This window comes from Dryas octopetala, chromosome 1, assembly GCF_963921425.1.
Source record: "Dryas octopetala chromosome 1, drDryOcto1.1, whole genome shotgun sequence".
In the NCBI taxonomy this organism is placed as follows: domain Eukaryota; kingdom Viridiplantae; phylum Streptophyta; class Magnoliopsida; order Rosales; family Rosaceae; genus Dryas; species Dryas octopetala.
The window spans coordinates 17,118,316-17,190,404 of record NC_141366.1 but is presented as its reverse complement, the minus strand read 5'-3'; the positions used below and the strand labels follow the sequence as shown (position 1 = coordinate 17,190,404).

Genomic DNA, 72,089 nt, shown 5'->3' with positions numbered 1-72,089 from the left:
ATGAAGTTCAGTTTTTGAAGGGTGTCCAATATTGGCTTTGATGCACATGATTGAGCACAATTCAATATTTTTATGACTTTGTTGTTGAACTGGTGGAGTTTTAATTGAAAAAATTATGGGTATTGATGTTGGTTTTTGTGAGTTTTTCGTTGTTTGGTTGGATATATTAGGTTGTTGTACACTTTACTGCTTCATGGTGCATGCCTTCGGTGGCTATGAACCCATTCTTTGAAGAATTGGCCTCACACTATGCGGATGTTCTGTTTCTCACAGTTGATGTGGATGAGGTTAAGGTAATTAGCTTAATTTCTTGAAGAAAATATATGCGAAATTTGTATATATGTAAACATGTATTTATAAGTGTGATTCATGCTGCTGTATGATCCGGTAAAGATATGCTGCTTGATTATAATATTTGATGATACATCAGTAAATCCGCTGTGTTGAAGAAATTTATTTTAGCCTAGTTGAATCTGTTACTCAACAACACTTAATTTGTCTTCTGCGCTGAACTGGATTTCATCAATTTGATCTGGTGTTGCTTCTGAGACTTCTTATTCCTTACCATTCTTTATTGAAGGATGCAGTACCACTAGATGCGTTTCATAGGCGCACACACACACACACAGTGTTAGAAATTGTGGTTAATATATAGGATCTTATTAAGAGGAGCAACTTTTGCCCCTTGTAGGCCCACCATTCTTTCCAAAGCACAGTTTTCCTACATTTCTCTACATGCTTCACTTGGTGGATTTTGGATGGTTTGTCAATGCTGGAGACTCGGAGAGTCATAGCCTGAGATCATCCAATAAAAAAACAAATGATTTTGTGATCATGGTTTCCATATCAAACCTCTTTTGGGGCGTGCATTCATGAGAGTTTATGAACCTTTATGCTATGAACAGAAGAAAATTCAAAGACTGGGCTGTCTAGTAGTTATAATCATCTGATAATTAAAGTGAGGGACTGAAAATTCATATATAGATTCATGGGATTTTTTCTTTTAAATGTTTGGACATTGTTTATGAAAGTGATACGGCTATGTATAGCTAGAAAATTGTGATCATGACTGTTACCAAACCTCTACTTTGGGGTGATGTTAAACTGCTTTTGGGGTGCGCACTCATGCGTTTTTACAACCCCTTTTGCTACGAGCACAAGAAATTCAAAGAATGGGCTGTCTGGTAATTAGAGGGACTCAAAACTCATATTCTTGGGAATTTTCCTCTAAAGGTTTTGATGTTGTTTATGATGGTGTTATTGATATAAACTCTCTCTTTTGCTTTCTTAGGAGGTAGCGGCTAAATTGGACATAAAGGCTATGCCAACTTTTTTGCTGATGAGGGATGGTGCACAGGTAGACAAGCTTGTGGGTGCCAATCCAGAAGAGATAAGGAAATGGATTGAGGGTTTTGTTCAGTCCATACGTGTGCATGTTGCATAGCAGCAGTGTGATGCTACACAGCTTGAACATGTAAAATAAGTGGTTGTGATGACTTTTGCACAGATATGTATGATAAGTTTTTCTTTTGTTGCTGTATGGATCGATAAGTTTGCAACTGTAACATTTTGTGATTGTAATTTTTCTACTATCATTTCTGTCTATAGCTATCTTAAATGTCATCTGAAGCTTAGAAGTTGTAATTGGTGCTTGTAAGTTGTAACTACAGTGGAAATTCAGATGAATATTTTAGAAGTTGGCTGATTTGTTTTTAATGTCTGCTTTATAATTTATATTAAACTGCAGAAATGGATTCTTGGATAACATGGTGAATCTTGAAAATTGTTTCCCAGCCAAATGATCCGAAGACTACTAGTCAGATTCTCTCTCCATCGGCTTCCATGTGTTGGCCCAAGTTATTGGGTTTATTGGACCTTTAGAATGAAATTATGGAGAGGTTCTTTTTTGGTATAAAAGCCCAAGTTTGCAAAATTAGTAAAATTTGTGTCCAACCTTTTTTTTTTTTTTTTTTTTTGCAAACGACCATTTTGGTCTTTGTAGTTTGGTGGTTTTCAATTTCATCTTTGTTGTTTTAATTTGTTCAATCAAGTTCTTGTAGTTTTAAGATTGTTTTAATTAAATCCAAAATTAGATTTCCGTTAAGTTTTTAGAATGTAGAATCGTTAAGGCATGGATATAATTGTTACAATCAAAAGCTTAAGGTAATTATCTTTTTGTTCTACCATCTTAAAATATGATGAAAATCTAATTTTAGATCTGATTGAAATAATTTTGAAATTATGAGGACTTAATTGAAAAATTGAAACAACAAAGACAAAATCCAAAGAATCACCAAATTATAGGAACCAAAGTGATTGTTTACCTTTTCCCTTTTTCTGTTTTTTAGAGTTTGAGAAATCTAACATCGAGAGCTCTGCTTGAGTGGTGCTTGAAACTTGCTCGATCTTTCTCAAACACTATTCATGAGTGAGCCTATGGGTAGGGGAAGGAGGCATATGCTTCAGGTTTTAGAGGCCTTCAGATTTTAATCTTTTATATACTTATATGCAATGTTAGGTCCAAGTAATACACATGAAGGATAGATGGTTCCATTTTTATGGTTCATTTTGGGCCCCGCTTAAGGATTGAAGGCTTTTATTCAGGAAGCCAGAGTAGTACTCGATTAAATTTGAACACTATTCAAGGATTTTTCGAGCACTACTTGAGAGTTGTATTTTTTAAGGAAGACTTAGAGTTTAATCTATTTTATGAGTCTTTCTTAGATTAAGACCGGTAGTGATTTAGAGTTTTTAATGGCTTTATGTTAGGTTTTAACTCTAAGATTTATTTTTTATTTGACTCCATAATTAAGTCCTTTTTTTTTTTTTTGACGATTTTATGTTAGGTTTTAATTTCAAGATTTTGGGCGAACCCAAAATCTCGAAGTTAAAACCTAACATGCAGCCTCTACAAAGCCCATTCTATACTCTAGGAGGGGAAATACCTTTCAAATCAGGAAATGACTTTATTATGAATTAAAATGATTTTCTTATAAATTAAAAAAACTTATTATGAATTAAAATGATTTTCTTATAAATTAAAAAAACTTTATTATGAATTAAAATGATTTTCTTATAAATTTTAAAACACCTCCAGTCTCCATCTAAAAATTATTTTTCTGAAAGAACTAAGTCTAATTATTATTTTTTTAATTATATGATAAAAAAAAAAACTAAAAATCTTTATTCTTTAATGGGAAATGGCTTTTCAAAATTTCTCAAAAAAAAGAAAAAAGAAAAAAAAAGAAAAGGTGTCGAAAAATAAAAAGAAGAACATTAGCGTGTGGCACGTTTTGTGGTGGCTATAGAAGTTGTTTGCTTTCTCATCATATAAATCATAATATCTTTACCTTTTTCTTATTCCCATATACACAATCCGAGCCACCCAAATCCACCAAACCAAATTTCACTCAAAATGATTTAAAACAAATTATTATTGTTAAAATTCTCATTTCGGTTCCCAATCAACCACGGCGGCTCTGACCTTGCAAAGGGTCACTGCCGGAAGTTCAGAATTTCTGGCAACCAATAAAAGATGGGCTCACCGCCTCAAAATCCCAACTGGGTCTTCGATTATGGTATGATAGAGAACATTCCTCTTCCTGGTGGTGACCTACCCCCTCTTGAACCGGACTTGTTTGATTTACAACCTCATTCATTTGCCGGTCCGGCGGCTCCCAGGTACCCTACCACATTTTTTATTTATTTATTTTTTGAAACCAAGTTCTTTATTTTGTTTTTGCTGCAATTGGGTTTAACTTGCTGTTGAATTCTATGGGTTTAATTATTATTTTTATTTGTGGGTTTAATGCAAAGTGGCAATTTTGAATGATATTTTTTGTTGTTTATTAATTTTTGGAGTTCTTTGTTTGATGAGTGAGTGAGAGGTAATTGTTTTCTAGCATATATGAAATATAGGAAAATTTGATTCGATGATTTATAATATGATAATTATGAAGAAGTGAAGAGTCATCTAAACAAGCCCTTCATGTGCTGTACACCGAGAGAAGCTTGTGAATATAATATTGTCATTAATTGCTTAGTTTTATTATAATGATGAAAAATGGAACTGTTGCTGTTCTCTAAGAGAAGAACTTACCTATCCCTGTGATAGGGATAGGTGGTATCACTCCCTTCTCTGATTGGCTCTCGTTCTCTAATTTAACACCACCTCCCTAAGTTTCTAATGTTATTATAATTTAATACACAATATGAAAGTGCTGGCCACTTTGGTTATAGACTTAATTAATATTATAATAATATACTATGTTGATTTAGCTGAATTTGATGTATAATGTGCGTAGACATTGTGTTAGAATTGTTTTTTTAATTTAAATTATTGTTATACTAAGTTATATCCTTCAGGGTTTGCGAGGTTAGCTAGTTATTTCATAATTGGTTTTATCTTCACCTTTATTGAAGTCAATGTGGCTATGAGGCTAACATTTTTGCAGGTTTTGTGATGTCCTGCATATGAATGCAGTTTATTTGACCCAATTGTTTCTTTTGTTTGCACATCTCACATATGGGGCATTTGTGTGTGCTTGTGTGTGTGTGTGTGTGTGTGTGAAGCATTCTGTTATAAATGCAAAATGATCTGTGAGGAAATTTGGCAAAAAGGAACCTTTTAGAGTGGTTTGCTGAGTTTGCACCCTTAGCGCAAGTATGAACATGCTCATATAAAGAGATAAAACTAACTTATCTGCACTTTTCTCTTTCTCTGAGTGTTATATTATTGCTTCTTCATTTATTTCACTGGCTGCATGATTAACAGCCTAGCTATAATGTGTTGACCAAGATCAACTTCTACTTGTTTCAAGGATGGAATCATTTTTTTTGCTTTTATTTTCTCAGCTTGGACTTTGATGGCTCATTTGGACATCCAGACAGTATGATGGAAACTGGGTCGCGAAAACGGTATATATCTACTGAGTCTTATTATTCATGGCTTTTTAAACAGAAAATGATGTATTACTACCTATTTGCAGTTTTCAGCTTTTTGAATTTGTTTATTGATGAGATCAACAGTGCTCTTTTGTATAATTGGAATAGACTTTTTTATTTTGAATTCAGTCAGTCCTCGGTACTTTTTCTATGTATTTCATTCTGTTTCATCATGATTCAATTATGTTTATTGCCCCATTCACAGGGTGAGATTGGGATCATGCAATGTGTCTGGTTCTAAAGCATGTAGAGAGAAAATGCGGAGGGATAGACTGAATGACAGGCATGCTCTAGTTCCCTGATGCTCTCTCTCTCTCTCTCTCTCTCTCTCTCTCTCTCTCTTTCTCTCTTATCTTGAATTTTTACATAATTTTAAGGTTTCTGGAATTGGGTTCTATTCTTGAACCTGGAAGGCCACCCAAAACTGACAAGGTTGCTATATTGGGTGATGCTGTTCGAATGGTGAATCAGTTACGTGGGGAAGCCCAGCATCTGAAGGAGTCAAATGAGAACCTGCAGGAGAAGATAAATGAATTGAAGGTGTGCCTAGGCTTGTTCTTCAGTTTTGCTTTTTTATAGTAGGCATATTAAGAATGCAGTTCATGTTAAGATGCTTTGTTCACTGAAACTGCTTGAGTAGAAGACATCCAAATTTGGTTGGTTTTGCTGAGTGGATGTTCTTATTTATTTATTTATATATTTTTCTGTACAGGCTGAGAAGAATGAACTTCGTGGTGAGAAGCAGAGGCTCAAAGCAGAGAAAGAGAATCTTGAGCAGCAAATTAAAGCTTTGAGTACACAGCCAAGCTTCTTGCCTCATCCTGCTTCAATTCCAGCTCCATTTTCTGCCCCAGGCCAAGTTGTTGGTGGCAAAATGATGCCCTTCATGGGATACCCTGGAGTTTCCATGTGGCAGTTCATGCCACCGGCTGCAGTTGATACCTCACAAGACCATGTTCTCCACTCCCCGGTTGCATGAGTTTACGGCTATTATTGTGTCTGCTTGGTGCTTAATGAAGCCTTTTTGATTATTGTTTTTTGTTTCTTGCTCTTAAGAGTTTAACATGACGGGAACTGGAAACTTTTATTAATTTCTTTGGATAAGTAGTAGTTCTTTTTTTCTGGTCAGAGGATAAGTTGTAGTTCTCATTACAACTAATTCCCTTAATATAATTTGCCAATTTTTGACCTGTCAACTGTTCTGGAACAAAGGCTTCTGTGCATCAAAGTACAAAATTTGGAGGCATCCATTATGCTAGTAGTTTATTTTAACAATTCAATCTTTTATTCCTTGGATATTAAGACACATAATTAGCAAAAGAATGCAAAAATCATTACACTCTTTCATTTTAAGTTATTTATCTGAAATTGTGCCTCGGTACCCTTAAAAACTGTGTTAAACCTTTCTAATATAGGACTTTGATTCTTCATTATCGAGATTTAGTACATTTGTACTAATGGTCGTTAAGAAAGTTCCAAGCTTGAAGTAATAGGACAATAAGATGAATTAACTGATCAGTTTGTCTTACGGTGCAAGTTTTTCATAGTCATGCAATACTTTATTGCGTGGCAACTACAAAACTTGTTATAGATTTTTGTTCTTTTTGGTAGGGAAATTATCATTAACTTTTAACATGGAAGTTTAAACCCCATGTATTTTCCAGATGCATAGTCCCTCCATACATCCAGAGCCCCAAAGCTTGTCATCAGGACAGCACTCAAAGCCATCACTATACTAACTGAGAATACAATGAGAGAAGCCCTTCCATACACTGTGATTGCTCTCTGCAGCACTGCCAATCCAAGAAGTGATGCCACAAAACACATGATGGCAAAGATGAGTGCAGTGTTCGCGTGCTCCATGCCCAACAACAAGTATTGAAATGCCGACATGGAAGATGAGAAGAATACCATGAAAGAGCAAGTTGCGGCAGTTACCTGCACCAAGATGTGAATTAGTAAATAAGCTTTCTAGACAGTTTGAAGATAACATCGTTGTGATGAATACCTCAGGTGCCACCCCAACATGAAGAAGAAGAGGGCTTATAAGCATTCCACCTCCAATCCCAAAGACACCCCCTAAAATCCCTGCTAATAGTGCGATTAGTGGGAAAATTAGTTTGTTTGATGGTCCACCCTTGGTCACCTCCTCTATATCCTACACAGAGTAACAAGAAAAAGGCTTAGACTTTATGAAAGCCCTGGTTGAAAAGAATACCACTTTTTTATTAATACCTTTTGGTCTAAGGTATGATGTTGAAGGTTCTCTTTTCTGCAAAGAATCCAGGCTGTATAAATTATGGCAAGAGGAATTTGGAATGATGAGAGAACCCAATAACCCACTCCACAAGGTTCTATTGCTGTGATACCCTACAAGGATTGAAGAGTCTCATTTATAAAAATACACAATTTAGACTAATTTACAGCTAACTTCTCTACTTCCATTCCATTATTAATACAAATATGCAAATATGGAGCAGTCTTACCCGTCCATATCGATTACCACGAAGAAGGTAGATAAGGCAGAAAGAGCACCAGACAAGAACTAAGACCCCCATTTTCATCCATGGAAGTCTTACCATGCAATTTCCTTTTGTCCCTAAAAGGGGTTCTGTAATACCTTTTGCCAACCCATTTTCCACATTTTCATCACAACCATTGCTTCTCATTAGCTTCTCTGACTCCATTTTCCAATACACCAACCCATTTTTACAACTCATTGAGGTAGACCAAGCAAGAAACACAGCAAAGAGCACAGTAATCAGCCACTCTGGGAATACAAGGTTGCAAATCACTCCAAGACTCACTCCTAGTAACATACATGGCTCTGATAGGAGTGCTATGTCATAATCAATCAGAGTCTTGCCACCAAACTTGGTGCTTTTGATGCACAAGTTGTATGCAACATTTGCAATTGACCCTCCTGTGACCATGAAAGCTGAAAGACTTGAGGCTGTTCTGAGGTCTAGACCTGCCACTAAGGTCAGTATAGGTATGAACAGCCCGCCACCACCAATTCCACCAGCACTGGATATAGAGGCAGCTATGAAGCAGAGGATTCCTGCAAGCACAATTGGGGCTGCAAGTTGGAGTTGGGCTTCATGGGGCTGTTGTCTTTGGTGACTTAACCATTCATGGGTTTTGTTGAGGAAGTGGTCAATTCTGAGGACACCTGAGATGGGTTGTATTTGTTGTGCATGAGAACGACTGAAGGTGATGAGAATGGAAAGGGATAGAGTTAACCATGTAATGAGTATATGGTTCTTCATAATTTGCCTAGGATTCTTGATGGTGCTGTTTATGAGGATGAGCCATCTTATATTGTGGTCTTTTTATAAGGACAAGGAGTAAGAGTTTCAAGTTTGGTGTCATTTTTTGAGGAGGAAAACGACAATGTATAAAAAGAAAAATAATAAAAAGATAGTTGTGAATCTTGTAGAATCCATTAATTTTCATTTGGTTGGTAAAACTGTTTTGGCTTTTTGATACAATAGAGAGCCATTTTATTATATATATGGTGGAACTTCTGCAAGACGTATACCAAATTAAAGGATTCTGGCCTCTAAAAACCAGTAGGTAGCCCTAAGTAACAGAGAAAGGAGTTTGAATTAGGATAGAAGAGACAAAGTTTGTTAAGCATTTTGTTGATCATTGTTATAGGATTATTATTATAAAGTACCAGGACCTCCTCACCTTGTTTTGAAAGGAACATCTAACTTATCTTTACCATGGGAAAGCAGAATAAATAAAGGCTTAACACTTCTTTATACCTCACCACTAAAGAAAGTAGAATGGGACGGGTGAGTCACACCATGGCCAAAAAATAAAGGCGAGTCATACAATCTGTCACTACCTCCCCCATCTTTCCCTAAATTCTTGCAACCCCACCCAGCATTTCGTACTTTTTCATCGACCTGTTGGAAATTAATTTTCTTCTTTCAGTAGTATGATAATGAGCAATTAAGCTTCAATTTTTCACTTCCATATATCTTTCTTTCTTTTGAAGCCTATATATATCTAGTCTAGCTATCTATAAGTGGCTTGATTCCAAAGTTAATGTTGTAATTGATGAACGCACAAGTAGACAACCCAATGGCTGTAAACAAGTAGTCTTTCCATTCTCTGTTAAGCCGGCTGCGAGCACATGATATGCATAACAGGTACCTGCAACGGTCACAGTAGTCACGGGGGTACAAAGCTAGCCGCACCAGATTTAATGTGAGCATGAACCGTACGTGGAAAGTTGCCTTTCCAACATGGCTTTTTGCTCTTTCTTTTATATAACTATTTTTGTGCTCTTTTTGGGTTGTATGATTGATCATACATATGAGCAAAACATTAACCATAAATTATTCTATGCAACCAATATACGTGCTGTAATTATTTAACGTGTCATAATATAAGTAAATGTTATTAATATTATATTATATTTTATTAATATAAATATATTATCTAATAATATTCTTATATATTAAATTAATTATATCATATAACAGTATATCTGTTACATTCAATAATTTTTCTACATAAACACTCTACATTATTCCTGCAAATTTATTTTAAAGAATCCAGTGAACCAAATTTATTACAAATTTGTTCTCAGGTTGGCCCATTTCAAGTTGCACTGATACAATTCACACACCTGTGTGGATTATTACTGGTGCCTCTTGGTGCATTGCTTGGCCCATATGTGTGTCGACCCCAAGTTAATTCATGACCAACGGCTTATTTCAGTGCGTGATAGTCAGTCAGTACTGTTTTGTTTTCTAGTTGTTTTCTATGTGTTTTTGACCGAATAATATAATAATAATTTTGATCAAGATATTTATGTGCTTTTCAAGATAATTCTCCCTTCCTCACCTGGCCACTCATGTATAAAGAATTTTTGTATAAGATTTTAAATTTTTTTTAATAGGATCTTGTCTGAACAAATTTTTTATATAAAATTAATATAAAAAATTTTCGTATAGGATCCATCCCATATATAAATGCGATGCGAAAATCTTTGTGCTTTCTCAAGCCCATTTAATTGGATGGGAAAAAGTGGAACATCCTCACATCCTGATAGATAACTTATCTTTTCTTTCTTTCTTTTTTCCTTTATTTCTTTATGTTATGTCAATCTTATCTATATATTAATTAAAAATTAAGAGATAATTAGACTTACATTTAAAAAAAAATAATTTTCAAATAAAAATTGAAAGTATTTTAAAATTTATAAGAAATTTTTTTTAATTCATAATAATTTATAAAAAAAATTATTTTAATTCATAATAAAGTCTTTTCTCAATTTGAAGGATATTTTCCTCTATTTGAAATATATTTTCTCTCATAAGATGTAGAGTGGACTTTATAGAGAATGATCCAGGTGTTCAAGCTAGCAGATAAGTCTTTACACACATAATATGCATGTTAGGTTTTAACTTCAAAATTTTAGGCGAAGCGCAAAATTTTAAAGTTAAAACCTAATATAAAACCGTCAAAGAAAAAAAAAACTTAATTAATTGGTAGTCCTCATCTTCCATGCATGTGTCTTCTGATTTGTCTCCAAAAGCAAAAAAATAATCTAATTAGATTGTATGACTAATTGTTAATTAGCGGCAAACCCATGATCATTTTGATCTGGACTGTTTTGTATATACTGCCGCCCATATGTATATATTAAAATTTCAAACCCAACTTGAGAGTTAGACTGAGTGGTCAGTTTGTGGTTGGCTCCTTACTCCTTGCCCACTCGAACAACTTGAAAATGCATGTCGTCCTCCTTTAATTCTGATCTTCCATCTTTAATGAACATAATCATGATCTGCTTAGCTAGCTAGCTCATTCATCACTAAGCAATCATTCGTATAAACGCCTGATCGATCAAGGACTATAGCATATCTCACTAATTCCTTGTCATTAATTGTGGAATTAGACAATATTTAATAATGAATAATTGTACAAGTTGAGACTTAATTGAGACATCTTTTATAAACTTATTGTAGAAGGTGAAACCTGCTGCGCCAAGAACATGATAATTAGGGATCTCATTTGAGGACAAATTTTTTCGGATGAGCACATGAGGTAGGAACATGTCGTTGTTTGTATAGGTAAATTAATTTACTGAATAATCAGTTCAAAGAGATCGTACTGGATTATTCTAACCTTAAATTTTCTCTTGAGTGGAAATAACATTAATTAATTTTTGTGAATGTTGTGCAGCCAAAACCGATTGATAATTTCATAGTTGGATTACAAGAATGAATAAATAAATTAAATGCCACTTGATGATGTGAATTATGACCGATTCTAATTATCAATATATATTAGTTTAAAAGTATTTCTCTTTATAATATTAAGGAAATTTTAGGTTTGAATGTTCCTCTCCAAATTAAAAAAAAAAAAAAAAAAAAGAAACCGATTGAAAAAATGAAGATGGATTGTATGGCATGCAGTGACTATATAAAGCTTGAAAATTTTTAATGAATAACTACCTTTTTTAATACCTCATGAATTATTTTGACCCTCTAGCCCCAACTCTTACTTTTATGATCCTTTTGCTTTTTTTTTTAGACCAAAATACCCTTATACAAATACACTGTGGTCGTCTTGGCGATTATGTGGTGAGTTGACCATGAGAGAGAGAAAGAGATAGATAAATAGATAGATAGATAGATAGATGAGATGTCGATGAGGGAGGTGGAGAATGGTGGTGGGCATATGCTAGCGACCCATCATCTTCTCTTCCAACCCAAATCTGAAAAAAAATAAATAAATAAAACAAAAAAAAAATTTGAAAACCTAGATCTGGTGGAATGTGTTATAGCTAGATCTGGTTGAATTTTTGATCGCTACATGATCAAATTTGTGGTCGCCATATAGTGGAATGTGCTATAGCCATGTGGCGATCAAAAATTCAACCAGATTTGAGTTTTTTTTTAGAGAAAAACTCATTTATATGGGATTGCTTGGTTTTTTGTGGATTTTGCTGGGCAACGTGGCCTTTTTTACATTGAATTTTACTGAGTTTGCTGCTGCATTTGTTAGGTTTGTTGCATCTACTGGATTTGTTGCATCTGTTGGGTTTACTGCAACAGCAGAGAATGGGGGCGCCGACGGGGAGTGGCGCCGCGACGATGGGGCAGTGGTTGGCTGAAGAAGGAGGGAGGGAGGTTGGCTGGAAAAGAGAAAGAAAAAAAAAACTACAGTAAAAAAAGATTTTATATGAAGGATGTTATGAATATTTCATAAACAAAAGGGTTATAAAAATAAAATTTGAGGCTAAAGGTTAAAATAATTCATGGGATATTAAAATAGATTACTGATTAAAATTTCTCATAAAACTTTAACCGGGAGCCTTTTATATATTCTCAGAAGTACTAGTGACTCTTTCTGAGCGGTGGTCCATTAAAGAGGCACACCACAAAGTTAAATCAGTGGTCCAATATATATAGCATGTGCAGGAGGGAATTTTGGTACCTGAATATTAATTTGGTGGATGTGCGTCAAACAAATATTGGACTATAGAATAAGTAACAGAAAATGAAAATGCTGTACGTGCAAATTAATCAAGTATAAAATAAGAGATGAAAATATTTCTTTCAAAGCCTGGGTTGCCTTTACTTTTCATTTGATCCCAGGACACGTAGCATAATCGAGGAAAGAAAGCTCAAGGCCCATAATCTACAAGCAGTGATGGCTTTAATAAAAAGTTGAAATTACACATAAGTTTTTTAAATATATTATTTAAATATATACATATTTTAAAAAATTATTAAAAAATCAATTTTCTTGTTTTTTGATATGTAAAAATGTAAAATTAGTGATTAAATTTTTATATTCAAGTTGTTTTATTAAATTCAAAAATTAAATGATAAATAAACAATTTTTAAATATTAAAAAAAACTTACCATTATTTTAATCAGTATTTACTATTGAGTTTGAAGATTAAGACTATTAAAGATTTAAAGATGAGAGAGAGAGAGAGAGAGAGAGAGAGAGAGAGAGAGAGAGAGAGAGAGAGAGTGTGTTTGTGATGGAATGATCAATGATGGCTTGTATTAGAATAGAGAAAAAGATGAAGGCTTAATTGTAGGCGTGCAACGATCAGCATTAATTGTAGGTGTGCAACATTAATTGTAGCCATATACGCTGTTGGCTTTTTTGCATAATTTCTTATCATTTTCATCTCACTATAGAGGGTTATATGCAACAGTTTTAAAATCTCAGGGGGTGTATGTGTAATTATTGAAACTCCAGGAGGTGTATGTGAAAAGTCGATAAACCTCAGGGGGTGTAAGTGTAATTAAATCTTTTTTTCAATGAGAAAAGGATGGAGGCTTTAGGCTCGTAGGCTTCCATTATAAAAAAATTTATGTCATTATAATTTTTTTTTTCAACAGTAAAGTAGTAGACTGATGGGATAAGTGAGGCCTTTACCAATTTGTGGCTTTAGGCCTTTGTCTTGGTTGCCTTGGCCCTTAGCCGGCACTGTCTACAAGACTACAAGCCATTCCAACCGCACCACATGTGACATGTCTTTTACTAATTCTTTGAAACCTGACTTCACATGTAGCTAGGTCATGTTTTTTGTTGAATGCATTTCAGAAAAAACTTTATTGATACATATTTTATATGTCTATCTTATTTATTATATGATAAGTCATATACGAGAAAAATAAACATATAAAATATATTTATTTATTATATAAACATTTTACTTTATTTACCAAAATTCACTTTGTCTTTGTCTTTTTTTTTTCTTTTTCTCTTTGTACTTTTCACTTGACATAGTTTGAGGTTTCTTAGATAATTTATTTGTTAATTAAATTTTGAAGGAAACTATTTGCCTGCTAAAGTTACTTGCCAATTTGCCAAGCTGCCGCTGATCTCAGTTGGATAGAGACGAGTTTGATGTGTAATATTTGTGGGCACCAGTATTACTAATTCATCAAAGACTCCAAGTGATGTTTTGGAGAACTTAAGAAATTATGAACTGAAAGTTTTTTTTTTTCTTCTTTAATTAAAACCACGTACTGTCAATTGCTTGAAAAGAAAAGCTGAACCAGCACACTTATACTAATCTTTATTTGTGGGTGTCCCAAATGCCTAAACAAATGGACAACAAAAGCAAGAATTTGAAAAAAATTCATAGACCCATCTTACAAATGCAATTTCAATCTCAGACACTACATAGTTCGGTAATTGTAGCCTCATTGACTGATGCATTGATAGAATGCCTTTGTGATTGATCTGACTCTGTCACCCCTGAATTATAGTTCAATGCCAATTAATGGAGTGTTGAATTCAGTGCTGCTGCGGATAAAATATGCTGGTTGTGAGGGTACTGGGAGGGGGAGAGAGTAGCTATTGACAATGAAGTCATGGTTGGCCTATCAACTATAATCCCTTGCACACACAACAATCCAATGTGGATGCATCTCATTATTTCAGTTCTTGAACCAGTCCCCAATGTGGGATCAATTAGAAGCTGTCCCTTCCCTCCAATTCTTCCATGCCTGCAATGATTTCTGAATGTACGTGCATAAACATAATTAGAGATTAATAAACCTAATTTCCATCTCTTTCATTGCCTTCTATGGGAGTAATACACCACATCTACACTTTTACTTAAAGCTACTTAAAGCTGGATAAAAATACCGAAAAATATTGATACCGTACCGATTTTGATATCGAAAATATCGATGAATTCGATAACGGTACCAGTTTACAAAATTCGGTACCGACGGTATATCAATACCGACTGTATATTGAAAAAATATAATTAAAATAATTTATTTTTATACATTTCTATACTATACTGGTATAGCATAAATATAAAATACTTAGTATTACCTTTCTATATAATTTGTAATTTTATATAATACATTTCTAATTTTCTATAATTTATATCAAACATATATAAATTTATAAACCCTAAACCTATAACTTATTAACTTATATGTTTTTTTAATTTATATAATACATTTTTATATAAAAACTAATTAAAAATACCCTAAACCCTAATATTATACTAAATTATAAACCATATATAGTATATGTATATGATATCTCATACTAAATTATTAATTTCTATACCCTAATAGTCTAATACTATAAATTTATAATTCATAGATTCATAGTTGATAACTTAGAGTTTGGTATATAGTATATAGTATAATACTATAATATGGTATAGTATAGTATAATATGATAATATTAGTAATTTAGTATATTGTATAATATGATATAATAATAATATAGTAAAATATGGTATAATATGGTATAATATATTAATATCAATATGGACTATGGAGTTATGGATTATTTATGATTTATGTAATTACCTCAATCATAAATGTATAATATAGTATAATATATTATTATTAGTATATGATATTAGCCATTTAGCCTAATGGCCCTATTAGGTATATGACCTATACCATATACCCTAAGGTTTAGAAGATGATATAAATTAAAAAACATGTAAACTATTAAGTTATTGACTATATACTATAAATTCTAAAAAACATATGTAATAAAAATAAAAAACTCCAAACCCTAATTGAAATTTGAAACCCCAAAATACCCCTAAACCCCAAAATCTAAACCCTAAACGAAACCCCAAAATACCTTATTTATTCTTTACAAAATAAAACTTTATTTTTTATTATTTTTTCTTTTCCTTTCCCCCTAACCCACGTGCCCCCCCTTTCTTCTTTCTTTCTTTTCTTTTTCTTCTTCTCTCTCCTCCCACCCGTGTCTCTTTTATTTTTTATTTTTCTCTTCTCTTCTTTTCTTTTCCCCTTCTTTTTCTTTTTGTGTGCGACCACAGCCCTAACCACCACAATCAATTCATCATCTCCAACCATCACCACCACCACCACCACTATCATCTATTTCCCTCTCCTCAACATACCTTTCCCCCCAGAAATTTTATCAAGACGAAATCAGACCCAATTCCCTTTGGACCCAAATGCCTTCCACATCCATGACGAAATCAGTCGCAGCGTCTTCGTCGTCTACAAGGCCATCTGCGTTCCCATCAACTTCACCATCGTCGACCTCGATCGAGGCTCCCAATGTCATCGCCATCAAAACAACATCTTGATCGACTCTAATGGCTCAGTCAAGATCGTTGACTTCGAATCTTAGGCCTTCGTTTTCGTCATCGTTTTTTCTAATTGATGTTGTTGGTTAGGGTTTGAGGCTGGGGGTGTAAGGGGGATGGGTTGGTCAATCTCTTATCAATCCCTCATCTGGAAAGAGTGGGCTTGGCTGGTACAAAGTGTGGGAGGGAGGAGAGGCTGTTGGGATTTGTAGTCGGCACCGCCACTCTCCGACCAATACCGAAGTGATCGGTTACCGACCCATATCGGTTGGAATTCGGTATGGGTGTTTCGGTACGGTAACCGTACCGAACCCACCCCTACTTTTACTTACATAGCTTAGAAGATTCTTCCCATTTTCTCTATCATGGAAACAATTATTTTTCTGTCCAATTATGATCTCCAAAACTAACATATCAAAACTATAGACATATATCGGACTTAGCAGAAAAGTTTTCATGCATTAAATACTCATGAGCCATACACCTACTGCATATCAACTTTAAGAAATGTCAATTAACTTAAGTATCATGGATGGAAATTTGTCAACTTAATCATATAGCATAACATGATTGTATGTATGCCCTATGGCTATAGGCCTATAGCTGTTTTAGTGTACTTACTAGGTCCCCACAATTCCATTTGTATATATTGCCTTGTGTTTGATCAATCATGCATGAACAACCTTGCCATGCCCAAATCTACAATTTTGGGGTTTATTTCAGGATCTATCAAAATGTTACCAGCTTTTAGAGCACGATAAATAATTTTAAGGCGATAATCTTCATAAAGGTAAAAAAGCCCTTGAGAAATGCCTACTATGATTTTGTAGCGCCTGATCCAATCTAACTGTATGCGCTTGATTGAAAATATTCATGCAAATAAGATTATGTTATGCATAATTAATGTTTGTCACAAGTCACACAAATAAACTATAAGAAAAATAAAACTACACCATATACCAGATATGATATGCTGGGCATTTGTTGGGTAGCCTAGTTGGAAAGACCGTAGAATTATCCACAATGTACCCAAATTCAATCTTTCTTCATTCAACTAAAAAAAAGAAGATATATATGATATGATAGCGACTTGCGTTAGTAGCCTAACTAAATTCTGACGTTGCAGCTTGGTTACTAGCAATACCTCATTTTTAAATTCAAAATTTCTTTGTCCAGAATTTATTGTCTTTTCATTGCTATATCTTCACCATTAAAAAGTCTACCATGAAAAAAAAAAAAATCGAACAAATGAAAAGATAATATGGTTGCATTCAAGGAATTAATAAGAAAATTGATTAACTCATTGTTTTTCAGCAAATAATTGATTTTGCTGGTCGTATATATTCACGTAATGATGTATTTACCTTGTAAACATAACCAAATCCGCCCTGTCCAAGTTTATTTGCTTCAGAAAAATTATCTGTGGCAACTCTAATGGTGTCAAAGTCGAATTGCAAGGATTCCGTAGTTGTAATTTCATCTGCTTCGCAAATTTACAACTGCGAGAGATAAGAGGGCAGAAGCCAATTGTTTTTATTTATTTTTTAAATATTTTGTTTTTTAGTAGGAAGTTTTTATCTTTTGTTTTTAATGAGGATTTTCCATGAAGAACCTGTACAAAGAGAGCCCAATTAACCACGCAAACCCAATAAAACTACTATTCCTTCTTCCTACTTACAAGCCCATTCGTCAAATCAAAGCCTGCGGACATTTTCATTTGACCTGGTCACCTAGCCTAATCAAAGCCTAGGAAAAAAGCCCATAAGCTAATTAGATTTTGAAGACAACTACTTGCCTGCTAAAGTTTACTTGCCAATTTGCAGAGCTGCAGCTGATCTGAGTCACGAGTTTTGATGTATGTAGGGATTCTTAGATGTAAGCCCATTTTGTAATTAAATTTGAACAACACCTAAACTTAATAAACTCTAAAATCTTTTTTTTTTTTTTTTTTTTTTTTTTTTTTCATATCATTATTTTTTTTTATCATACTGTTTTTGGATGATGGACAATCAAATTAACATTAGATCGAGAGAATTCACTTAATAAAAAGGTAAGCAAAACAATTTGTTTGTGAGATGCTTTCAATTTTTTATTTTTAAGTAAAACAACCATGTGAGTTCAATTCTTAGATGGAATCACTATGAATTGGTCTCGTTGGAGTTGCAATCAGAATTAATCATACATGCCATTGTAAGCAAAACTATTGGAGTTGCATTCAGAATTGGTCTCGTTGTAGTTGCACTATACCCAATATACATATAATCTATCTACTATATAGAAGGAAAAAAATGAACATAATAAATCTCCACTTTGGGTAAAAGAAAAAAAAGAGAGAAAATCTAATAAATAAGTAACAAAGGCGACAAGAATTCAAAATTTTTTTTTTTGAATTCATGGTTTAGTTAACAAAGCCAACACTAAATAATAAATAGGCAACAAGCCTCTAGTATGAGTAGTTTAGTTGCCTTCAACACAATTGGGATAGAAAAGGTGACTGAGCAAGAGCTTGATCAGCGGTGATGAGTAAAACTAAAATTTAGTACGGGACAAAGGAAGAATAGAAATTTTGGGGAAGCCATGGCTTTCAAAGCAAGGCAATAAGGCATGCGATGAAAATTAGTCTGAAATGATAGAAAAAGTTGAAAGAGGTGGAACTTGGGAGACAAGCCTAATGAATCGAAGTCCTCGTTGGAATATTGATTTTTCTTTGGTGTGATTGGTGGTCCACGTCATTCCTTTTTGATTGCTGACCCACCCAACACTCTTTTCACAAGGTCAGTCTAATATAAGTGAGTTTCGGGATATTTTCAAAATGGAAATTAAGGTAGAATATAATAGTCTATCATGAATCATGATATTACGAGCTAGAAAACTAGCCCAGGAGGGACACCTTTAGTTATTAAATTATTTATTTAGACAAAAAAATTCTTTAAAATCTTAATATAATTAGTAATAAGTATATCATTAAGAAATCTCCAAAATTATTTTCTTTATCAAAAATCTGAAATTAATAGGATTGGAAATAGTACAGAAGAATTCAGAGTATACCACAACAAAGTAAAATAATCCATGAAAAAAATACAATAATCCACTTAAACATAAAAAAGAAAGAAAAGAAATACGAATTGAAGATAGCAAAATACAAGTTAAAGAGAAAGAAAAGGATATTTATGTTAAATTCTAGTAATAATTATGAAAATATATGTTAAATGTTTGAGTTATATATATGTAAAAAATGTAAGAAAAACATGGGAGGGGGGACACGTGTCCCTCCCTGGTCCCTTTGTAGCTCCGTCCTTGATGATATATGATCCTCTAAAATCTAAAGAAAAATGCTACTTGTACCAACTTTTTTGTTCCAACTAACGTGTCCACAATATTCATTTGTATTAATAATAAAAATAATAATAATATTGTAGAATTAATGTAAGACTGCCACGTAAGTTAAAAAAATAAAATTAAGAAGAAAAGTTAGACTGCATCCAATCCCCATTTCCTTACTTAATTAGTCTCTACTCGTGTAGGTAGTACTTTACAGCTAGCTACAGGGTATATTAATATTTATGATTTACATTAAAGCTAGGTCCTAGAATGTCTTGGATTAGCTTATATATATATATATCTATATTTATTTTCAAAATTGGATCCTCTAAACCAATTTAATAATTATATATATTGAATATATTATTCGCTTGGCAAAAACAGAGGACCTACATGGAGTGATCAATTGCTTTAGATGAATAGATGATAGATGGTCAGCAGTATGAGTGATTACAAGCCTTATTCAGCAGTCACCACCTAACTAAATAATGAATGAACCATACCAATTAAAATAAAATGAATCAAATGGATGCTGATTAAATAACGTTATAATTTTATAAACCCAATTTCCATCTTCAAGCACTAGCGAGGATATACTTCGGTAATATTAAAGAAACATCATTTTCCGATGCTTTGATAGTTGTTCTTGGATCGGTCCGACACAGCTGTCATCACTAAAAAAAATGTAAACAATAGTCACTTTCATTGGTTGTACAGAAATGGGTGGCGTTTGAGAACTTTAGTCCCCATTATCTAATTGCCATTAATTTTTGTTAAAATTGAGGTACTTTAGTCTCTATTGCTCAATTGTCACCTCTTTCTGTGCAACCAATGAACGTGACTTTTGCTTACTTTTCTTGTAGTGCACGTACTCCTAAATTATTCTCCCATCCCAAACACATGCCAGAACCAACACTACTATGCATGAAAAATGCTGGTTGTGAGGATACTGGGAGAGCAAGAGAGTGGCTACTAAGCATTAGAGCAACAGAAGCCATGGTTGGCCTATCAACTATACATTTTCTTGCACACATAATAACCCAATGTGCATGCACCTCATTATTTCAGTTCTTGAACCAATCCTGAATGTGGAATCTATTAGATTTGAAGCTGTTCCTTCCCTCCAACTTTTCCATACCTGCAATTAGTGGTGTAGTTGCCGTAGCGGTTGGTGGGAAGGGAGGTGAGAAGGGTGTTGAGGTTTTTATGGTAGGTACTATTAGTGGTGTAGTTGAATTGCCTTTGTTGTTTATACAGAAGTGCCATAGAAAAGGTGGCTGAGCAAGGGAATGAGTGATGATGATCAGTAACAGAGTAAGGGGGAAAAAGAAAGAATATAAATATTGATGAGGTAGCCATTGCAGGCCGTGTGTAGCCTCTCTAAGGGCTAAGGGGATTATATTATGATCAATCATCATGTAGCTTAAGCTAGACTTCTGTGGAGAATCAAGTCATTGAACGTACATCGATCTCATTCTATGCAAGGCAATGAGGCCATTTTGACCAAAAAAGAAAAAAGGCAATGAGGCATACTACACGCGTCTGCACCGACCATGGATTTTTGGGTCCCCCCCCCCCCCCCCCCGGGTATGGTTTTATATTGTATATATAGTTTTTAATTTAAGTCAATGTGCAAGTCCCGTCGCATCCCCCTCCCCACCACCGCCGGCGACTCCCCCCTCTTTCGACGGCGACGGGGTCAGGGACGGATCCAGGATCCCCAACCTGGGGGATCATGGTTAGGTAGAGCTTGGCGCCGCGAAGCGGCGGCAAAATTTTTTAGGGACCGGGCAGGTGACCGGCTCCGATGGTAGGGGCTGGGTGAATCACCAATGAACATAGACCATCCTGTTATAGTTTCTCCAAGATATTTGAGAGTTGAGAAGTAGAGTGTTAACTCTCTGAGAAAATGAGGTAGGAGGTGTTGAACAGTGTTGGGCCCTGAAATTGAATTGGGAGGGACAAAGGCCATAATAGAAGGCCCATAAGCAAAGGAATGCACGTGAAGATGGAGACCCCAAGAAAGCAGCCACGTCATAGAAAGTGCACGTGGGTACAGCTTGTACAAAGCCTCAGTCATCACTCCTTTGCAGCCTGCAGGCAGGAGTAGACAGAAACTGGTAGAGGAAAACAGAACCCAAGGCCAAGAAGAAGCAGAAAATGAAGCTATTGCCATAAGATCTGTAAACAAGCTTTTATTTGGGGGGTCATCGTTCTTCTCTTTGGGGGGTCGCCCGTGTCGCCGTCCCCAAATGTCGCAGCCATCTTGCTCCGCCGTCCGGGGGGTCGCCCGACCCCCCAACCTTGTATGTGCGTCTGTCCCTGGACGGGGTTGGGAGGGCCAAGGCTGGGGGTGGGGTAATTGAGTTTTTTTTTTTTTTTTTTTTTTTTTTTTTTTTCAATTTGCACATTAATCGATTTAAATTGAAAACTATATGTACCACATTGAAAAAACTGAAATCTTATGAGGGGAATTGAAAATGACAATAAACTTGGGAGGAGTATTTTGTAATTAAAAAACACATAACCGAACATTGTATATACAACATCTACTGATAGGACTTAGGGATCTACCAAATCGAAGTTCAGCCTTAAATATAATATTTTATTTTAGTTTTGACTTATTAAAAGTGATAGAATTTATTTTAATCATAACTTATTTTTTTCACTCTTCCTCATTATTTGTATGCTAACTTTAAAAGTTTGATATAGTAAATTTTAGGGCTAATTACAAAATACCCCTCCCAGGTTTATTATCATTTTTAATTCCCTCCATAAGGTTTAAATTTTTTCAATGTGATACATATAGTTCTCAATTTAAGTCAATGTACAAACTAAAAAAATAAAAAATGATTCAATTACCCCCACCCTCCTTAGCCCCATCTCTCTTTTTTTCTTTGGCTTCCCCATCGTCCCCTCCCACCCATTCTCCCCAACTACATCTCTCTCTCTCTGTGGCTCCCCCGTCGCTCCCCCCACCCTCCGCAGCCCTGTCGCATCCCCTTCTCTACCACCGCCGGTGACCCCCCTCCCCTGGCGGCGACGAGGCTGGGGAGGGGTAATTGAGTCTTTTTTTCAGTTTTATTTTCTTTAGTTTGCACATTGACTTAAATTAAAAATTATATGTATCACATTGAAAAAATTGAAACCTTATAAGAGAAATTGAAAATGACAATAAACCTGGAAGGGATATTTTGTAATTAGCCCTAAATTTTATTACTAGTCATTAAGTATCATTGTTTCTTTTTTCTTAATCAATTGTAATCTATGGCTTTTGAACTCAGAATTTATTCTGATAAAAAAGAAAAATTGTATGTCATTAACTAAATCAAATAATTATTGACTGAGTAAGCATTATAAACATTAGGATCCTTTGAGAATATTTTCCACGAACCAAACCTATGTAGCTAGCCTTTTTGACAGCCATGTAGCTTAGCTTCTTTGACCAGAGTGGTTTCACACTGAATGTTTTATTTAATTAAAATATTGTTCGATAGAGACGTAAAGGACTGCTAGCTATTTTTTATTTTTGAGGACTGATTGAATATATCTCAAAATAAATTGAAACAATAAAATCAATGAGCATCTCATTAATTCAATGCAATGAATGCGAGGAAAAATTGAAAAAAAAGCCTGAAAAAAAAAAAAAAAACACTTGATAGAGATGGGAGTGGTGGAGACAGGTCAAATGAATCAAAGTCCTCGTTTGATTGATTTTTCAATGGTGCGACTGGTAGTTTACGTGGGTGGAAAAATAGGACATAGAGGCAGGAATATAAGCACTAAAAAAAAATGTGGATAGAGACGGGACTGTAGGTAGATATTTTTATATATTTTTTAGGACAAATTGACCGAGGAGGTGTAGTATATGGTATGTGCCCCTGATTAGGCTTGCCCAAAATAAAAGGAATTGATATTCTCTGGACAAGCAAGCCTAAAATATATTGTAAAAAGAAAAAAAATAAATAAATTAGGACTAGGAAGGACGATGATCTAATTACATGAAAATCACAATGCCTTCAACTTATCCATATATTATACTTGCTTTAATAATAATATTCCAGGTGTTGCATGCATCTCTAGGTAGCTTGAAGCTTCCTACCAGTGACCTGGAAGACTAATTCAATTCAATATTTGATATAAAATACGGTAATGCTACGTACTGTAATTGTGTGCTTCAAATTTGCGTTCAATGACATGAAATTTCATGACAATTACATGACAATTACAATATAGTAAATTACTAAATTAAAACACCATTTTAGAGCCTCTTTGTACAAAAAAAAAAACTCACCTAAAAAGTTAAAATGATAAATAAGTCTATATAATTTGTACAAATAAACTTTATACTTTGTACAAATAAGTTCACGTTATATTTTTTTTTTGTTGAAAATTAAGCAAATTGCCATTGTCGTACTATCCAGCCATGCTGTTGGCAATGATTGCCACTATCGCACAGTAAAAACGATTATCACTGTCAAACAGTAACAATTAATAAAATATTTTTATAATTTAAATAATTAATATTCTATAGTAACAATGATTGCCACAAGAGCAAAAGAAATATTTTCAGTGTCAATCAACTTCTTCTTTTTCCGTAAAATATTAAAAGCCAAAAAAACATCTTCTGTTTTTTTTTTTTTTTTTTTCATTTGCGCGTGCGGCAAAGAGAATCTCTCCTTTGCTATTTTTTTTTTTAGTTTTTCATTTCTTTATTCTTCCTCTTCCTTTTTCTCTTCTTTCTTCTGTCTCTCACCTGGTTCTCAAAATCAGAAAACCCAAACAGGATGTGGTGTTTATGGTGGTGGGGAGCATCTCGGCGGTTGATGGCAGCGAAAAGGTAGGAGTTGAAGCTTGGCTGCTGGGTTCGGCAGGGAAGCTTAATTGGAAGCGAGGCAGCTGCGACGCGGGCAGGTGGAATGGTACGACTGAGGACCGGCTTGGTACCGTTTTTTGCAACCGGGCCGGGTTGTTCATGAGGTTCTAGATCTGAATTTTAAAAAAAAAAAACTTATTAAAATATTGTTTTAGTTAAATATATGTCATTATTCATTTATTATTTTATTTTTATAAAAACCATTTTAATCTTTCTTATAAAACAATAAGAAAAATTAAGAATTAATGGAAATCAAATTGGAGAATTTCTTTGAATAGTGGATATAATCAAGGAGTAAAATTTCGGTTTCGAGGAAATTTTTGATTTTGATAAAATTAGATAAAAACGACAAAAATTGCTATCAAAATACATAAATTTTGAATGAAACTTGACCATATATTTATTTAATATAATATCTACTATATTAATAAAAAACATTGAAGAAACCAAATTATATAGTAGGTTTCATGTGATATAAGATGAATATAATGCGCGTTGGAGGCAAATGCTGTTAAATAAAATTAGTATAATAAATAAATGAAATTAATATATTATTTATACTCTATAATCTATACACTAAACTCTATATACTTTATAATCTATATTATATATTCTTTAGGATATAGTATAAGATATTAGGGTTTAGGCTATTTACAGTATTTTTAATTATTTTTATATATAAAAGTATTAGGGTTTAGGGTTTAAAAAAAACTAAACGAAACCCCAAAAGAGCCAAATCAAACCTCAAACGAAACCCCAAATTTTTTTTTTCTTTCCAATTGTCCAAAGGCCCCAAACTTTTTTTTTTTTTTTCTTTCCTTCCTTTTCCTCTTCTCTCTTCCTCTTTCTTTTTTCTTTCCACGCAGAGGCATCTCTTCCTCTTTCTTTTTTCTTTCCACGCAGAGGCATCTCTTCCACTTTTTTTTTTCTTTCCACGCAGAGCTAGGCATCTCTTCTCACTCCTCCTTCCTCCTTCCTCTTTCCTCTCTTCCTCCTCTCCCTCCGAGATCTCTTCTCTCTCTCTCTCTCTCTCTCTCTCTCTCTCTCTATCTCTCTCTCTTTCGCTGCCTCATCTCGCCCCTGCTGCTGAAGCCCAAACCCACTGAAACCCAGAAATCCCACCCCAGCGATATTTCGCCAAAATTTCTGAAATATTGACCAAATTATTTTGGTATTTTGATAAAATCTCCCCCTCCCCAAAAAACGAAATTTTCATCCTTCAATATAATAATCAAATGCTAAGTACGTTTCTCAAAAATTATTTTTTGATAGTTCCAATTTTATTCTTGAAAACAAAATAAATAAACATACTAAAATCTAATAATAATAAAAGAAATGGAAAACCAACAGCACCCCCACCTATCGAAGAAGGCGGGGGTGGCAGGGGGAGCGGGGTTGGCTGGGTGGCAAAACAAAAAGATAGGTCGATCTTATTATTACGACTCTTTAGTCATAATTGTGACTAATGGTATATTTAGTACCAAGCCATTACACTTTTTTTTTTTGAGAAAACCAAGCCATTACGGTGAGTTGTGACTAAAACCTTTAGTGACAAAATTTAATGTCACAAATTTCATTTTTAGTTGTGACTACATTTGGTCTTGAAAATACATTTAACAGAAATAATGTCGTAACTAAAATCCGATAGAAAAAGGTTAAGGAGGGTGTACTCAATTTAGATTTTTAAAGACTTTTTTTAAGTGACAGACTTTTATAGACTTTCAGAATTATGACAGACTTTCAAAGACTTTTATAGACTTTCATGAAGTTTTATTTAAAAACTTTCATAGACATTGATAGACTTTCAATGACTTCTTGATACAAGTACTATTGTGAAATATTGTGAGATAACAACATCCGTATATCACAGAGGGCAATGAAAACGCAATAAAATCAAACAAAAGGGCAATGAAAAAGCAGTGAAATCAAACAGAAAATGACAAGTTAATGAAAGAATAACCTCCAAGAAATCAAGATTGTTAAGAAACCTACTAATATATTGAATGATCTAAAACTGGTCTTCAATATTTGTCGAATTTACTATTCAATGTTACATAGATACTATTAAATCCAGGTAACATTGACGAAAACGAGCTTCCAAGTGTGAAGACAATTAAATTACGAATTAAAAAATTTATTTTCAATTAAGGAAATCAAAACTCACTTGGAAAACGTATGGTTCCATGTCATTCACTTCTTTTTCCTTTCTTTCTACATCTTATACTCTTTAATTAGTTTGCAATTTTGCATAAAATTACATGCCAAAATAATCAATACAGGATTCAGACTCATCAGTGAGTTGACATGAGGCTTTATATATGTCTTCTAATTGAATTGGTCTTGTGCTAGTACTAGCTAGCTTGAACCCAATTGTAGAAAAGCTTTGGAAATTTGCAGCGACTCTCATAATTCTCATTCAAACTCTTCAAATGATGATCCACTATCTTCCTTTCCCTATCCGTGTATTAATATTAATAATAAAGCTGTTTTTGATAGTGATGGAATTCAATTGATTGGCCAGTTTCGCAAAGCTCGATCTATCTTTTTTATATGGCTCAAGATTTGCCTTCGACTCTGTTTCAAGTTCCAGATAATTTCCAATGGGTTTGCTCCATTAATTCCCTATAAAAACTAAAGAAATCTTAGTAAAAAAAAATAAAGAAGAAAACGCTTCTTCTGCTTGAAGCCTTGAACGGTTAAACCACTCAGCCACTCAAGCTTTTAATCAAGCAGGTGGTGGGCGATTGGGCATGCTGGGCAGCGAGGGGGTCACTGGCCAGAGGTCAAGGGGTTGTTGTCCAGATGTTTGGGGGGTCAACGGCAGCTGAGAAAGGTGGTTCACGGCTAGGAGCTCTGGTGTTGGGGGGTCGCCCGACCCCCTTCCTCCCAACGTGCATCCGTCCCTGCGCACAGGCAATGCTAGAGGAGGCGAAGAGAGAAAAGGGGAAGCCTTTTCTCAAAAGTCTTTCAAAGTCTTGGGGGGGAATGGAAGAGAAATAAAAAGATTTGGTATATATACTTTAATGCCAAAAGTCTTTCAAAGTCTATGGATTTGAGAAATCTGTGAAAGTTATTGACATTTTGAGTACCGTATGACTTTCATAGATTTTAAAAAAGTCTTGATTGAGTACCCCCTGACTTTCATAGACTTTTTAAAAGTATATAAAAGTTTTGATTGAGTACCTCCTGACTTTTTAATTTAACAAAAGTCTTTAAAAGTCTTGATTGAGTACACCCCCCTAAGTCACAGCTCTTGACAATTTAGAATTATAATTAGTCATTGTAAATTTCGTGACTAAAAGACCCTTTTGTGTGTGTGTGTGTGTGTGTGTGTGTGTTTGGGTGAGGTTTCTAGTTCTTTTCTTATTTTTCGTGTAACTTTTTTGTTTAAAGGCATAATAGGAAGTTTGAGGAAAATTTTTTAAAAGGGGAGTCAGCTCGTCATTTTAGGTGGGTTAAATATACTCTTACTTGTTCATTGTATTCCGTACGTATTTATGAACTGGGCATTTTGTTTTTCAGTATGACTAGTAAATAAAGCACCTTAAATTCCATAGCTTGTTTAATTTGACCTTCTAGTTTTCAATGGTCCTCGGTCGCTCCGTAGTTTGATTATATTTGTACATTCAACTCCATTATTCATTTTGAAGTCGGACCATTTTAGGTTGAGTGACGACACATTCGCGTACAAGAAAAGCACCAAATGTCTTACTTTCCATTACAACCTAGGCCGTGATTTTCAAGGCAAACACAAACCTTATTCAGCACCTACTTAAACAATGAATGAACCAAACCATTGAAACGGAAAAAGAATAAAAGGGATGCTAAATTACATTATAATTTCATAAACCCAGTTCTCATCTTCAAGCACTACGTACCTAGCGAGGATATACTTCGGTAATCATGGAAGCCTCATTTTCCGATGCTTTGACAGCGTTAGTCTTGGATCGATCCGACCCAGTTGTCACTCCTGAATTATTATCCCATCCCAAACACATGTCAGAACCAACACTACTATGCATAAATGCTGGCTTTGAGGGTATTGGGAGACTGAGAGAGTGGCTATTAAGCATTAGAGCAACAGAAGCCATGGTTGGCCTATCAGCTATATTTTCTTGCACACATAATAGTCCAATGTGGATGCATCTCATTGTTTCAGTTCTTGAACCATTCCTCAATGTGGGATCTATGAGATTTGAAGCTGTCCCTTCCCTCCAACTTTTCCATGCCTGAAATGATTTGTGAATTTGCATGCAGAAACACAATTAGAGATAAACTTCTTTCTTTCGTTGTATTCAATTGCAGTAATAAATCAAAACTATAAATATTGTTACTTACATAGCTTAGAAGATCCTCCACGTTCTCACCATGGCGGAAACAACTATTTTTTTGTCCACTTACTATCTCTAAAACTAAAACACCGAAACTATAAACATCGGACTTAACAGAAAAGTGTCCATGCATGGCATACTCTGGAGCCATATATCCGCTGCACATGAACAACAAGAAAGGCCAACTTTAAATAATATGAATGAAGATTAGTGAAACTTTTGATATATATATATATATAGCTTAAAACAAATAACAAGTCCTTAGAGAATGTTGGGGTACTTACTAGGTCCCTACGATTCGGCTGGTGTTTCCCTGTGTTTGGTCAAGCACGAACAATCTTGCCATACCAAAATCTGAAATTTTGGGGTTCATTTCTTCATCTATCAAAATGTTACTAGCCTTGAGATCACGATGAATAATTCTAAGGCGAGAATCTTCATGAAGGTAAACAAGCCCTCGAGCAATGCCTACAATAATTTTGTAGCGCCTATACCAGTCCAATTGTGCGCGCTTGTTTGGGTCTATATATTCGATCATGCAAAATAAGATTTCGGTTATATATGGTGTTTGTTGCATGCCAAACAAATGGACTATTTAAAATACCCCCTCTCAATGCTAATTAAAAAAAAAAAAGTTAGAATTCTAGCCATACCAAATATGATGTGATCGAGACTTGCATTGGGGACAAATTCATAGACAAGAAGCCTTTCACTTCCTTCTAGGCAAAAACCTAGGAGCCTAACTAAATTTCTGTGCTGGAGCTTGGCCACTAACAAGACCTCATTTTTAAATTCTAAATCTCCTTGTCCAGAATCCATAGAGAGTCTTTTCACTGCTATATCTTCTCCATTGCAAAGTCTACCCTGAAAAAAGATAAAAATAAAACAAAGAAATAAAAAGAATAATATGAGTTGCATTCAAGGAATCTGAAACGTAATGTATCTAATTCTTAAACATAAATAATGTTGCCCATTATATATATCTAATGTTGTATGATTACTTTGTAAACCGAACCAAATCCACCCTGTCCAAGTTTATTTGCTTCAGAAAAATTATCTGTCGCAACTCTGATGGTGCCAAAGTCGAATTGCAAGGATTCCGCAGTTCTAATTTCATCTGCATCTTCGCCTGAGGAACAAGTTAACAAAAAAGTTCGTTCAGGCTTTGCCAAATCAAATGGAATGTAAATGTTCAATAAAGTTGATTTAGTTTCAGTACCTTGAAGTACTTCAGGTTTTGCCTTCGTCTTCCTTATTCTTAAGCAAATATAGATTGATATAATTAGTACTAGAGAAACAACGATTGGCACAACAATAATGATTATAGTCCGGGATCTGTTACTCTTCGATCCTGCAAAAACAAGAAATCTTTTCTGATCAAAGCATTCTCAACATACATTAGGTGATCCATATCAGTAGCTAACAGTTAATTAACGAATTAATCATGAGTTATCATCAAATCAATAAAGTTTGAGAATCCAACAACATCTGCGAATTATTAAAAGAAAAATTGATGAAGGATAATAGGATTGGTAAGGTAATAGGTTTGGAATTTGGATAGGCTAGATCTAGAATTTGATTCCCTCTAATGTAAAAAAAAAAAAAAACAATATATATATATATGTTAAAACATAAAATAAAAAAAATGACATGAGTTTCAACAGAAGAATATGAATTTGGAAGGCGCTTCCAAACTTCAAATGCAATATGGGACATGTATATATACGTACCTCCTGAAATTGTGGTATTAGTGTTGGTCGATAGTGGAGGAGGAAATATTGGTGGTGGTGGCAGTGGCGGCGAAGGCAGTGGTTCCACAGTTGTTGGGTCAACCAAGCGGTAGACCTCATATCTAAAGTTACAGCTGGGTCTAACAACTCTCCCACCGACTTTTCCGGCACAACATGTTGGGATATCTCCAAAAGCACCATCCAAGCAATCGCTGCACTCTAGCTCCGACAGGTCCGGCGTGCACTGCACAAGTGCATATATTGTTTGAAAAGTCGGAGCGCTTCTGTTTCCGATTGCAAACTTACGAAGAGAACCACCAGCAGCAGCTTCAGTTCTCAGGCCTTCCAGTAAGGTCCTAAGCTCTTGATTGAACCCATCAACACCTGAGGAGGTTACGTTTTGTGGGTTCCATAAATAGAAAGCGGGCATAGTTTCAACGACCCCGTATATGGAGCGGTTTGAGTAGCGTAACATACAATTGTCGTACCAACCAAGAGCTTCCTTCTGGTTGGGACAGAGCTGTGTGAGAGCATGTGTAGAGTCATTAAGGCAAGAACGGCAATCGGAGACGTTGACATCTCCTCTACAGAGTCCGATTGCATAAACTTGGTCGTTGGGGGAGTCTTGGCTGACGTAGGAGGAGTTGTAAAAGCCGTAGCCATTGCCGTTGGTAGAGGGAAGGGAGGTGAGAAGGGTATTGAGGTTTTTATGGTAGCTACTGTTGGTGGTGTAGTTGCCTTTGTCGTTTAAACAGAATTGGTATAGAAAAGGTGGCTGAGCAAGGGCTAATTGAGTGATGATGAGTAGCAGAAAAATGGGAGAAAAGAAGGATAGAAATCTTGATGAGGAAACCATTTCCAGCACTAGTGTGTGTTGCCTTTTGCTGGTCTGTAAGGGCTAAGGGGATGAGATTATAAATTATGATCAATATGTAATGAAAACTAGTCAACGGATCGAGAACACATAATTATGGGTCCAGTAATGCAGACAATGTAACGAATAAAAATAAGAGATAATTAGGTTTCGGTTTAAAAAAAAAAAAAAAATTTAGATGAAAATTGGGAGTGTTTTAAAATTTATAAGAAATTTTTTTTAATTTATAATAAAATTCTTTAATTTATAAAAAAAATTTAATTCATAATAAAATCATTTTAATTTATAAAAAAATTATTTTAATTCATAATACAGTTCTCCTCTGATTTGAAGGGTATTTCCCCTCCTAAAATGTAAAGTGGGCTTTGTAGAGGTTGCATGTTCGGTTTTCTGCCTAAAATTTCGGGGTAAACCTAACATAAAGCCGTCAAAGAAAAAAAATAAAAGGACTTGATTAAAAATCTTAAATCACTACCAGTTTTAATCTAAAAAAAACTTATAAAATGAACTGAACTCTAAGTCTTTCTAAAAATAATACTTGAAATACTAACTATTCTTTTAACTTTTGTATATCAAATAATTTGACATATAAGTATATAACATTTTTTTTTTGTTATAAATAAATATGTCTACGCTAGTTAAGATTCAAAAAGTTAAAATATTAGTTGTCCACGCTTGCATTTCTATCAAATGATCTACCAATAGTACTCGGTTTTGTACCAAATCATAAATCAACCTAGCTTACATACAGTAATTTTATTACTAGTTAATTCTATGCATATTCTTACATCTTTCTAGCTAGGTAGGTTCCTTAGATAATATTTTCACTTATCAAACATATATATGTAGCTAGCTTCTTTGACCAGAGAGGTTGTTACACAGGTCATGCTGCATGTTTGAATAGAAATGTTGACAGAGACGGGACTGCTGGTTAATTATTAATGAATTTTGAGGACTAGTTGAATATCTTAAAATAAATGGATGCCATTGAAACGGGAGTGCGGTTGCAGTGGACCACATCTCATTGATAGTCAAAGTGTTCTTGCAGTGGACCACATCCATTGCATTCTTCTTTATGTTAACGCGTAATATGGGTCAAAAGAAATGGCAATTATTATCCAAATACCACTTGAATTATAGGGGGTGTGCTTCCATACCACCTAAACTTTTTTTATTGCCAATTTATCACCTAAAATATCAATATGTGTCAATGTAACACCTACAGTTAATTTTTCTGTTAAATCATCAACCTTTTTCTCAAACTTTCTAATTTGCCCTTAAGTATAATTAAGAAGAGAGGAGGAAGGAGAGGAAAGGAGGCCGGTATCATTGGGGATGGGTCGGCGTCGGGGATGAGGGTGGGTTGGCTAGGTTTGTTCTTTTTTTAAGTGTGTTTGGATTTTAGTTTTGTTTTTCAAATATTTTATAATATGAATTGACAATATTACCCTTTAAGTTAATAGAAAAATTGACAGAAATAGATAGCAGGTGCCACATTGGTGCATATTAATACTTCAGGTGATAAATTGACAAGAAAAAAAATTTGGATGGTATGTGAGCACATCTCTTATAGTCCAGGTGGTATTTGGGTAAAAAAAACCTTTGTTAATTTATTATTTTTTAGTTTTTTAAATTTGGAGAATTTATATTCCGTGTTTTTCCATAAGATAGTTGATGAATAGCCGAGATGTTTATTTTTGGAGTAGTGAGTCAAACTCTGACTTTTATGCAACGTGTATGGGATGTGCCCCATAATCAGATTTATTAGATTAGGCTGCCCAAAATATAAGAATTGATAATCTCTGGAATATGTATTTGGTCAAATACCTAAGCCTAAAATACTCTATAGAACAAAAGGGAGGAGTTGGAGCTTGGCTGCTGGGTGCGAAGGGCAGCTGGGCTCGGCAGGGAAGCTTAATTGGCAGCGAGGTAGCTGCTACGCGGGCAGGTCGTGCCGAGGACCAGTTTGGTACCATTTTTTGCAACCAGGCCAGGTTGTTCATGGGGTTCTAGATATGGGTTTTTTTTAAAAAAAAAACCTATCAAAATATTGTTTTAGTTAAAAATATGTCATTATTCATTTATTATTTTATTTTTATAAATACCATTTTAATCTTCCTTATAAAAAGAATAAGAAAAATTAAGAATTAATGGGAATCAAATTGGAGAATTTCTTTGAATAGTGGATATAATAATCAAATGCTGAGTTTCTCAAAAATTATTTTGATGGTTCCAATTTTATTCTTGAAAACAAAATAAATAAACATACTAAAATCTAATAATAAAAAAAGAAAAAGAAAACCAACAGCACCCCCACCCATCGCGGAAGGCGGGGTGCGGTGGCAGGGGGCGTGCGGGTGGCACAAGAAAAAGATAGGTCATTTTATTACGACTCTTTAGTCATAATTGTGACTAAACAGTCATAATGGTATATTTAGTACCAAGCCATTCCTTTTTTTTTTTTTTTGAGAAAACCAAGCCATTACACTTAGTTGTGACTAAAACCTTTAGTGATGAAATTTAATGTCACAAATTTCATTTTTAGTTGTGACAACATTTGGTCTTGAAAATACATATATTTTACAGAAATAATGTCGTAACTAAAATCTGATAGCAAAAGGTTAAGTCACAGCTCTTGTCAATTTAGAATTATAATTAGTCATTGTAAATTTCATGACTAAAAGACCTCTTTTTTTGTGTGTGTGATTGGGTGGGGTTTCTAGTTCTTTTCTTTATTTTCGTGTAAGTTTTTTGTTTAAAGGCATAATAGGAAGTTTGAGGAAAAAATTTTAAAAGGGTGTTGTGACTAAAACCTTTAGTGATGAAATTTAATGTCACAAATTTCATTTTTAGTTGTGACAACATTTGGTCTTGAAAATACATATATTTTACATAAATAATGTCGTAACTAAAATCTGATAGCAAAAGGTTAAGTCACAGCTCTTGTCAATTTAGAATTATAATTAGTCATTGTAAATTTCATGACTAAAAGACCTCTTTTTTTGTGTGTGTGATTGGGTGGGGTTTCTAGTTCTTTTCTTTATTTTCGTGTAAGTTTTTTGTTTAAAGGCATAATAGGAAGTTTGAGGAAAAAATTTTAAAAGGGGACACTACAAGAAACATTGTTTCAGGCAACAAATCCACATTCGTTGCCTCAAACAACTTTGGGCGATGAATTTGACATTTCGTCGCTTAAAATCTAACAAGTTTGAGCGACGCACAATTTCGTCGCTTCAAAAACCCATAGGCGACAAACATCACCATTGTCGCCCAAATGTTGGTTTGGGCGACGAAAATGTTGTGCCACCCAAAGTTACGTGCCAAAATGGCGTTGAAGGCATACTTTGAGTGACAAAGAAGTAGTTTTGTCGCCTCAAGTTGCTTGGAGCAACGAATATCATGAATTCGTCACCTAACATTCCTTGGAGCGACGCAGTCATTACGTCGGCCAAAGTACATTAAGCGACGAAACCAACCTATCGTTGCCTAAAGGTACTTTGAGCGACTAAATAGCTTTGTCGCCCAAAGGTCTTAAGTGCTTTTTGTGTGTGCATTTTTATGTATGTATAACCATACATCTTGATCGTGTTTCCAACGATTCGAACCGTTCAGTTTTTAGTTTCCTAATTGAAGATCATCTCTGCAAAAATTTATCTCAATCGGAGATATATTTTTTAGAATCTGGTGGTGAACTTATCATGCACCCTACATCGTTTAGTTTTTTAATGCATGATCGTTCATAAGTTCACAAATCGGAGATAAAGATCATGCAGAGATAAGATCATGCACCGATCTCCGATAAAGAAAATTCATGATCGTTCATAAGTTCACCACCGTTCAGTTTTTAGTTCCCCACTTGAAGATCTTTATCATGCACCCTACATCCAACGGTCAATTTTAAATCAAACAAGAAAAATAAATAAAGAATATATATATATATATATATACTATCGGTATTGGTATATCGACGGTTTAGGGATTTCCCTATCGCCCTCGCCATCGCCCCCCCACTGTTCGGTCGATTACCGAACCGATGAAGCAATTAGCCTTAGGAACGGTTTTTCTCAGATCGGTGACATCGGAATTCGGTTACGATTCAGATTTTTCGGTCAACCGACCCAGCCCTAGTTTAGATGATTAAGTGTAAAAAATATAGTTTTTCATTATAAGAAAATTCTATCATATAACAATTAGATGACATATACATCATATGTCATCTAATTGTTGTATGATATACTTACGTTCAATATTAAAAGTTTTAGGCTTATTTACTAGTTTGTCCCCAAAAACTAACTTCAATTCTCACTTTACCTCCTAAGGTTTATTTTGTATCACATTATCCCCTGAAACTAATTCTCGTGTATCACTTTGCCCATGCATTTCTTATTTTTACAAACTTTGAAAATTAATTAAAAATACCTCCGGACTCAGAAAAATATACGGAAAATTTCTACGAACTCGCCTTGACTAGTTCTAATTTACTCTGGGGTCAAATTACCAATTTGCCCTCTGAGAGTTTCCAGAAAATTTGGGAAGTTCAAATTGATTTCTAGAAAATTAAAATAAATTTCCCTCTATAAAATTTCTAAAATTTCAGTAAATTCTCCGATGTATTCTCAAAAATATTTTGCAAATTACCAAAAACTTGTTTTAGAGAATTCTTTCGTAACTTTATGGAAATTCTACAATTTTTCCATAATTTATTTTATAGAGGACAATTTATTTTCCTCTAAGACCGAGAGGTCTTTTGGGTAGAAAGTGTTCACAAGAAAGGTAGTATTATTGTTTAGAAGACCAACGATGGAATCCTCGTATTTTTTGGAGTTCGGGAGATTATCCTATGATTTACCAAAGAGTCTAGAGTATTTTAATTTTCTGGAAACACTCGGATGAAAAATTGGTAATTTGACCCTATAGTAAATTAGTACTAGTCAAGAAGAGTCCGTATGAATTTTTCGTGTATTTTTTTGAGTTCAGAACTATTTTTAATTAATTTTTAAAATTTGTAAAAATATATGTAGAAGTTTTTCATGTATTTTTCCGAGTCCATAACTATTTTTAATTAATTTTTAAAGTTTGTAAAAATAGAAAGTTGGCAAAGTGATACACGAGAATTAATTTCAGTTGGTAATGTGATACAAAATAAACCTTAAGGGGTGAAGTGAGAATTGATGTTACTTTCAAGGAGTGAAATAGTAAATAAGTCTTACTTTTGGGGGTGAAATAGTAAATAAACCCTAGGGGTGAAGTGAGAATAGAAGTCAAGACATGTCATTAGGGCACCAAATTAGAGCACCATAGCATTACCCTTTATTATTTCACATTGCATCTTGACAATTTTACTTTTGGATTAATTAGAGATACCATTTTGGGAGACCCATTTTGATATTACCGTATTTCTTTGGTAAAATTGGATATACACCAATTTTTAAATTTGCCACATAGGATTTTCCAATTTCTATAGAAAATTCATTTAGTGATTTTCTCTTTTACGCTCTGAGTTGAAAAAAGGTAAATTTTAATGTTGTCAATTAATGTCTTATTTCAAGGTATTATCATTTCTTATTTTGGTAATTAATTGACGTTTGACTTTGAAATTTAATATTTTCCTTTCTAATTTTTTTTTTTCAAATTTCAAACCTCATTATGTTGTCCAAATTCGTGTTTTGCGTGAACGTTCGAAGCTTTACAAACATCATTTACGTTGTCCACATGGCCTTCATCCTCACCAGTTCTTTAGGTTAACAATTTCAAAAGTTCCACACGGCATTTTTTGTAGTGTTTTTCAAGTTTCCATTCATCATATTTACAGGTAAGTAACGTGCTATTTTGCTTTGGTTATGTTTGTGGTTTCTTTGATCTTCTTTAATTTTCTTTTTCTTCGATCCTTCTTCATCATCAATCTTCGATCTTCTTCTTCCTCTCATATTTTTCTTCGATCTTTTTTATTTTTTCAACACCAAGCCTTCCATGATTGTATGTAGTTCTTATTTTTCTTCCACATTTTTTCTACCTGAGTAAAAGGTGATGAAACCATTGGTATATATACCACAAAAGGAGGTTGGATTTGGGGAGATTTAAGTCTAAATTTTAGATAGTTGTGTTAACTAATGTTGTTAGGCGCTATGAAATGTTGTTATAACTTTCTTGTTGGTTTATATACTTTACATTAGGGGTGTGCATGGTTCGAAAAACCGAACCACAGAGGCATACCCGTAACCAAACCAACATTTTCGAAATGGCCAATTCGAGAACTAAAACCAAACCAAGCCTAGCCCAAATCGATTGATTTGGTTAACTGAGATCGAATATCAATTTGGTTGGTTCGGTTATCTAGAAACCAGATAAAAACTGGTATACCCTAAATCCCATATCCTATACCCTATACCTATACCCTATACCCTATACCCTATACCCTATACCTTATCTCATATACTCATATACCCTATATTAGTATACTCTATACCAATTACCTATACTATTATACTCGATCTATACCCTAAACCATATATATACCTTTAACTATAATTGTTTTAGTATATATATATATACATATACCCTAGTAGTATAGTATATACAACCTATAAATTATAGACTAATCTTATAAAGTATAAACTATACTATAAACATATATAAACATATACTATAAACCTATAAACTATACTAAAAACTATAATAAACATATATAACATATAGGGCAATGCTAGAGTGCCCTAATAGGGCATGTGCCCTAATGACATGAAATTTTTTTGTCAATTAAATTATTTAATACATCTAATAATATATTTTCCACATAAGCTTTTAAAAAGACTAATATAACCTTGTTTAAAATTCTACAAAACATTAATTAAATTACAAAAAGAAAAAGATTTCAAAACGGTTTCATGACAAAATTAAAACCTCTACACATATGTTCATCATCTTTCTCTAATTTTAGAACCCTAAAAATCTACTATATCATCTCTCTTATTGCAACTACGATTTAGAAGAAGTTTGTTCAACTCATACATTAAATAATTGTTCTAGATATAATCCTGATCTACACATAATCTTTTTCATATTATTTGGGAATACAAATAACCTTTGATTTTTTTCAGATTTGGCGAGCATCTGAAATAACTAGTGAATTACAACTCTATTGTACTGCAATTGGTGCATTAGTCTTTGCTGCCTTAATGCTTTTACTAATCGCTGACAAAGAAAAAGAATAACTGAAGTCTTTTGCTCTTATTAAAAAAAAAAAAAAAAAAGCTAAATCCTTCACACTGACAATTGCTTGGCCATGTGCAGGTACACTTTGTTCTTTGTTTGTGTTGATTACTTGTGTGCCAGTATAAAGTTGAAGACCAAGTGTAGACTAATTAATTAAGAGTTAATTTAATTTCCAAGTAGGATTCTTGGTTAAATCTTTTTTTTGTTCAGTTCTAGATATAATCTACACAGAGACACAAATAATTGTTCTAGATAAGAGAATTTTATTCTTAAAGAGATCGAATAAACGAGTGTTGGATCATTTGAGAGAAGATTTAAACATTGGAGACTTGGAGTTGGAGAACATTCAAAGTTGTTGTTGGAGAATTTCAACGTGTGTTGCAGATTATAGGTTGCAGGTTTTGAATGTTGGAGGAAGGAAGATAACAAATTAACAATGTAAAGTAAACTATAGCCATTAGATTTGGTATGGGTAAGATAGTCTTTCAATAAAAATGATGTTAATTTGATTTAAAAAAATATATGATGATGTGTATAATCACCAAAAAGAAAAAAAATGATGTGTATTATTTTACTTTGCCACATAGAATTAGGGCACATGAATTTCGTGCCACAATAGGGCAATCTTTTCCCTTTTTTTCCGTGTTTGACGGTCTAATTTTTTCTTTTCTTCTTCATTTTTTTTTTTTGTCTCTCTGGTTCTTTTTGAGATGTACTATGCAATAAATTGACAGGAGTTATGATTTGTGAGGCTGCAATCGTTAAGCTGGTGGCCAATAAGAGTTGAATTGTGGAAACAAAGATTATTGAAAAGTCATTGATGAATACGAATTGGGGATAGAGGGACAAGACTAATGCATGGGATGGACTTTTCAGCCAAACTGTGTTTTTGTTTTTCTTTCGGTCTTCATTAATTGAAGAAGGGTTCAATTTTATGCAACCATATGAATTTGAAGCTGTCTCATGCATTTTCAGGGTATTAGGATGAGACTCTTGGTCTAGGAACATGTAGCCAACAGTCATTGTTGTTTTACACTCAAATACATTATTCTGTATAACAAGCTGAGCACTCTGCCTTAGGTTGCAAATACTCTTGAAACTCTTTCGGCGAACCCCATTGCCTTTCTAGATAACAACCCCTCACCACGACCACCTCATGTGTCGGTCTCACTCCGGTAAAAATCAAGCTTCTTCTACAAATTTTTGGTATTTGATGTTAGATATTATTGATTATTTGCAGACAGAGTCTAAGATGACCAGAAAATAAGTTTGTATTCATAACTCCAGCCATTAATATAAGACAGTGATGTGACCAGAACTACCTAATTAATTTCATTATACATTCTTCCTATTGAGGATTGACTTTGTGCTTGTGTTGGGAACTTGGGAGCAAGGATTTAAAGGGGTATAGGCAACCATAAACTGAACAAGGTTTAACCCAGACGACAAACCAGAAGTCTTTTCCAAGACGACAACACACAGGTGTGAATGCTAAAACATGTCTATCACGTTATGTGGAAAAGGTTTATCTTTCTCTTTGGTCTTCACATGTATAGGTCCTAAGACTATGGACTGGGTCGTACACTCATAGTAGGCAGATACAATGTTTACTCAAAATAAAGATATTGAAACTCAGAGTCCTAACAACAGTCATATGCAACTAGATATTACTACTAGATAAGACCTTGTGAATTTACTCAAACTATCGAGGGTATACTTCGGTGATAGATACATCATCAATAGACGGAGTTGACTTGCTGATAGATTGACCAGACTCCAGTGTTATCCTTGGCATGTACCCCTCGGTTGTACTACTTCGAAAGACAAATGCTGGCTGTTGGGGTAGTGGCAGAGTAACTATTAAGCATGAGAACTACCGATTGCATTGTAGGCCGGTCAGTTGGATCTTCCTGAACACAAAGTAACCCAATATGGATACCTCTCTTAACTTCGCTCCTCGAATAAGAATCTCTCATTCTTGGATCCAACAATTCCAAAGCTGTCCCATCTCTCCATAGTTTCCAAGCCTGCATGAACTCAACAGTTTAATTTATGTTGTTATCAATGGTAGTCAAGATGCACAGGAGAACAAAACTACAGTTTTCGGTTTAAGCTTACATATCTCACGATGTCCTCAGCAGAATTCATTTCAAGGAAATGACTGTTCTTTTTGCCACTGATAATTTCTAACACTAAAACACCAAAACTATATAGATCGGACTTGACAGAAAATTGTCCGTGAATTGCATATTCCGGAGCAATGTATCCACTGCAAGCAGCTACAGCAGCATCATCATCAGTATAGAAATTTTAGGAAAAGGATAATGAGGAAACTTTTCATATTCAATTTTATAATTTAATCCATTTCAATTTGGTTCAAGGCTAATGGCTTCCACTATACACAGAGCATGAACTATGATTCAAAGATAATATCATCCTCGTATGAGTGTTGAACCGTAAAAAAATTCAAAAAAAAAATACAAAGGTTGAGGTTGAGATAAGATCCCCATATGCCATGTGCCACATTAATTTCAAATGAAAACAAATTGAAAAGTGAGATAATGTGGATTTATCTGAAAGCTTAATTATCTCTTATCTGATGAGTTTAAATTTAAATGGAGAGAGTTATCTCATCTCCATCTGATCTCATCACTTGGACTTCCCATGGACTCTATAAATAGAGCATAAGGGGTTCAAAAAAAAAGAGAGGAGAGAAAGAGGAGAGAAGACACCGAAAGGCTGCAGGAAGAAGAGGAACGTATATTTGCCATCACCAAAGCTTTGCCACTGCTAGGTAGATGACACTTCTTTTATTCATTGCTCCTTTCAATATTTGGTTTCGGCTGAAACCTCAAAAAAGTTTACCAAAGGATTCGGCTGAATCCATTTTCTCTCAATCGGTTTCGGCTGAAACCACAAAAATTCATCAAAGGATTCGGCTGAATCCATTTTTCTCTCAATCGGTTTCGGCTGAAACCACCAAAATTTATCAAAGGATTCGGCTGAATCCATCTCCAAATTGGTTTCGGCTGAAACCATAAAGGATTCTGTTGAATCCATATATCTCAAGCACCGAACGGATTGGGCTGAATCCATGGTGCGTTGAGTTACAAAAAAATGCAGTTAGTCTGCTGATTAAGATGATCCAAAGCAGATGAGAAAGGTACCTGCAAACAAACAAAAAAGCAATAGTCCGCGGCAGTATTGGTACACAGGGAAGAGAAAATCAAGTTCTCTTGAAGCCTTGCTTCAAAATACTTTAAACTACAAGTGTGAGACTTACCTTTCCATGCGTCAAAGAAAACTCTTAAGGCAGCAGGTGTTGTTAATTTGTAGTTTAATGGTTTAATACCATTGCATCCATCTTTTGGGCCTTGTGCACAAAAGTCAAGGACCAGACTACCTTTTGGTATCTAGTGGGCTATGCATCTGAAGACAAGTCTTTTTAAAAGACAAAAGAATGCATGTAAATTTGGTGGATGATTTGCATGGGTTGTGGAACAAAGAAAGAAAAGAAGAAGGCGCAGCAAGCAAGAGGAAAAGACAAAGGCCTAAAGTGATATGTAAAGGCTTAACCCATAAAAGACAAAAAAAAATGGTTGCAGCCCAAGCAAAGTCTTAAGCCCGTATCCTCTAAACAAAAAAAAAGAAGCAACATATCAGTCCATTCGGATTGGGTGTAGACTCCAACCCACAAAAGAAAATACCAGTTAACATGTAGCTGGTGCAAAGTTTATATCAAGTTTAATGGGATAATATTCGGTTAAATTTCCCATTAGCAAATGAATTTTTACCAATTAACAAATAATTGGTACAAAGTCCAATCGACCTTTCTCAAATCAGTTTGCCCATTAAAAAAAATATAAAATGTATCAATTAATAAATAATTGATACAAAACAATTATAGTGGGCATACAACTAAATTCATGTTCACCCATTAAAAATAAGAATATGTGTCATTTAAAAAAAATAAATGATACGAAAATATTAATGGGCACATTTTTCTCCAATCCCAAATTCAAACTCTCAAATTGATACAAAACCAACTCTCTCGGTACAAAACTGAAACCAAATCCAAACCCCAAATTCAAACTCTCAAATTGGTACAAAACCAAATTCTCAAATTGGTACAAAACCACATTTCTCAAATGGTACAAAACCATTTCTCTTAAATTGGTACAAAACCAAATATCTCAAATCTAAATCCTAAACTCAACTCCAAAAATGGCACAAAGCCAATCAAGTCAAATTCTTTCACCGAACTACGTCCGGTTTGATCCCATCATGGGTACGTAGGCAATGTGAGCAAAATTCACACTCAACCTCATTTACAAAATTCTCTAAATTCCCTTAGGAATTAATTCATACAAATTTCTTTGAATTAATTTCGCACCAAATCAAATCCACCCAAATCCTTCAGAAATTAGTTCTACACACAAAAGTCCCTGAATTAATTTCTCAAATCAAATCCAAGGGCTCTAAACCCTACCCAAGTTACACAAATCATTTAAATGGGTCATCCACCCATTTAATTCCCAAAAACTGAACTACGTGTGGTTTGATCCTGCAGTGGGTACGTAGGCAACCTAAAATACGGGTGCAACCGCAATCACAAATAAATTCTATTTCAATAGGTCTTTTATCTATTGGAAATCTAAACACTCACAAAGTGATCCGTTGGTTTCATTGCATTTGGAATCAAAGGGTGTTCCCTTAAGTCAAGGGACCGTAATTAAGAGATGTACTCCATCTTGAATGGGTCGTACCCAAAATAATAAAAACCCTTATTCCATAAATGAATTTGGGTGAAATTATGTTGGGTAATATTTATTATTTATTTAAAAATTTTGTTCAACAATGAGTTAATCCAGATATTACGAAGTATCAAGATTGTGCAAAACAGATGGCGTGAGGGGAAAAGAAAAGATGAATGAGAACTTACTATGTTCCCACAATTCTATTTGTGTTTGCTTGAGTTTGGTCAACCCCAAAAATCCTAGCCATGCCAAAGTCAGATATTCTTGGATGCAAATCCCCATCCAACAATATATTGCTGGCTTTGAGATCACGGTGTACAATCCTCAGCCGGGAATCTTCATGTAGATACATAATTCCTCGAGCAATCCCTCCAATAATCTTGTAACGTCTTGACCAATCCAATTGTCCTTGTTTCTCAGGGTCTGTAAAATCATCAAAAGCAAGTAATCAAGGAATTGGATTCAAATACGTATTGAACTAATGCTTTTGCATAAGGAAAGACTATCAGATGTTTCAGTGTACAAACCAAATTGAAAATAGTCAAGGCTTTTGTTGGGCACATATTCATAAACAAGTATCTTTTCTTCTCCTTCCAAGCAAAATCCCAATAGCCTAACCAGATTTCTGTGTTGAAGCTTGGCAACCAATACCATTTCATTCTTAATTAAATTCTTCTGCACCTTGGCCAGAACTTCGTGATAGCCTTTTCACAGCTATTTCTTCCCCACTCGAGAGAATACCCTGAGAACAAACTTTAATCAATCGATAGAATGGTGATTTTTACAAAACTTTTAATCCCATCTTAGTTCTTAGGTTCTGACATTATTCAGATTTAAGATTTTCATGCAGGAAATGGAAACTTTGTAGATTTTAAATAAGCACTGATTTCATACCTTGTAAACTTGACCAAATCCACCTTCACCTAACTTGTTCTCATCAGAGAAATTGTTTGTGGCGGCTTCAATGGTACCAAAATCAAATTGCAAAGACTCCACAGTAGTCATGTCATTCTCACCTACACAACCGAACAGTGAATGCACTGAGTTTTCAAAAGACTTAACTACGTACTGGAGCATAATGTAGAAATTAAGACGATGATATAGAAGTTCTTTATGATCATGTCACAAACTGTAATTTATTTTCTTTTACCGCTTGCTTCCTCTATTGCATTGTACTTCTTTTTTGCTCTCCTAGTTATGAAACGGCAGCCCAATACAAAAAGTAGCATGGAGACGGCAATTGGAGCAACAATGGCGACGATTGTGCGCGTTGGGATTTTGCTTTTTCCTGCATAAACAATAGTACTCTAGATTGAATTTTTTAACTATGTATTTTGATCCATGATTATGAATTTTTAACTATATATTTTGATCCATGATTATGTTGGTGTGAGTCAACACGTGTGATTATTGTGTAATTATTAGAATTAATTAGGTGGTTTATTAATTCCTGTATTTTAGTTATAGGCCCATGTATATAAACCACTTTTAGTGGTCTTATTCAATTAATCAGAAAAGATATTGAAAACCCTAAACCTAAGCCTCCTCTGAACATGGTATCAGAGCATGGTTCTCTATCCTACTGGTTTTTTTGAAGAGTTTTTCCAGAAAAATTCTACTGTTCATTGGTCTTCTCTGACAAAATTCTACTGTAGTTCTTTGTAGAGTTGAAAAATTCTACTGTTCCTTGGCAAGCTCCTCTGCTATCTGACTTTAGCAGCGACGCCACCGGACGCCTGCCACCGTCGCTCGCGGGCCGGACCCCTGCCACCGTCGCGTGCGGCTCACTCTCTGCTGCTGCTCCACGTCGGTCCCGCGTCCACCATCTCTGTCTCCCTCGTGCGCCTCCGCCCCTGCCTGCGCGCCTCTGTCACACGCGGACCAGCTGTGACGTCTACCTACGCGCCCCTGTCACAAGCCGATCAACAGAGACGTCAGCCTGCGCGCCTCCGCCACGCATCAGCAGCCGTCGCCTGGCGATCACGGTGGGACCCGAACCCATAATCTCCCGCTCCGCCTGCTTCGTCGCTCGGGTCAACTACCAGCGAGTCGCTCCGCCTCTGCCTGCGCTCCGCCGACCAACCTTGCCCCCTCCCGCCGTCGACCAACCTTGCGACGCCGACCTGGCCTGTCGCTTGTAGTGGCGGCGCTGTTTTGCTTTTTTGTTTTTTGTTGATTTTCTGTGTGCTTTGTACTGTAGCAGTGCAGTGGACTGTTCCTCTTTGTGGTTTTTTGGCTGTTTGCTCCACGTGCCATCATGTCTCAAACACAAACACCTCCCTCTAGTCCTGGAGGCTCGAACGGAAATAAGAACAAAGATGTGGTTAACTCCAAACTGCCGTTGCCTGCTCTTCCTCCGTTAAGCTCTCAGGATGTGTCATCACTTGTCTCACCCGAGAAACTTGATGGCTCGAATTATATTGATTGGGCTCTCATTGTGCAAAATAAAATTAGAGGTCGAAAACGGTGGGGTTTTATCACAGGAACACGAGCAGCTCCAGAAGATGTGAATTCGGATGAGTTTGAAACATGGGAGGATGAGAATTGCATGGTCAAGTCTTGGCTTCTTGATGCTATGACCAAAGAAGTCCGTTCTCTCTTTATTCGACTACCAACGGCGAAGGACATCTGGGACGCGGCCAAACAGACTTATACAGTGAGCCAAGATGCTTCCAAAGCCTACCAACTCCATTGTGAGGTAATCTCTGTACGTCAAAATGGTGGATCTATTATTTCCTATTTTGGCAAGCTACAAAAACTTTGGCAGGATATTGATGCAATTGAACCTTGCATTATGGATTATGCGAGTGATGTTGAAAAATATACCACTATGATTAACTCTCAGAGATTATACATGTTTCTAGCTGGTTTGGATTCTCATCTAGATGGAGTTCGGGGTCGTATTCTTGCCATGTCTCCTCTGCCTAAATTACAGGCGGCCTATGCAATTGTGTGCTCCGAGGCTAATCGGCAAGAAGCTATGATGGGGGGTATTGATGGAGCGGTCGCTATGGCGGCCCGAAAATTCTCCAATAAAGATGCTAAGAAACCTGACCGGAAGTGCACTCACTGTGGGGGTACAACTCATATGGTCGAAAAATGCTTTAAGCTTCATGGCTATCCAGAGTGGCATCCGAAGGGAATGAAAGCTTCTTCTTCTTCTAATCCGAAGGTTGATAACTCAAGCTCCAGGGTGAACTCTGTTAGTTCCTCCAGCTTTGTTGCCAAGTCAGGTATCTCTAACTCTGTTTTGAGTACTTCTGCTTGTACTAGTAATGGTGCATGGATAATTGATACAGGTGCTACGGATCATATGACTTCTGATCGTTATGTTTTTAGTCATTTTTCATCTGTCTGTCCTAAACCAGTTATTGTTAATGCTAATGGGGTGTCATCTCCTGTTCTAGGGGGCGGCACGGTCTCCTTCTCCTCTGTTTTATCCTTGCATAATGTGCTGTTTGTTCCTTCCCTAAATTGTAATCTTATTTCTGTTAGTCAACTAACCAAAACTCATAATTGTGTGGCCACATTCTTTCCTACTCATTGTGTTTTCCAGGACATTCATACCAAGGAGAAGATTGGCAGTGGTAGAAAGAGTGGTGGTTTGTACTATCTGGATAATGGGGTTTCCGCTTCAGACAGTAGTGGCATTGTGCGTTTAGTTCGTGATGGTTCCTCAGAAAATAAGAAGGAGATCTGGTTGTGGCATCGCCGACTTGGTCATCCTTCCTTTAGTTATCTTCGACGTTTATTTCCCTCGTTATTTCTTGGTTTAAACATTTCCGATTTTAATTGTGAAGTTTGTGTGTTGGCCAAAAGCCATCGTTCCGTGTTTCCTTCTTGTGATAAACGTATGGATGTTCCTTTTGCTTTAGTACACTCGGATGTTTGGGGTCCTGCCCCATGTGTTACACATAAAGGAATGAGATGGTTTGTGACTTTTATTGATGATTGTACTCGAATGACTTGGGTTTATCTTCTGAAACATAAAAGTGATGTGTGTGCTGTTTTTCGCCTTTTTCATAAAATGGTTCTCACCCAGTTTGCCTGTCCTATTAAAGTTTTGCGCTCTGATAATGGCGGTGAGTTCGTTAATACTGAGTTGACTCAGTATTTTGCTTCTACGGGGATTCTTCATCAGACTTCTTGTGCTCATTCTCCACAACAGAATGGGGTTGCTGAACGCAAAAATCGGCATTTATTGGAAGTCACTCGGTCCCTTCTTCTGGGTGGTCACGTGCCATCTTTACTCTGGGGTGATGCTTTGAGTTCGGCTGTCTATCTGATTAATCGGACCCCGTCTAGTGTTCTTGACTTTCGGCGACCGTTGGATGTTCTCTCAGATTTTGTCTCTTTACCAGGTATCCTTCATTTGGAACCCAGGGTTTTTGGGTGTGTTGCTTTTGTCCATTTACATTCTCATCAGCGATCTAAGCTCGCATCTCGGGCCTTGGAGTGTGTATTTGTTGGTTATGGTCCATCCCAGAAGGGGTATCGGTGCTATCATCCCTCTACTCAGCGCTTCTATGTCTCTATGGATGTCACTTTTCATGAACATCAACCTTTTTATTCTCCACGTCCACTGGATTCTACCCTTCAGGGGGAGGTTTCTAGTGAAGTGCAGAATCGAGATGATGTGTTGTTTTTTGATAAGTTTGGTTATGGGAGTAGTAGTGAGGAAGAGTCAGAACAGACTGCTGATCACCCAGTGTCTAAGGATGAGACTGAGGATGCAGAAATTACTGAAGATGATACTGAGGATATGGTAGGACAAGAACCTACAAATTCTGAGCCTGAGGAGTCACCACTCCATGATAGTACCGCCATCTCTCCTACTCCATTGAATCAATCTTCTTCATCCATTGAGGTAACAAACAATACTCTTGATTCACATTCTGGTTCAGATCTTGTTTCTAATGCTTCTAAATTTACACTCCCTCCTCGGTCTAACCGAGGACAACCACCAGCTAAATATGAGCCAGATCCAAATGCCAAAGTTAGGTACTCAATTAATAACCATGTGTCATCTGTTAGGCTGTCAAAGTCATATGAATCGTATGTTCTGCAATTATCTTCTGTTTCTATTCCTAGTAGATTGCAGGATGCTCTTGCAGATTCTAGATGGACCAAAGCTATGGCTGAAGAAATGGCGGCATTACAGAAGAATTCAACCTGGGAGTTGGTTTCTCTACCTAAGGGGAAGAAGACAGTTGGATGCAGATGGGTGTTTGCAGTCAAACACAAAGCTGATGGATCAGTTGAAAGGTATAAGGCAAGGTTGGTAGCAAAGGGGTATACACAGTCTTATGGCATAGACTACTTGGAAACGTTTGCTCCAGTGGCCAAGTTAAACACAGTACGGGTTCTGTTGTCTTTGGCTGCTAACAAAGATTGGCCACTTCTTCAGTTTGATGTAAAGAATGCTTTTCTCCATGGTGATTTGACTGAAGAAGTATACATGGATCCTCCTCCAGGTATACCAGAGTTTGATAATACAAGATTGGTGTGTAGACTGAAAAAGTCTTTATATGGTCTTAAACAATCTCCGAGAGCCTGGTTTGGGAGATTCACCCGTGCGATGAAGAACTATGGTTATCGGCAGAGTAATTTTGATCATACTTTGTTCCTAAAGAAAAGGGGGAAGAAGATTACTGCTCTTATTATTTACGTTGATGATATGGTTCTGACTGGAGATGATTATGAGGAAATCTCTAATTTGCAGAGGTACTTGTCTCAAGAGTTTGAAATGAAACAGCTGGGGGACTTGAAGTTCTTTCTTGGGATAGAAGTGGCTCGGTCTAAACATGGCATATTCCTATCTCAAAGGAAATATGTTTTAGATTTGTTGTCTGAAACTGGTATGCTTGGGTGTAAGCCAGCTGTCACTCCTATGGAGCAAAATCATAGACTTTTTGAGTGTTTGGGGGCTTTGCCTGCAGATAAGGGGCGATATCAGAGACTTGTTGGAAGATTGATATATTTGTCTCACACTAGACCTGACATTGCTTATGCGGTTAGTGTAGTAAGCCAGTTTATGCATGCCCCGTGCAAACCTCATATGGATGCTGTGGAGCGAATTTTACAGTATCTAAAATCTGCACCTGGTAAAGGATTGTTGTTTGCTAATCATGGTCATGTAAATGTTGAAGGTTTTTCTGATGCAGACTGGGGAGGTTCAGCAGATGATAGAAGGTCTACCTCAGGCTATTTTACCTTTGTAGGAGGAAATTTGGTGACTTGGAGAAGTAAGAAGCAATCAGTTGTATCTAGGTCGAGTGCAGAGGCTGAATACAGAGGTATGGCACTTGGAGTAGTCGAACTTTTGTGGTTGAGACATTTATTGACTGATTTAGGATGTCCACCCACCAAACCTATGGACTTGTTTTGTGATAACAAATCTGCTATTGATATAGCACATAATCCTGTTCAGCATGATAGAACAAAACACATTGAGATTGATCGACACTTCATCAAAGAGAAACTTGAAGCGAAGATTATTAACTTTCCATTTGTGAAGTCCGAAGATCAGCTTGCAGATGTGTTGACCAAGGCTGTGGCAAATCGGGTGTTTTTGGACTCACTAGACAAGTTGGGCATGTGCGATATATATGCACCAACTTGAGGGGGAGTGTTGGTGTGAGTCAACACGTGTGATTATTGTGTAATTATTAGAATTAATTAGGTGGTTTATTAATTCCTGTATTTTAGTTATAGGCCCATGTATATAAACCACTTTTAGTGGTCTTATTCAATTAATCAGAAAAGATATTGAAAACCCTAAACCTAAGCCTCCTCTGAACAGATTATGAATATTTCAACTGTATGTTTTGTCAATGTGCTAAAGTTTGTCATAGTGAAATGATGGAGATTATTAAATTCATGCATATTCTTGACACAATTAATTAAATTCATTAATATGGTAGTAGGCTAGTAGCTAGAGGGTTGCACTTTAATTACCTTTAGGCCTCACGGGCGAGCCCGGAGGAAGGGGAGGAAGATCCGCCGGCTGAGGCGCCGTTGCACTTTAATTTCATACCTGACATTACAACAGGGATTCAGAACTCGTCCCCCAACCTTTCCACTACAACAATCTGGCAACTGCGCTATAGCCCCCTGAAGACACCGTTTGCAATCCGCTGTGGTCAGGTCCAGCGTACACTGCCCGAGGCTGTACACCGAAACAACTGTGGTCAGGTCCCGCGCACTAACATTCGCTTGGTTGGTAGCGAACTTGCCGCCATCACTGGCAGCCTCGGTGGCCACCTTACTCATACTCGTCCCCAGTACTTGATTGAACCGGGTCGGGTCGGTGACGTCGGTCGCGTTCTGGACGTACCGCATGCACCAGACGGGCGACTCGACGGCGACGGAGAAGAACGACTGGTTAGAGTAGCGTAGCATGCACTCGTCGTACCAGATCACCAGCTCTTTTTTCAATTGGGCAGCGTTTACGTGATTCGGAGGTTGTGGTGTTGATGCAGGTTTTGCAAGGTTCGGTGGTGAGGTCACCGCGGCATTGGAAGAGGCCGTAGACGGCGTTGTGGGAGTTTTGGCCGACGGTGGCGTTGTAGAAGCCGGTCTTGAAGGTGGCATTGGAGGAGAGGGTGGAGAGGAGGCGGTTGAGGTTGGTTTGGAAGGTGGAGTTGGGGGTGAAGGTGGTGGTGTTTGGGCAATGATAATTGAGGTAAACGAGAATAGAGAGAAAATACAAGAGGGTCATTATTGGCATAATTTTGATAATAATTAGTGATCAGAGTATCAGACCCTGCTCTTACTCTTTGCTTCTTCCTCTTTGGGATGAAGATCATATATATGATTATGCAATTCATATGTCTGATGTGTTTAACAGTCTCAATACGTACAGGACAGGTTGATTGACTTGGGTCATGGTCAATGAAACTTTGTGTTATTGACTTGATTGACTTGGGTTGAAACTTTGAAAGATATCTCACTGAGTCACTGGTCATTGTCTTCATGCAATTCATAGGAAAAAAAATAGAGGAAGAGGCAAGGAAATAACAAAGTTTAAAACAGAGGAAGATGGGGACCCAAGTTGTGGAAAAATAGAGGAAGTTGTGAGACTCTAGAATTTTTAAGTTTTTTTTTTTTTGGTTTGTTAAATTTATTTCTCTAAGTGGATGAATTTTTCTAAAGACCAAATGACTAAAGATAAACCTTGGTGGCGTAGAACTCATTTTTCTGAGAATAATGACATTTGGTTTGTCGAAATTGGAGTTTAGATGAAGGTATTATGAATTTTCAAAGTTGGACAATCATTTTAGGTTATTATTTAATTTTTCAGAATTTTATATAGAGAAGTTGTATTTTTCACAAAAATTCTGGAGATGAAAATAATATTTTGAGGCCATAGATAATTAGTACCCAGTCCTACAAGTCCGTAGGAATTTTTGGAAGATATTTCGGAGCTCGAATAAATTTTTGGTGAATTATTTAAGTTTGAAGAAATTCAGAAAATAAGGAAATTAAAATGAAATTGGCCGCTGACGTGGCCTAATCTGGAGCTTCGATCACTCCAGATTGGACGGCTCAGATGCGCCAGCGCTTGACAAAAATCAAGTGTGTCACAACACACACCCGTACAGACGATGAGGAATCATGGCTGCTTGCTCGCATACGACGTGTCGTTTTCACTAGCAGCTCGACCTGCATGCGCAACCCGCCTCCCAGTCAACTCGCTCCGTTTTCAAATTGAGCTTGACTCGCACCTCGACTTAGTCCTTTTCCCAGCTGGATTAACCACTTTCTCTCACAAAAAAACCCGTTTTTCGACCCACTTAACCCCATACTTGGTTCTTTTCAGATTCTCTTTCTTTGTGAGTGCATTTTGTGCAATTGTCCTACATTGAAGGATTAGAATAACTTCCCACTCCCACATGCCTATAAATAGAGAACCACCATCTCTATTTCTCTTCACACTTAAAGCTTTGTAACACTTCCAAAACTTTCTTGAGACAAACTACTTGTTGGAGTTTTTTAAGTTTAAAATATTTTTTGGATTGTTTTCTTTAGTGCCCATAAGGATTTTGCACCTAGAAACATCCAAGGAATAAAATTTCGGGTTTCGAGGAAATTTCGACGGAAATTTCGAAGATTTTTAAATTTCGACAAAAATTCGACGAAAACGACGGAAATTATTATCAAAATACGGAAATTTTGAATGAAACTTCACCATATGTTTATTTAACATATTATCTACTACATTGATAAAAAATATTGAAAAAAACCAAATTATATGGTAGGTTTCATGTGATATGTGATGAATATAATGCGCGCTGGAGGCAAATACTGTTAAAAAAATGCTTCACTAATTAATAATTACTTCAATAACACCTCAATTTTATTTTTACTATAATATTGCCACATGAATTACAAAAGTAATCAATACCACATAGAGTTTCTAGGAGGTTCAAAATTTCCGCTGTCTTCAGTATCATCATGTCCAGAGTAGGTGTAATGTGAAGAATAATCATCCCAAGATACTTCATATCATATCATATCACCACTTTCAACTTCCATATCAATATTTATATATCATACAAATTACACAAATCATACAAATCAAATTCAACCTAAAATTATACAATCAATTCCAAAATTATACGATTAAAGATTCAAAATTAACCCAAAATCATACACTTATACAAATCAAAATCAACCCAAAATTATACAATTAATTCCAAATCTATATAAATCAACCCAAGATCAATATAATTTACATGTAAACCCAAAATATGATATTGATCAATTGATGTTAGATAATATTTAAAAGTGGGTAAATGATATACTCAACCTCATACATACAAATATACTCATATACATCAATACATGATACATTAATTTAGACATTTACACTGTTAGTTAAGTCTATTAGACAGTTTAGAGTTTAGAACTTTAGATTAGTCTATTAGACTATTACTCATAGTCACGGCCTTAAGACATGGAGTCATGGACTGATGGACCTAATTCAAAATAGAACCTAACTATAGAAATTAGAAACTTGATTGAAAATGAAATCTAACTACAGTCTACAGCCACAGCCCACAGGAACCTGTTTTTGACCAAATAAAAAAAAAAACAAAAACAAAAACTATAAAACTCTAATTAAAAAAACAATGAATACAAGTATACAAGTTATACACTTATTCTTATACAACACAGTTACACAGTCAACACTATTTCCATCGAGAACCACAACCACCAAGTCTAATCACCTCTTCACCACCATTATCACTCCTGCGAATCCTATCCATCGTAGCATCCCCTTTTTGCTCACTTACATCACCATAAAGATCCCTAAGTTTTGCAAGATTGCTAGATGCAGATGTTCCATCCTTGCTCCCATCTCTTTGTGGGCTCAAATGATGTGTGGTGCCAGCTTGCAAGCTCCGACTTCTACTCCTGCTCCTACTGCGGCTCCGACTCCTACTCCTATGGGAATGTCTACCGCCATCACGGCTACTCTCATAATAGTCCCTTCGGCTTTCCCTCTCTGCATATTTTGACCTCCGATCATAATCAGAACTTCGTTCTCTATCCTTCTCTCGCTCCCTAACTCTATAGTCTATCCCTCTCTCGATGACTTCGTGGTACGTCTTCAACCGGTAAAGCTCTTTGAAGGAGGTGTGCGCCGACGGAGGTGTGCACTGCAGATCGGGTTTCAGATCGATGGAGGTGTGCGCCGACGACTATGCAGGTGAGATTGTGAGGCTGGGTATTTGAGGGAGTGAGGGAGTGAGGGAAATTTGGTGCGCTGGGGGCTGGGGTTTGCTGGGTTACTGGGTCGGCGAAATTTCGAATATTTCGCCGAAATTTACCGAAATTCGGTCGAATTGGTGTTAAAATTTCGGACCCCCGAAAAAACGAAATTTTCGGCGAAATTTCGCCGAAAACTTCGAAATTTAAACCCTTGGAAACATCTCAATCAAATAATTTTGGCAAATGAACACCCAAATCAAATGAAACATAATCAATATTCAAAATAACAAATTAATTACCAATAATATGATATACGGAATTAACTTAAAATGAAATGTAATTATTAGAAAAATCATAATTAAATATTGCTTGATATGAGGAATTAATTGACACAACATTAAAACTAGTCATTTGTCAACTGAAGAACAAAATAAGCATTCAAAATAAGTAAAAAATTACAGCAAAAATAAAAATTCAACGTGTCAAAGTAAAATATATAAAGCATAATTGGATAACTAAAAAACAGTGGGTTTAATCCAAATTCAACAGTCGGATTTTGGTTTTTATCCAATTATGTGTTGGAAAAAAGCAGACACTACCTACAAGAAGCTGCTTGTAATTAATCACATACAAGAGTACAAGACCCTATTAACACCTAGGGGGCCGGAGCCTAGGGGGCCGGAGCCTAGGAGGTCAGGGGCTAGGAGCTCAAGAAGGACTTAGTCTTTGGGCCTAGGAAGTCGATGCCTAGGAGCTCATAAGCCTAGGAGGGGCTTAGCTTTTGTGCCTAGGCCCAAACGACATGATGTTAAGTCTTGTGTGACTTGTCGTTATGCCCAGATGATTAGTCATACGAACAATTGTTGATATTGGCTTTTCTTGTAGCAAAGGTATTTCCTTTTGAAGTACCATAAGCCACATTAGTGAAAAGGCGCACAAGCATTTTTCTTAATTTCCGATCGAATTTAGCCACATTGGGGGTATGTTCTGTTAAATATGGAATAATTGGGATTGGAGGAATCCGAGGTGATGAGCGTTGGTTGTCTTGATACACTGGGTCTTGGGATTCAACAAAACAGTAGTGGGCCGGAGATGTAGCCATAGGGGTCAACTATTGGGTCTGGGTCTGGGCCTGGGCGAACAGGGTCTAGCTCTACCACTAGTACTATCAAACAGAGGAATGTAATAAGTAAAATTATCTTGGGCTGGTGAAAATGTGGCGCCATTAATTCTGACCTCAACTCAACTAAAACATTCGCATATATGCATTAATGGTCTATAAATGCACAGTAAATATTCAATTTTTCCATGAATCTTTCAACCCATTAAAACTTTATGATTATCTAGTAATATTTTAGTGATACAAACATCCATTCCACACGTTTTCTTAATAAATAAAAACATTAAGTTATAATGAAATCAACCGATTTCCATTGGTTAGCTACAAGTATGTGTTTCAATTTTATGCTAGTACGATGATCACCGTCGGTAATAGCTGACTTTTTTTTTTTTTTTTGAGAGAAAAGCCAGAGGCTTGATTAACACTACAGCATATTTGACAGTGTTCAAATATATTAATTTTCAATGGTCATATTAATGTAATTAACACTACAGCATAAAACCTTAGGAGTGGTAGTTATTAACATGGCACAATTATACAGCTCGAAACCAATGCAAAAGTTAGCGAATTTGAATTGAGCATAAATAGGTTAATTTGTTTAAATTCAGGTAAAACCCAATAAACATTATTAAAGAACAAGTCATTTTCAAATCAACCCATGTAACATGCAAATGATTGACTTAACCCGTTTAATAAATAAGTCATGTCGACTCTTTTACAATTTAAGTTTAATTCGTTTGGAAAATTTAATTTATTTTTTTTATAAAAAAAAAAAGTTATTAGGCATACCGATACAATTACAATTGTATTAAGACATCAAACCTTCTCATGTTCTCACATGATCGAGGACTCTCCCATATACATACATTCATATCATTTTTTTCAGTAATTTATTTACACTCATATTGTCGTGGATTTCCACTCAATTACAGTCCCACTCGAAAATTTTGCAGTTGTAGTTTTTTATATGAATATTATGTAGTTAAAAATTACTTATTATGTCATGCATTTCATTAGTTAAAAAGTATCTTGGCTCCTTTCATGCCCATTGCCACCTAATCAAACCTAACGTGCTAGCTTCTTTGACTAGTGTGGTTTCGCACTGCATATATACATATTTCTTAGACAATTAAAATGTGGATGTAGATTCATAAAAAATAAAAATAAAAATAAAAATGTGCATAGAGACGGGACGGTAGGTAGATATATTTAAATATTTTTTAGGACAAATTGACAGAGGTGGTGTAGTATATGGCATGTGGCCCAGGTCCGGCCTGCCCAGAATACAAGGAATTGATACTTTCTCGACACGCAAGCCTACAATATATTGTAGAAAAGAAAAAAAAAAATTTAAAATAGTACCAGGATCGAAGGACGAGATCTAATTACATGAACATCAGAATGCCTTAAACTTTTCTCATAAATAAATATATTATTCTTGCTTTAATAATAATATTCCAGGTGTTGCACGCATCTCTAGTTTGCTTGAAGCTTCCTACCAGTTACCAGACGCCTGGAAGACTAATTCAATTCAATCTTTGATATAAAATAGGGTAAGGCTAGGTACTTTAATTTTGTAGTTCGTAATTTAAAACTCTCTAATCACCCTAAAAATTTTCTCTAAAACCCCACTTATTTAGAAACTCTCTCAAAACTTCCTATAATTTATATTTCCTAAATTACTCTCCTGACGCAATTTAATTACAGTTTAATTAATTACACTGATAATGATGTAATATATACACAAATAATTACATCATTATTTTTCAACGAGAAAAAAAAAATTATAATTACACCATTACTTGACAAAACAAAAACAATTACATCATTCAGTTCACTAAAAACTGAATTCAGTTTCACTAAAAGAAATTTAACTAAAAACAATTTCTCTAAAAATTGAATTCAGTTTCACTAAAAATTGAAATCAGTATCCTAAAACTCTAAACCTAAATTCAGTTTCAGTAAACGCAAATTCAGTTTCACTAAATACACTAAAACTGAAACCCCTATGCTTTGCCATCAGCGTTCAGATCTCCGATCGCAAACTCAAACCAGAATACACCGATGCCGGTGCCGTATTAGTCACTGAAAGGAATTGGGGCTGACCAATAGAGGGGATGGTGGTGACGATTTCTCCGAGCTTGAGCTTGTACAAGATGGTGGTCTTACTAGCGACATTGAGACCCATTCGCATCTCTTTCTTCGCGAAGAGCCTGCTCAACAGCTTCGTGAACGTCAGCCTCATTTCTAATTATCTGCCATATACATTCATACACAACATAACAATCAAAATAACACCAGGAAAATCCCTAAAACATCAAGCAAATCGAAATGATATATATTATTCATATCACAGTGAAAATTCAATCAGATCCATTTCATGAATATCATCAAAGAATGAAAAGGGATTTCAATTTACATGGAGATCAAGATCGATTAAATAGGCAGATATCAATTTACAGGTTCGGATTCGAGGTTATCGGGCCGAGTTGATATCAGTGTCACCCGTTAGTGACCCGTTAAAATAATGAGTCGGATCGGGTCAATTTGCGGGTACCCATTATGACCCGTTAAGGAATAAATATATTTTTATTTATGAAATTTATCATTTAATTTGTACATTTCTTAGATATTTCTTCTGTGAAATATTTAAAATATACATTTATGTAATAAATATATTTATTTTTGTAATAAAATGTATTTATTTATGACATAAAGTATATTTAATTCAAGTTTTTTTTTTGTTGAAAAATGTATATTTTTTTCTTAAAGGGTAAAAACGGGTCAGGTCGTGTATACCCGTTATTTTTCAGGTTGGGTCCAGGTTGAAGTTTTTGCCACCCGTTGATTAATGGGGTGGAGTCGGGTTCACTCGTTATCGCTAACAAGTTGTGTCAGGTTTGACCCAAACTCGCTTCACCTGACCCATTTGTCAGGTCTAATTGGGAGGGTTGAGGAGAAGAAATTGAAAGAGAAATTGGGTAAGATGAATTATACTATTTAATTTCACATAAGATTAAGGGCCCGCGGCCCGTTTGTGTTAGTTTCTAGGATTTGTTATATTGACTATTTTCCTTGTCAAAACCATTATATTTATTTTTATTTAATCACTCACAAGCTCTAGGCTAGATTAAGGACAAGATCAGTTGTATTGAAGAAGTCAAGAATGAACAAAGAATCAAGGTATACTGCACTTCATTCATTTCATGAAAATAACAGTTTTTTGTCTATTTGACTAGTCATTCACTGAACATAAAGAACAATGTTCTTCACGTACAGTGGTTGATACTTAAGTCACAGTCACTACAGTGGGGCCATTTCGGGTTTTGCTTATTAAAGCCCATTTCATTGAAAGCCCATTTTCTGTCTTTACTAAACATGCATGTTCATTGCACATGGCTTGGTTCCCCTACTGTATCAATCAGATCTGATTGCTTATTTGCCATTCACGCCACACACCTACACACATCAGCACTATTCATCATCTTCCCCATTTCTGATTTTTTCAAAATAAAGCAGTTTTTGATTTTACAGCTCTTCATTCCTATCCTTAGCAATACTAGGATACCCCTCTAGGAAAAAAGGAATATGCCCCTCATTCGTCTCTTGTGGACAGCCATTGATTGGCTTCCACGTGGCTCGGGCAAACATGAAAGTTGTGTGTGTGTGTACGGGTATATTAAGCACTCTGTTCAGATCTTTTTTGTGTGTGTCGATGAGCATTTTCAGTGGGTATTTTCATGGTTTTATGTCTGGGTATTTTTCAGGTTGAGTGCTCATCTTTTATCAAGTTAGAAAATGTTTCTATTTTCAAAATCAAAAATGATTTTCTGAACTTGTTTGTTTCATCTAAAATTTGAATGGGCTTGAGTGTTTAAATCCTTTCATATATTTTTCAAACGCATTCATTCTAGATTTTAGTTGAAGGATTTTGTATCAACCGTTTCATGCCTCTAGCTTGAGAAGGTTGATCTTCTTTTTAAGAATCCAACTTTGGCATATCATGTTCATACATTGATGAATCTACTGGGCTTGGTGCGAATTAGTGCCATGAGTTGATGAGCTTGGAGTTGGAGCTGCCTTCTTCATGAATGACCGATTGCCTTGCTTATGGAAGTTGCACAAAGGGGTAAGAAAGCTGCCACTTAGTCTAGGACTTAGTGATTGAGCTTGTGTGCTGTATGCTCCCTTTGTATTGAACTTCTTCTTTAGTGGATTGCCCGGTCAGCTGAAAAAGACCCCCAGTTTTTACCCTTTGTGGTTTTTCTGGGTGAACATCTTGTGTGCATTCGTCTTCCCTTTTTGTGTTGTTATGCTTACTGACTCACTCAACATTTAAACACAAATCTGCACTGTAGCTATATGCTTGAAATTGATATATGTCTTATAGAACTGTCTAGCTAATCACACACCACTGTAGTTGTGGATAACACTGGGATGCCTACTGTGATGGGTCGTCTGAGTGTATAGGATGTCACTTGATCCTTTGTTGTGTTTGATTTGTGTTGTTTACAAAAGTGATTTTTGGTTTTAGAAGTCAATCTGGAGTTTCAGATTTTAATTACTGAATCGTCTGAGTTGTGTCTGTTTGACTAGTTCCTAAAAGATCATATAAAATAAAAATTGGGGTCCGATCACTGAAAGTGAATTTAATCAAGTTAATTGAGTGAATAAATCACCTAAACTAAACTTTCAGTTTGAAATTGTTGTTGGACACCCAAAAGCTGTTGTGGATAACAATTTTAGGTCACTCACAACAATTTTGGTGAAAACAAAAAACTGTAGTGTCTCACTATTCTAGGTCATTCACTACAATTTTGAAAAGCAGCTATCCACCTGCTTTTCAAAACTATAGTTAATGTTGTTGGGCCTATTAATTACAAATTTTAGTTTCCCAATATATCCTTAATTTTATATTGATTATTAATTATGATATTTTATTTGTACAATTAAAATTATAATATACCTACAAAAATAATATGCATATTTATTTAATTATTTTGATTTTAGCAATTTTAATGCTAATATAAATTTGTAGACCAAAAATTTTAAGCAAGAAAAATGCATGTTTTTTACTAAACAAATAAATCAAAAGCACTTTCAGCATCATGTCTATTTTAATAATTATAAACAGCCGCAACAGTTTTACATTAAAATTTACCAAACACTAATTGATACTGTTTTTTACACTCACAACATTTTTGAAAGAGAGAGGAAGGTGCATGGAAGGCTGCTGAAGACTTGAAGTGGGTGGTTATGGTGATGGTGATGGTCTTGGGTATAGAGAATAGAAATAGGTAGTGTGTTGAGTATAATAATAAATTTTTATAATTTTAATTTTATAATTGAGTGTAAAAAATGTGATGGGGATAAAGATAAATTTGTTGGGTTTAGAGAGTAAGAATAAGTTGGGTATAGTGTTGGGTATGTATGTTGAATTTTTATAAGAGTATTTGTGGAAAAATTGTTGGGTGTAGTAATAAATTATTGTAATTTTAATTTTGAAAGTGGGTGTAAATAGGCTGTAGGCGCTACTAATAAAAAAGTTGGGTCTGAATAGCGGCATCTTTTTTTTTTTTTTTAAATCCTAAACTAATTAACTTTTTGGGATGACAAATAAGTATTTTTTATTGTTTAATTATTCTATAATTAACTATGGTTAGCTTATAGAACATATGACATATATTAAGATAGGTGGTGATATTAAACTAAAACAAGATGCTGAGCAAATTTGCTCTCATATAGTTTTCAATGGTGAGTCCTCGGTCGCTCCGTAGTTTGATTATATTTGTACATTCAACTCCATTATTCATTTTCAACTTGGAACATTCTAGGCTGAGTGATGACACAGTCCCATACAACAAAAGAAGTCTTACTTTCCATTCACTACAAGAAAAATATATTTGGGCGACGAAACTTTGGGAGACGAACCAAAATTTGTCGCCCAAAGTAACATTGGGCGACGAACCAGAAAAGTTGTCGCCTAATCCCATCTAGGTTTGGGCGACGAAAATATTCGTCGCCCAAGATAACTTTGGGCGACGAATATAATTTTCCTCGCTTAAAGATACTTTGGGCGACGAAAGTATATCGTTGCCTAAAACACGCACAAAAACGATAGTTAATCCATACGTTGGGCGACGAATATGTAAGTTCCTCGCCCAAAGTGACTTTGGGCGATGAATAGAAACCTTCCTCGCCTAAAATGACTTTGAGCGACGAACTGTTTCGTCGCCCAAGATGATTTTAGGCGAGGAAGGTTTCTGTTCGTCGCCCAAAGTCACTTTGGGCGAGGAACTTACGTATTCGTCGCCCAATCTATGGACGAGGAACATACATATTCCTCGCCCAAAGTCTCATTGCCTTTTTTTTGTGTACACTTTTATGTAGGTTATATTCATATAATGTGATCGTGTTTCCATTAATCCAAACCGTTCAATTTTTAATTCCTCACTCAATGATCATCATTGCAAAAAATTAGCTCAATCGGAGATGTAAAAGTTACGTAACGGTGCTCGAATTTATGAACGATCGTGAATTTTCTAATACTAATCGATCGAGTAAATTAATTCCGATTTGGTCGATTTTTTGCAGGGATGATCTTTTAGTATAAACGAATAAAATGAACGGCTCCGATTGTTGAAATCACATTGTAGTTTTCACAATTGTTGAATCGACAAAGTTTCAACGAAAAAGCTAATAGAATTATACTCTTCAAGTGTATTTGTATGTAGAAGCTCACTTTTCTATTGTGTTTTTAACGATCTGAACCGATCATTTCTTAGTGCCCCACTCAAAGATCATCTATGCAAAAAATTATCTTAATCGGAGATGTAGAAGTTAGGTTTGGCGTTTTGGGTGTATAAACGATCGTGATTCTTATAATAATAATTGAACGGGTATATGAACTCTGATTTGACCGATTTTTTGCAGGGATGCTCTTCATAATTATTGAAACGACAAGGTTTCAATGAAAGAGTTAATAGAATTTTATTCTTCAAATGTATTAACCGTTCTTTTATATATAGAATCTAAAATATCGATCGTGTTTTCAATGATCCTAATCGTTCATTTATTAGTTTCTCACTCAAAGATCATCTATGCAAAAAATTAGCTTAATTAGAGATGTAAAAGTTAAGTATCGGAGTTCGAACGCATGAACGATCATTGCCTACTAATAAAGGTTTGGGCGATGAACTATTTCCTCGCTCAAAGTTACTTTAGGCGAGGAATGTAGAATTTCGTCTCTCAAAGAGGTTTTGGGCGACGAATATATTCGTCGCCTAAGATAACTATGGGCGACGAAATTTAAATTCCTCGCCGAAAATGACTTTGGGCGAGGAAATAGTTCGTCCCTCTAGGTTACTTGAGGTGATGAATATTAGTATGCGTCGCCCAAAGTGATCTTAGGCGACGAAATTTCCAGTTCGTCGCCCAAAATCTCATTGCCTTTTTTGTGTACAATTTTATGTATGTAATCGTATAAGATGCAATTGTATTTCCAACGATCTGAACTGTTCATTTTTTAGTTCCCCACTTTAAGATCATCCCTGTAAAAAATTAACTAAATCGGAGATGTGTAAAAGTTAGGTAACGGTGCTCGAACTTATGAACGATTGTGAATTTTCTAATACTAATCGAACGAGTGGATGAATTCCGATTTGACCGATTTTTAACAGAGATGATCTTTGAGTATAAAAGAATAAAATGAACGGCTCAGATCGTTGAAATCACATTGTAGTCTTCACAATTGTTGAATCGACAAAGTTTCAACAAAAAAGCTAATAGAATTATACTCTTCAAGTGTATATGTATGTAGAAGCTCACTTTTCTATTGTGGTTTGAACGATCCGAACCGATCATTTCTTAGTGCCCCACTCAAAGATCATCCATGCAAAAAATTATCTCAATCGAAGATGTAGAAGTTAGGTTTGGCGTTTTGGGTGTATGAACGATCGTGGTTCTTATAATAATAATCGAACGGGTAGATGAACTCCAATTGGACTGATTTTTTGCACGAATGATCTTTGAGTATGAACATACATGATGAACGGCTCTGATCGTTGTAATCACGTTATGGTCTTCACATTTATTGAAATGACAAGATTTCAATGAAAAAGTTAATGAAATTTTATTCTTCAAATATATAAACCGTTCATTTATATATATAATCTCATATATTGATCGTGTTTTCAACGATCCGAACCGTTCATTTAATAGTTTCCCACTCAAAGATCATTTCTGCAAAAAATTATCTCAGTCAAAGTTTTAGAAGTTAAGTATCGGAGATCGAACTTATGAACGATCATGATTTTAATAATGATAATCGAACGGCTAGATGAATTTCGATTTGACCGATTTTTTGTAGGGATGATCTTTTAGTGAGGGACTAATAAATGAACGGTTTGGATCGTTAAAATTAATAAATTGATTATATAAAATTAACAACATAATTGATTATATAAAATTAACAACATATTTAGTTATTTAAAATTAATTATTCTGACAGCTTTTAGGCGACGAAGTGGGAAAGTCCTCGCCCAAGACTCTTTAGGGCGACGGAATTACCTCTTCGTCGCCCAAAAGTTGAAAAATTGGGCGGTATAAAGCCCGCCATATATTTTAATGTTTGGGCGACGAACCTAGGTTCGTCGCCCAAGTTGTTCTTAGGCGAGGAGATTCTTAGTTCGTCGCCCAAGAAGGTTTTGGGAGACGAAAATGCTTCGTCGCCTAAGGTTCTCAAAATTTTTAAAGTTCTTTATTTTCTTCTTCTTCTTCTTTTCTTTCCTTTCTTCTGTTTTCTCTCATCTCTATGTTTTCTCTCCCAGCCCCAGGCCGCCCATCCCCGCCGATCCGCCCATCCCCCCCCGATCCCCGCCCAGCTCCAGCCTCGCCGTTGCTTCGCCTCCCCTCGTCGCCGCTTCGCCCATCCCAGCCGATCGCCCACAGAAAACTCTCTCTCCCGATCTTTCACCCCCTCTTCTTTCTTTCTCCCCGAAATCCACCCCCTCATCTTTCTCTCTCCCCGAAACCCTCCCCGGCTTCCTCTTTCTCTCTCCTTCCCCTCTCCCTGCCGCCTCCCTCGATTCCCATTCCTATCCCCACTAGCAACCCCCACCCCGACCAACAACCCCACCGAACCCAGCTGCAGCAAACCCACACGATTGTGGGTTTTTTTTTGGGTGTTTTTTGTGTTTTCTGCTCATTAGCTTTAGTTTTTTTCAGAGAGATCAAGTGCAGGTGGCCAGGGGAATAGTAATACCCAGGGAAATTTTTCAGGTCAGACTTAAGACTCAATCGCTCCTTTAATGTTATTTGGCTGGTGTTTTTAATTTTTTGTTCTTAAATTTGTTTATTAGTGTTGAATAAATTAGTTTAATTCTGATCATTGTTCTTAGGGAAATTAGTTTGCTGATATTTTTTTTATGTTAGATAACAAATTAGTTTTCATATAAAATTAGTTAGTTTTATTTGTTTTTTAATTATAAAATTTATTAGGTAGTTTGTATGTAGATTAGTGAGTTTGTTAGTTTTTAAATATAAAATTTAGTTTAATTACAAAATGTAGATTAATTAGTTTGAGAAATATAATTTAGTTATAAGGTGGAAGGCGATGGAGTAAGCTCCCAATGATGTAGTTCAGCCATCCTCGAGTACTGGGAGCCCTTCTATGCCACGGAGGGCCCGTCGATCTCACCGCTCTAGTCAGATCACCGCTTCCGCTTCATCTACTGCGACGTCATCCACTGCGACGAGGGGACCATGTAGTGGGTTGAAGTCCTCTCGGATCGTGCGCAGTACTGGGGTACGGATTCCAGTCATGTGTGTGCAAAACGGCCGACGACCGTGAGATCCTAACGTTGACAGTTTGTTCTCGCACGATGTGGGGGCTATTATCCGTGCCGAGTGCGCCATGGTTGCAACCACTTGGAAAAAATTGCCGACAGAGATTCAACACAAAGTGATCCGCTCCATCTCAGTGAGTATATAGCTCAATAATTAATTCAAAACGATAAATTTGATCATTCATTACAATCTAATATTTTTTTCAGGTTAACTTTGACATTCAGATGGATGATCCCCTCACCGTCACGTACATGACAGATTTACTCATCAAGTCCTACAGGCAGTGGAAGCACGAACTACACGTGCATTTCAAGGGATTTTCGTCGGCAGTTGAAGCATTGGCGAACCCCCCTATGGAGTTGGTAGAGCGGTCTGACCAGTGGCGTTTTTTGTGCGATCATTTCATGAGTCCATCGTTTTTGGTACGTTTTATCATTTTAAGACTTTAAAAAATCGATTATTGTTTTGTTATTCTATTATTGTATACATACACTAACACATTTATAATTTGCTTAATATTTAACAGAAGAAGTCGGTCGCCAACGCCAGAAACTGGAAAGGGAAGCCGTTTAACCATCATAGTGGTATGACGCCCATCTTATATTGAGTGGAGTCGCGACGTCGGGTACGTCATTATTTAATTTAATACATATATATTCTTTAATATTGGTTGGGTCTTTAACAAAATTATTTTCTTTTTCAGCGTGGGTCGCAATTCCCGGAGATAGACACTTTCGGGGATATCTATGTTCATTCCGGTTGTGATGCGGCCAAGGCAAAACATGTTAGTTTTTTATATTTTAATTTTTTTCACAATTTTTTATATTTATTTTTCTAATTGGTTACTTGTATATATAACATTTTGAAGGATGAGATGGTGGCCAACTCGAGAATATATTTGGAGAGCTTGGCTTAGCAGCACCCTCCGGGTACTCCGTTGGAGTCGATTCCAGTACCCGATCCCAATGTCGGACTTCGTATTATGATAGACTCATTGGGTGTTAGGCCCGGTAAGGAAATACGCGGCATGGGATATGGGCGGATTCGTAATGTTCGATCCTCGTCTTCGTCTTCATCTTCTTCTCAGCCATCTGCAGTCGCCGCAGGGTTGTCCGCTCAAGTGAAGAAGTTGCAGGAGGACTTACGAGCTGAGAGAGCGGAGAAGGAGGCGTTGTATGCTGCATTGACCAAGGCGATACCTGGGTTTGTCCCGCCACCATCTTCTCATCAACCTCCGTCAGATATGAATGATGATGATGCTACTGGTTTAGAATAGATTGACCATTAGGGTTATTACTACTTTGTATGGATATTTTGATATATAAATTTATTAATTTTGTTTTATATAGTTTTTGAATAAATATATTTTTTTAAATATTAAATTCAAATATATAATCTAAATAAAAAAAACAATTTTTTTTTTAAATATGTTTAGGCGACGAAAAATTTCGTCGCTTAAACATTCTTTGGGCGATGAACTTAACTATTCCTCGCCCAAATAATGTTTAAGCGACGAACAATTTCGTCGCCTAAACATATTTTGGGCGAGGAATAGTGAAGTTCGTCGCCCAAAGCATGTTTAGGCGAGGAAATTATCTGTCACTCAAAGCATGTTATGGCGAGGAAATTAATTATTCCTCCCCCAAAGCATGTTTAGGCGACGGACAATTTTGTCGCCCAAACATGCTTTGGGCGACGAAGCTCCTTATTCCTCGCCCAAAACATGCTTTGGGCGACGAAGAATTTCGTTACCCAAACATGCTTTGGGCGAGGAATCATATGCTTTAGGAGACGAAAAAACTCCGTTGCCCAAGGTGTCCTTGGGCGACGAAATTTACTGACTCGTCGCCCAAACTCTTGGGCGTCATAGATTAGGCGGCCAAACTCTCGACGAACTCAGTTCGTCGCCCAATCTTTTGGGCGACGAAATTCGACTTTGGGAGAGGAACTAGGTTCGTCGCCCAAACCTTTTTTTTTTGTAGTGATTACAGCCTATATAGGTCGTGAATTTCAAGGCAAACACAAACCTTATTTAACACCTACTTAAACAATGAATGAACCAAACCATTAAAATGGAAAAAGAATAAAAGGGATGCTAAATTACATTATAATTTCATAAACCCAGTTCTCATCTTTAATCACTACCTAGCGAGGATATACTTCGGTAATCAAGGAAGCCTCATTTTCCGACGCTTTGACAGAGTTAGTCTTGGATTGATCCGACCTAGTTGTCCCTCCTGAATTCTTCTCCCATCCCAAACACATGTCAGAACCAACACTACTATGCATAAAAAATGTTGGTTCTGAGGGTATTGGGAGACTGAGAGAGTAGCTATGAAGCATTAGAGCAACAGAAGCCATGGTTGGCCTATCAGCTATATTTTCTTGCATACATAATAGTCCAATGTGGATGCATCTCATTGTTTCAGTTCTTGAACCATTCCTCAATGTGGAATCTATGAGATTTAAAGCTGTCCCTTCTCTCCAACTTTTCCATGCCTGAAATGATTTGTGAATTTGCATGCAGAAACATAATTAGAGATAAACTTCTTTCTTTCATTGTATTTAATTGCAGTAACAAATCAAAACTATAAATATTTTTACTTACATAGCTTAGAAGATCGTCCACATTCTCACCATGGCGGAAACAACTATTTTTCTGTCCACTTACTATTTCTAAAACTAAAACACCAAAACTATAAACATCGGACTTAACAGAAAAGTGTCCATGCATGGCATACTCTGGAGCCATATATCCGCTGCACATGAACAACAAGAAAGGCCAACTTTAACTAATATGAATGAAGATTCGTGAAACTTTTGATATATATATATATATATAGCTTAAAACAAATAACAAGTCCTTAGAGAATGTTGGGGTACTTACTAGGTCCCTACGATTCGGCTGGTGTTTCCCTGAGTTTGGTCAAGCACGAACAATCTTGCCATACCAAAATCTGAAATTTTGGGGTTCATTTCCTCATCTATCAAAATGTTACTAGCCTTGAGATCACGATGAATAATTCTAAGGCGAGAATCTTCATGAAGGTAAACAAGCCCTCGAGCAATGCCTACAATAATTTTGTAGCGCCTATCCCAGTCCAACTGTGCACACTTGTTTGGGTCTATATATTCATGCAAAATAAGATTTCGGGTTATAAATGGTGTTTGACTGTTTGTTGCATGCCAAACAAATGGATGTAAAATACCCTTTTAATGCTAATTAAAAAAAAAGTTAGAATTTTAGCCATACCAAATATGATGTGATCAAGACTTGCGTTGGGGACAAATTCATAAACAAGAAGCCTTTCACTTCCTTCTAAGCAAAAACCTAGGAGCCTAACTAAATTTCTGTGTTGGAGCTTGGCCACCAACAAGACCTCATTTTTAAATTCTAAATCTCCTTGTCCAGAATTCATAGAGAGTCTTTTCACTGCTATATCTTCTCCATTGAAAAGTTTACCCTAAAAAAAGATCAAAATAAAACAGATAAATGAAAAGAATAATATTAATTGCATTCAAGGAATCTGATACGTAACGTATCTAATTATTGAACATAAATAAAGTTGCTCATGTATATATATGTATAATGTTGTATGATTACTTTGTACACCGAACCAAATCCACCATGTCCAAGTTTATTTGCTTCAGAAAAATTATCTGTGGCAACTCTTATGGTTTCAAAGTCAAATTGCAAGGATTCTGCAGTTCTAATTTCATCTACAACTTCGCCTGAGAAACAAGTTAACAAAAAAGTTCGTTTAGGTTCGCCAAATCGAATGGAATGTAAATCTTCAATAAAGTTGATTTAGTTTCAGTACCTTGAAGTGCTTCAGGTATTGCCTTCGTCTTTCTTAAGCAAATATAGATAGATATAATTAGTACTAGAGAAACAACGATTGGCACAACAATAATGATGATAGTCCGAGATTTGTTATTCTTTGATCCTGCAAAAACCAGAAATCTTCTCTGATTAAAGCGTTCTCAATATACATGCATTAGGTGATCGATCCATATCCAGTAGCTAACAAATAATTAATTAATTAATCATGAGTTATCATCAAATTAATAAAGTTTGAGGATCCAACAACATCTGCAACTTATTATAAGAAGAATTGATGAATATGGTGGGATCACTAGGACGTAGCCCAAATTTCCATTAATTTACTGAATTTGATATTTTATAGACTATAATCTTATGACATTTTATTTGGCAGGTGAGATCTAAATTCAAAGTCCTAAAGTTGCATAGGATAATAGGGTTGGTAGGGTAATAGGTTAGAGTTAAGCTAAGTTCAGAATTTGGTTCCCTCTAATGCAAAGAAAAAATAAAATATTAACACATAAAAAAAAATAACAAGAGTTTTAACAGAAGAATATGATTTTTTTGGAGGGGGCATCCAAAATTTACCATAACCAAAACCCCATGTACGTGGTTTGCAACTTCGAATGCAATATGGGACATGTATATATACGTACCTCCTACTATTGTGGTATTCGTGTTGGTTGATATTGGTGGTGGTGGCAGTGGCGGCGAAGGCAGTGGTTCCACAGTTGTTGGGTCAACGAAGCGGTAGACCTCATATCTAAAGTTACAGCTGGGTCTAATAACTCTCCCACCGACTTTTCCGGCACAACATGTTGGGATATCTCCAAAAGCACTATCCAAGCAATCGCTGCACTCTAGCTCCGACAGGTCCGGCGTGCACTGAACAAGTGCATATATTGTTTGAAAAGTCGGAGCGCTTCTGTTTCCGATTGCAAACTTACGAAGAGAACCACCAGCAGCAGCTTCAGTTCTCAGGCCTTCCAGTAAGGTCCTAAGCTCTTGATTGAACCCATCAACACCTGAGGAGGTTACGTTTTGTGGGTTCGGTAAATAGAAAACGGGCATAGTTTCAACGACCCCGTATATGGAGCGGTTTGAGTAGCGTAACATACAATTGTCGTACCAACCAAGAGCTTCCTTCTGGTTGGGACAGAGCCGTGTGAGAGCATGTGTAGAGTCATTAAGGCAAGAACGGCAATCGGAGACATTGACATCTCCTCTACAGAGTCCGATTGCATAAACTTGGTCGTTGGGGGAGTCTTGGCTGACGTAGGAGGAGTTGTAAAAGCCGTGGCCATTGCCGTTGGTAGAGGGAAGGGAGGTGAGAAGGGTATTGAGGTTTTTATGGTAGCTACTGTTGGTGGTGTAGTTTCCTCTGTTGTTTATACAGAATTGGTGTAGAAAACGTGGCTGAGCAAGGGCTAATTGAGTGATGATGAGTAGCAGAACAATGGGAGAAAGGAAGGATAGAAATCTTGATGGGGAAACCATTTCCAGCAGTGTGTGTTGCCCTTTGCTGGTCTGTAAGGGCTAATGGGCTGGGATTCTAAATTATGATCAATATGTATAGGCATATGTGATAGAAAACTAGTCAGCGGATCGAGAAAATATAATTAAGGGTTTAATAATGCTGACAATGTAACAAATAAAAGTAATGCTAGAGATATCAATTATTACTTGAACTTTTGTATATCAAATAATTTGGCATATAACATCTTTAATTTCTTATTTGTTATAAATAATTATATCCACGCTAGCTAGTCAAGATTCAAAAAATTAAGAGGAAATTACAGATTTAGTCCAGTTATTTTATACCTAGTTCAATTTTGGTCCACAATCTTTTTTAAGTTCTGTTTTGGTCCACTAATTGTTTCACTTGTTCAATAAAGGTCCAGATTTGTTTTCTCAAATTTGGCCTGCTTTTTACCCTATCAAATCTCACCCAAATTCAGCAAATATATACTTGTTTTAAAGCTATGCATTTCTTCTTTACAACCATATAAAGATCATTCAAATTGGAGTTCTAAAACTCAAGATAATTGACCCTAAAGTAGGGTACCCAAAACTGCCAATTTTTCAAATTTCACCAAATCTCAATTCTCTTAGATTATAATACTCCAAATTTGTTTTTATGACTAAGAAATGATGAAATATAACTTATACTTCAATTATAATTGAAGAAAACACAACCCAAAAAATTTAAAGTCACAAATCTGGACCTTTATTGAACAAATGAAACAATTAGTGGACCAAAACAGAACTTAAAAAAGATCGTGGACCAAAATTGAACTAGGTATAAAATAAGTGGACCAAATCTGTAATTTCCTCAAAAATTAAAATATTAGTTTGGGGCTTACCAGGGACTGTCCGTGGATTTAAGAGGCCCTTGGCAAGATTAAAATTGAGGCCCTCATATAACTAAACTGAGTTAAATAAAAAAAAAATCAATAACAAAAAAATTTTATTAACATAATTATTTATTACAAGTTAGCTTGGTTCTATCTGTTGCAACAAAAACAAAGAAGCGACTGACAAGTCCCCCCCACTTGTTAACTTTGATGTAGGTCCAATTCCATCCAAAAGCAAACAAAAACCAACCCTACCACTCCTGCAGTCCATATAAAAAAATTAAAAAATAATATGTCTAGTTGTCAACACTCAACAATAATATAAACTAAAAGGCACCTCACATTATTTTTCAGTTCACAGAAAGTCACAATATACAAATTGACAAGTTATATAATACAATCAGTGGGCAGGGAAGCCAGCCGCACATGCAGTTCTCACAAAATGACAATTGAGTCATTGACAATAAGATATTAGGATATTTGTTTATACCCAAATTGTATTGTATACAAGGCTTACAAGTTACAAAGTTACAAGCATATAAGCATAAAAAATTAAAAATTGATAATCAATTTATATATAAGCCAAACAGCCCAAGCCAAACAGCCCAAACCAAACAGCCCAAATGAATTTATATATATACGCATAAAAAATTAAAAATTGTATTGTAAATTTGTAATTTGTAAGCCAAACAACCCAAACCACAAAAATATATAGATTCAGAAAGTGTGTTAATTTTGTTGATCAATTTCTTAAACAATTTTTTAATAATCTAACTCCAAATTGAAAAAATAAAATAAAAAAGGTTTTACCTCTTTTTAGCTTTCTCTTAGATTTTCTTTATTTCCTCTTCAATTGTACTGTGTGATTGAGAGTGGCATAGACGAACGAAGAGGTTTAGAGGAATAGAAATATAATGAATCAATGAAATTATGAAAAAAGAAGAGAAGAAAGATTGCAAGACTACTGTGAATAAAAAAAAAAAGGAAAGCAAGAGAGTACTGGACCACAGTGGAGAACTGAAGATAGATCATACGAAAAGGAAGAGATTAGAAAAAGTGAAAAGTTAAATCGTTTTGTCTTCTACTACCTTCG

General features: G+C 35.7%; 5 protein-coding genes and 1 pseudogene across 6 annotated transcripts in view; 2 read left to right on the top strand and 4 right to left on the bottom strand.

Moving 5' to 3' along the window:
* CXXS1 (thioredoxin family protein CXXS1) overlaps positions 1-1,714 on the top strand; it is a 2,109-nt gene extending 395 nt beyond the window's left edge. The window contains exons 2-3 of the mRNA XM_086248211.1: positions 171-293; positions 1,292-1,714. Coding sequence (XP_086104337.1) covers positions 171-293; positions 1,292-1,444 — 276 coding nt within the window. The 3' untranslated portion in view covers positions 1,445-1,714. The remainder of the gene's footprint in view (positions 1-170; positions 294-1,291) is intronic.
* Positions 1,715-3,350: 1,636 nt separating this feature from the next.
* On the top strand, positions 3,351-6,132 carry LOC147298648 (transcription factor ILR3-like). The gene is made up of 5 exons (XM_086240727.1): positions 3,351-3,681; positions 4,855-4,917; positions 5,150-5,227; positions 5,322-5,484; positions 5,657-6,132. Exons 1-5 carry the CDS (start codon positions 3,536-3,538, stop codon positions 5,921-5,923), a joined length of 717 nt encoding a protein of 238 aa, XP_086096853.1. The 5' UTR covers positions 3,351-3,535; the 3' UTR covers positions 5,924-6,132.
* On the bottom strand, positions 5,823-8,341 carry LOC147298647 (sulfite exporter TauE/SafE family protein 2-like). Its single transcript, XM_086240722.1, has 4 exons — positions 7,431-8,341; positions 7,180-7,314; positions 6,953-7,102; positions 5,823-6,882 (listed from the first exon to the last, which is right to left on the bottom strand). The coding sequence occupies exons 1-4, from the start codon at positions 8,211-8,213 to the stop codon at positions 6,574-6,576; spliced, it is 1,377 nt and encodes a 458-aa protein (XP_086096848.1). The 5' UTR covers positions 8,214-8,341; the 3' UTR covers positions 5,823-6,573.
* Positions 8,342-27,919: 19,578 nt separating this feature from the next.
* LOC147298646 (cysteine-rich receptor-like protein kinase 25) lies at positions 27,920-31,201 on the bottom strand. The gene is made up of 7 exons (XM_086248273.1): positions 30,295-31,201; positions 29,784-29,915; positions 29,566-29,693; positions 29,218-29,428; positions 28,849-29,086; positions 28,572-28,722; positions 27,920-28,462 (listed from the first exon to the last, which is right to left on the bottom strand). The coding sequence occupies exons 1-7, from the start codon at positions 31,148-31,150 to the stop codon at positions 28,112-28,114; spliced, it is 2,067 nt and encodes a 688-aa protein (XP_086104399.1). The 5' UTR covers positions 31,151-31,201; the 3' UTR covers positions 27,920-28,111.
* Positions 31,202-40,082: 8,881 nt separating this feature from the next.
* Positions 40,083-50,875, bottom strand: LOC147298645 (cysteine-rich receptor-like protein kinase 25; annotated as a pseudogene).
* A 15,934-nt stretch (positions 50,876-66,809) lies between these two features.
* LOC147298644 (cysteine-rich receptor-like protein kinase 26) lies at positions 66,810-70,159 on the bottom strand. Of its 2 annotated transcripts, XM_086253510.1 has the most exons (7): positions 69,299-70,159; positions 68,641-68,766; positions 68,424-68,551; positions 68,073-68,283; positions 67,707-67,944; positions 67,428-67,578; positions 66,810-67,318 (listed from the first exon to the last, which is right to left on the bottom strand). In XM_086253510.1, exons 1-7 carry the CDS (start codon positions 70,137-70,139, stop codon positions 66,965-66,967), a joined length of 2,049 nt encoding a protein of 682 aa, XP_086109636.1. In that variant the 5' UTR covers positions 70,140-70,159; the 3' UTR covers positions 66,810-66,964. The 2 variants fall into 2 exon arrangements, with proteins under 2 accessions (XP_086109636.1, XP_086109627.1); XM_086253501.1 differs by lacking the exon at positions 68,641-68,766.
* Between the last annotated feature and the right edge of the window lie 1,930 nt (positions 70,160-72,089).

Excerpts from the sequence above, each read along its gene's own strand:
- LOC147298648 (XM_086240727.1), top strand. The coding sequence starts at position 3,536 with ATGGGCTCACCGCCTCAAAATCCCAACTGGGTCTTCGATTATGGTATG. Across the intron at positions 3,682-4,854 it reads GCCGGTCCGGCGGCTCCCAG|CTTGGACTTTGATGGCTCAT; the intron begins GTACCCTACCAC and ends TTATTTTCTCAG. Across the intron at positions 5,485-5,656 it reads AGAAGATAAATGAATTGAAG|GCTGAGAAGAATGAACTTCG; the intron begins GTGTGCCTAGGC and ends TTTTCTGTACAG.
- LOC147298647 (XM_086240722.1), bottom strand. The coding sequence starts at position 8,213 with ATGAAGAACCATATACTCATTACATGGTTAACTCTATCCCTTTCCATT. Across the intron at positions 7,315-7,430 it reads GTGGTAATCGATATGGACGG|GGTATCACAGCAATAGAACC; the intron begins GTAAGACTGCTC and ends CAATCCTTGTAG. Across the intron at positions 6,883-6,952 it reads ATGTTGGGGTGGCACCTGAG|GTAACTGCCGCAACTTGCTC; the intron begins GTATTCATCACA and ends ATCTTGGTGCAG.
- LOC147298646 (XM_086248273.1), bottom strand. The coding sequence starts at position 31,150 with ATGGTTTCCTCATCAAGATTTCTATCCTTCTTTTCTCCCATTTTTCTG. Across the intron at positions 29,429-29,565 it reads GATTTGGTTCGGTTTACAAA|GGTAGACTTTGCAATGGAGA; the intron begins GTAATCATACAA and ends ATCTTTTTTCAG. Across the intron at positions 28,723-28,848 it reads AGCCGAATCGTAGGGACCTA|CGGATATATGGCTCCAGAGT; the intron begins GTAAGTACCCCA and ends GTTCATGTGCAG.
- LOC147298644 (XM_086253510.1), bottom strand. The coding sequence starts at position 70,139 with ATGGTTTCCCCATCAAGATTTCTATCCTTCCTTTCTCCCATTGTTCTG. Across the intron at positions 67,579-67,706 it reads AGCCGAATCGTAGGGACCTA|CGGATATATGGCTCCAGAGT; the intron begins GTAAGTACCCCA and ends GTTCATGTGCAG. Across the intron at positions 67,319-67,427 it reads TGGACGATCTTCTAAGCTAT|GCATGGAAAAGTTGGAGAGA; the intron begins GTAAGTAAAAAT and ends AAATCATTTCAG.